This window comes from Muntiacus reevesi, chromosome 5 (assembly GCF_963930625.1).
Source record: "Muntiacus reevesi chromosome 5, mMunRee1.1, whole genome shotgun sequence".
NCBI classification, from domain to species: Eukaryota; Metazoa; Chordata; class Mammalia; order Artiodactyla; family Cervidae; genus Muntiacus; species Muntiacus reevesi.
Genome location: NC_089253.1, coordinates 97,759,308 through 97,823,258, shown reverse-complemented (window position 1 = coordinate 97,823,258; position 63,951 = coordinate 97,759,308). Strand labels below are relative to the sequence as shown.

Genomic DNA, 63,951 nt, shown 5'->3' with positions numbered 1-63,951 from the left:
CTGTCACTGTGGAGCAAGCAGTTCTGGAGGGACAGCCCGGGGCCTCTGCCACACTGGGGAAGAGCTTTCCCAGCAAAGGGCCTCAGATGTGAACACACACGCTTGTTTAAGAAGCAGAAGGTTGGCGGGGGCTGGCACACACCAGCAGACAGATTGGAGATGAGTCAGAAAGAGAGACTGAATCAGATCAGCTCTGGCTTTGGAGGCCTAAGAAGAGAATGGATGTTATTCCAAATGCTCTGATGAGAAGCTGTTGGAGGTTCTGAAGCAGGGAGGTTGAATGATATCCCAGTTTTCACCAACCCATATTGCTGGTGGGACAATAAGGAGGAAAGGACTGAAAGTTTAACCCCCCCCCCCCCCCAGCTCACATGAACTTAGTTCCCTGCCCCAGGGATTGAACTTGGGTCCACTGTAGTAAAAGTGCCAAGTCCTAACCACTGGACCGCCAGGGACTTCCCAGGTGTTCAACATTTTAAAATAAAACCCCCTAGATTTAAAGTTGCCTTGTGTTAGTTTACCCAAGCCTAGAGTTGCAGATTGTCTGCATGTGCAGGTTCCAGAGTTAAGGTATGGGAACCTGGATCATCACTGTTTTTTTACAATTAGTCCCTTCTCTTCCCTTCTTAGATAGAGAGCAACTTCACAAGCCGAATGGCCAAGGAAATATTTACTTCCTCCTCTAGGAATATAAATATATTTGCCTTGCATTGCGGGGAAGGGGGGAATTGGTCCCTTAAGCCATCTTCCACTTTTTTTTTTTAACAGTCTTGTCCAATTGTCTTTTAAGGTTATAGTTGCTGGAATTTCTTCTTTTTCCTCTTTCAGGCAGTACACACCTTTGGAAAGAAGAGCAGAGGAGACCTGGTAGTCCAGGTCTGTGGCAGTTCTATGATCTTGCCTGCCTTCCCAACTTCCTCATCTAACAGTGTTCGGCAGTAGATTTAGATGCAGACAATATTATTTAAAAAAAAAGAAAAAGAACGATCATTTTTCCTGTGTCACTGGTTTGGAAACTAAGATTTTCCCAGGGCCCTAGAGTGACTCAGTTGAGGCTTTTGACTCTGGATGCCTCAGAGTCTCATGCCCTTTCCACATGATCAGCAAAGTCTTGTGTAATAAATGAATAAGTTTCAGTTTTGAACTTGAATGACTCCCAATAAGAGGATGGACAGGCACCCTCTCTTTGTTCTTTTTCTTTTCACAGGCAAAAATGGATTCCATATCTGAGCTCCAGTGCAAACGTACCTGCTCGGTTGTGTCCAACTCTTTGCCACCCCATGGACCGTAGACCACCAGGCTCCTCTGTCCGTGGGATTTTCCCAGCAAGAATACTGGTGCATGCTAAATCGCTTCAGTTGTGTCCAACTCTTCAACTCTATGGACTGTGGCCTACCAGGCTCCTCTGTCCATAGGATTCTCCAGGCAAGAATACTGGGGTGGGCTGCCATGCCCTCCTCCAGGGGAGTGGGATGCTATTTTCTCCTTCAGGGGATCTTCCCGACCCAGGGATGAACCTACATCTCCTGCTTTGACAGGCGGATTCTTTACCACTGAGCCACCTGGGCCTAGGCCAATTATCTGCATGTGGACACACACACTGGACTCCCTCCCTTTTCCTGCAAGAAGTCTTGAGAGACTAAAATCTACCTCACTTCTCCCATCCATTCACATACCTATACAAGCCTAAGGAATTTGCTAGGTAGTAAGGCAATAAGTTCCTCCTGAATGTTGTAAAAAATCGAATCTGACCATTCCCCAATGCATGAAGATAGAAACAACATGCCAGAAATGCCACCGCCTTCATCAGACCTGTTAATAACAAGTGATAATAACATCTTTTGAAGCTGTCATGTGCCCAAGCTGTGAGTAAACTTCATAGGAAGGTGGCACCCAGCAGAAGATGCTGCTCAGATGGTGACTTGTTATTATTAAAAGGAGGGAGGAATCTCAAAACTAGCTCATTCCTTGCTGTGGGCTGAATAGATTCTCAGAAGCTGGAGTTGCATCAGACAAGTTGGGGCCTGTAGGCACCCAGTCTAGGTGGAGTGGGAAGGGAGTGCAGCAAAGCTATTAGACCGACAGGTCATTCAAGCCAGCTTTTCTCCTACTTGCCACAAACACTTCTGGACACCAGGTTGTTTCTTTCCAAATTCAAAGTAATGTTTTCTCTGCCTTCAGGCTTTTCTTCACCTGTCCAGTGACTGCAGCCTCAATACCCACCTGTCATTCTGCCCTCTTCTATGCTCCACAGAGGCTGTTATCTCCTATTTTCCTGAACTCAAAAAATACCCTGGGTTTAGGGATTTTGCTTCTTTCTCTAAAGAGTTAGACCAAGTCCCTGTAGGGTTACCTCCTAGAATTGTTGTTCAGTCGCTCAGTTGTGTCTGACTCTGCTAGCCCATGGACTGCGGCATGCCAGGCTTCCCTGTCCTTCACTATCTCCCAGAGCTTGCTCATACTATCTATCGAATCCTCTGTTGCCCTCTTCTCCTCCTGCCCTTCTTCTCTCCTGACCTCAGGGTCTTTTCCAATGGGTTAGCTCTTCTCATCAGGTGGCCAAAGGATTGGAGCTTCAGCATCAGTCCTTCCAATGAATATTGAGGACTGATTTCCTTTAGGATTGACTGACTTCATCTCCTTGCTGTCCAAGGGACTCTCAAGAGTCTTCTCCAGCACTACAGTTCAAAATCATCAATTCTTCAGTGCTCAGCCTTCTTTATGGTCCAACTCTCACATCAGTACCTGACTACTGGAAGAAACATAAAGAGATCTTTGGCTCAGAAAAGGGTACAAATGGTTTCTGGGCTCCACCGTTTGCTTTATTATTTTAGGCAACTTACGCTCAATTTCTTCACCTGTATCAGAAATGTTATTCAAGGATTTGTGAGACAGATGTATGGAAAGCACTTAGCTCAGCTCATGACACACAGTCAGTACTCATCACTTATCATCATCATCATTGTTGGTATTAAGAACTCTTGTCCTCGATCCTGATCCTGCAGTGGTAATAAAATGCAGCAATCTATTTCTCCCTCCTTTTTCTTGGCACATACTTTTTGCCCCCTTATCCAGTCATATAAAAACCAAAAAATAACTACTACCATCTTGGGTCTCTCCTAGGGAAACTGAGGGATGGAGAGGTATCATTTTTATGTGTATTGGGTGGGGTCCGGCTAGGACAGGCTGTACAATCAGTGTTTCTGATCACTGTTGGAGTGACCGAGTCTGAGAGGCTGAGGGAGGGGCAGCCTGAGGAGGGAAGAGGGAAAATCAGAGACCTGTAGCTGAGAACTGGGGTATCTTGAGAGTAAGAAAGGTGCCAGTCATCTCACAATATATACATATATCAAATCACATCATATACCCGAAACTAATATATGGCATATTTCTCAACTTTTAAAAAGTGAAGAAAAAAAAAAATACAATGACTATATGACCAAAAAAAAAAAAAGACTTCTCGAAAGGAACTAATGAATGTATCAGAAATAAACTTATTTGGGGACCAAATGAGTGAGTGAGCCAGGTAGGACTCTGAGAACTCTAAAGGGTAAGTGGCTTCGAAATACGAATTTGAGGAGGCGGGTGTGTGGGGAGAAGGGGAATCGTTATGCTGGGCTTCGGGGCTGAGGCTGTTAGGGCCTCAGGACATGTGGACCAGCTGAAGAAGTGGGATGAGGGTGAGAACAGGCAAGGGCTTCGGGATTGAAGATGAAGTTGAAATGAAGAGTGTTTTGGGGGTGGGGAGGAGCACCGAGGACCCGGAGTGGCCTAAAACTTGGGGACTGGGCGGTGAGGGTGGGGAAACCTGGGCTGGTGAAGGCCAGTCGACAGGGATCTGTGGGCAGGTCCGGGAGGCGGTCTCTACGCTGCCCGAAGCCAAGGGGCCTGGGTTTCTGGGCTGAGAGCCGGGGTCTGAGCTTTGAGGGGTCTCGAGGCTAAGGAAGGGGAGGCTACGGGTGGCCTCTGGCGGGCGGGGGCGGGGTCTCTAGGTCCCGGGGGTCCGACCGGACTGGGAGAGGGTCTCCAGGGTCTCTGAGGAGGGGCCGGGGCGCCTGGGTCTGGAGGCCAAGGGGGTCTCCCGGGTCCCAGATTCCCCGGCGCGACGCGGCGCCGGCGTCCCAGCCCGACCGTCGGCCTAGGCGCCGCCCCGCCTGACATCAGTTCCTGCCGCCGCCGCCGCCGCGCACAGCCCGTGGCCTCCTTCCCCGCCGGCCGCGCTCCGGAGCCGCCGGGCCGCGGCGGAGCGAGGGGCCGGGCGAGGCGAGGGCCGGGCGGCGGGCGCCGGGCCCCGCGGCCGGCACGACGGAGCCCCCGCACGGCCGGCGGCAGCGGTTGGCGGCGGCCCCGGGGCCCCGGCGCGGAAAGAGGCGGCGGCGGGGCGGCGGCGGCGGCGGCGCCATGGAGCCGCGGGAGGTGAAGGACCGGATTCTGGAGAACATCTCGCTGTCGGTGAAGAAGGTGAGCGCGGCCTGCCCGCCCCGGCCTGGGCCCGGAGCCCCGAGCCCAACCCGACCCGCCGGGCTCGGGCCCTCGACCCCACCCTGCGCCCCCTCTTTTCCTCGGGTCGCTCGCCCGGGGTCCCTGCTGTCACCGGGGCTCAGGACACCGCCCTTCCCCTCCGCGACCCCGGGGACGAGAAGCCGCCGGGAGCCCCGGGACGATGGAGAAGAAACCGGGGCGGCTCACGTGAGCGCCGCTGCTTCTGAGCTATTTTTGCAGAACAAAGTTGAGGTCAGCGTCCTGGGAGCTTCCACATAGCCAGGCCCGAGGGCCCTGCGTCACTTAGAGGGGCTGCCACTCGCCAGGACCCCCTACTCTGAGTGTAGCGGCAGAAAAGCTCTGGGAGGGCCCCACCTGCCGTACATCCCTGGGCGGTATCGCTGCATCCTCCATCCGCCCTGTGCCTACATCTCGGGGAGTCGGCAGTCAGGGTGACGGCCCATGACAAGCAGCTTCCAGTCTTCCCAGTTCGGGGTGACATTGCCTGAGAAGTTTCTTGAATAATCTTGCCCAAGATGGCAGTTTTGAAGAGGCTCACTTCGGAGCTTTGATTGAGAACTAAAGTACCTTTCATTTTGGACAGAGACCTATAGAATTTGGTGACACCACAATTTATGGTGCTTTTTGCAGGAGGGATCAATGTCCCAATTCCAGGTAGAGAAAAAAATATGACCTATTAAAAGCATATATTAGTAACTATCTGTATGAAGTCAGCTCATCTGAGAAAGGGTCCCCAGGCCAAAAGGTAGGATTCGTATTCACTTAAAACCAAACCAGAACTGACAATCATTTGAGGAATATTGTTGCAGTGGTTTCCTAATTTGACTTCCTAGTTCACCCCATAGTCTCAGAAAATGGGGTAGGTCGTGGGGGGATGAGGGGTAAGAGAAGGCTCATCAGATAAATCACTTCCAAAATGAAGACAATTCATTAAAGGAAGCATTATGTTTAAATCATCATGTTCCCCTCTTTCCCCACTTAAATTCCTCAAAAGCAACATAGACCAGCAGTTTTACTATTCATAAAGATCAGTGTGGCTTAAAAAGAAAAGGAGATTCAAAATGTGCTCTTACTACAATGTTCCTCTAAAAGTACAGCTAAAAGTAGCATTGTAGACATCTGACGGAAGTTTTAGTTTTCCTAAGCTTTGCTTATCCAATGGGGCATTGTTTTTGCTTACTCAAGGAGTGTAGGATGAGCAAATACTTTGTCTAAAAGCAATCCATCTTTGGTAATGAAGACAAAAGAAGACAATTGACCTTTCTAATCTAATCTGGGCTGACTGTGGCTTCAAGTAGGCACCTTTCTAGTCTAATCTGGGCTGGTTGTGGCTTCAGGTAGGCCACACATTTTGATTTTGAATCTCTAACTTACAAATAAATGGGGGAAAGTCCGGGTAGGAGGTTGGACATGTGCGTCAGCATGACTGTTTCAGGAGCAGGGATCTACTCTGTAAATCAGCCTGCCACTTATGAAAGAGTTGGGTGTGTTGGCCAAGATCTTATCATTGTATGCGCTTGGACAAGCATGACAGGAAGGTATGTCACACACTAGAAACTGGAAACTTGTCCCCAGGTACATCACAACAAGAGATATGGCAAGTGTCATGTTTAAGAACACGACTTCTGGAGTCTGGCGCCTGGATTCAATCCCACCCTGCCAATGAATAACCATGTAACCTTAGGTAGGTTCCTTACCCTTTCTGTGTCTTGGTTTCTCATCTATAAAGCAGGGATAAAATCAGGGCTCTTGGGAAGATTTGTTGAGAGTCTGTGTGTAGAGTGTTTAGCATGGTGCTTAACCCAGTCTTCAAAAGTTGTCTTTGGGCCGCTAAAGCAAACCACCGTAGGCTGGGTGGCTTATAAAACAACATAAATTTATTTGTTATGATTCTGGAGTCTGGAAGCCTGAAAATACTGAGTCCCAGCATGGTGAGGTTCTGGATTTCCCTGGAGGCTCAGACGGTAAAAAATCTGTCTGCAATGCAGAAGACCTGGGTTTGATCCCTGGGGTCAGGAAGATCCCCTGGAGAAGGGAATGGCTACCCTCTCCGGTGTTCTTGCCTGGAGAATCCCATGGACAGAGGAGCCTGGCAGGAGGAGCCTTACAGTCCGTGGGAGTGGCAAAGAGTCTTACACAACTGTGTGATTTATCAACAACAAAAAAGTGGTGAGGGCTGTCTTTATGGCTGAAGACTGCTGACGTCTCCCCCTCACATGGCTTGGGGGGAGGGAGCTCTACTGGGTCTCTTATAAGAGCTCTAATCCCATTCTTGAGGGCTCCACCTTCATGACCTAATCACCTCCCAAAGTCCCCACCTCCTAACACCGTCACATTGGTGGTTAGAATTTCAACATCTGAATTGATGTTGAAGGGGCATACATTTGGGTAGGAGGAGAAGGGGGCACAACAGAGGATGAGATAATTGAATAGCATCACTGACTCAATGGACATGAGTTTGAGCAAACTCCAGGAGATAGTGAAGGACAGGGAAGCCTGGCGTGCTGCAGTCCCTGGGGTCACAGAGAGTCAGACACTACCAAAAAGCAATTACATTCAGTGTATAGCATAAGTGGTTGCTTTTTCTGTTTGTTTGTGGTCAGGCAGTTCTTCACTTTTACAAGGCCTGAAGATGGCTCAAGGCCTTAGCACCTGAATATTGCTATATATCATTTAGACTTGTTACCCACTTCCTTTGTATGTCGTGTTTCAGAAAACTATTTTGATTCTCACATATGAAGGGCATTTGGTTTTCTGAATCAGAGTATCTGCTTCTAGTAGGAATCAGTTCAACTACAGCGGGAGGCTTTGAGGGCTCACAGTCTTGGGGTCAAATTTGACCTTGAACATCAGTCTCACCTACATTTTTATATGTCACCATGAGAGTTGCTTTGCCTTTTCTTCCATGCTACCTCTGGTAAGATGGTCAGACCCGTCCTTTTTAAGGATGTTTCATAAATAAAATGAGATGTGGGTTTCTGCAAAAAAAAAAAAAAAGATCCACATGTGTAAGCTATGTTTACACAGGATATATGAGAACTTTTTATTGAAATAGAATATACCTACACTTCTAAACATACAGTTGAATGGGTTCTCACAAAGTGGGCATATCCATGTATCCAGCACCTATGGCAAGAAACAACTACAGCCATCACCCCAGAAATGATGCCCCCAAGTGCAACCACTCTCCCTAAGCAGCATTGTTGCTCAGTCGCTCAGTTGTTTCCAACTCTTTGAGACACCATGGACTGCAGTACACCAAGCTTCCCTATTCTTCACTATCTTCCAGAATTTTTTCAAACTCATGGCCATCGAGTTGATGATGCCATCTAACCATCTCATTCTCTGTTGCCCACTTCTCCTCCTGCCCTCAATCTTTCCCAGTATCAGAGTCTTTTCCAGTGAGTCAGCTCTATGTATGAGGTGGCCAAGTTATTGGAGTTTCAGCATCAGTCCTTCCAATGAATATTCAGGGTTGATTTCCTTTAGGATTGACTGGTTTGATCTCCTTGCTGTCCAAGGGACTCTCAAGAGCCTTGTTGAGTTCAACTATTCTCACATCTAGATTTTGTGATGCTGAACATGCCCTGTAACACAAGAGATGCAGTAGCTGATATGAAGGCAGGATTTGTGGGGGTTGGAGAGAACTGGAGAATTTAATAGTTGGCACAGGTAAATGACAATGATAACAATGAAAGGCATGTTCCTTATGAAACGTCTCAGGTGCAGATGATAAAGCTTGTGGTTGCCAATTTGTTAACAGCTGAAGAGAGACATCCAAGTCAAAGGCAGTGTTGGCATTTTGAACTGGCGTGTGGTCTACTAAGCAGCATCTTCTCCAGGGGAGGGGAGGCTGTAGTTTTCATGGGAGTTTTGTTTTGTTTCTGAGGAGCATGTCTGTTACGTATGCTTGCAGTCTGAGCAAAGGCTGTGTGCTGTCGAAGGCAGCCTTTACCCTCCAACCGTTCATATATTGGTTGGAGGAAGAATTTTAACCAGGTGAAGAATTAATCACCAGGACAAGGAGAAGCTTCAGAGAAGGCAAGCTTGTACGGAGTCTTGACAAGTCAGTAGAATTCAAAGACAGAGAAGAAGTGGGCATTTAAGATAGAAAATAGTGGGCATTTAACGTCCCCAAGGATGAGGTGGTTGGATGGCATCAGCCACTCAGTAAGCGAACTCCAGTAGATAGTGAAGGACAGGGAGGCCTGGCGTGCTGCCCTTCATGGGGTCACAAAGAGCTGGACACGACTGAGCAACTGAACAAAAACAACAAAGTATCCCAAGGCAGCAGGGGCATCCAGGTGGTCTTCTGAGGACAATGAAGAGACATGCCAGTCTCAAGAGTGCTGAGAGTTCCCTTCACTGTGACTGGAAATGCTCTCCATGGAAGCTGTCCAGCATGGTGGCTCCAAGTGCAAGTTTCAGAGCACGCAGACCTCGCTTGGGGTTTGAATTAGATTTGTCACTGACTCTGTTGACCCTGGCAAATTACTGGACCTCATTTAGCCTCAGCAATCAGAACCCACTCACAGTTGTAATGAGAATTAAATTACAGGAGATGATACACTCATAGCACAATATCTTAGAACACAGTATCTTGCACATAACAAGACCTGAATAAGATATTAGCTACCACTAGCATTGGCAAGTGTCTGTGTGAACCCTGCCATTTTCTCTGGGGTAGTTTTCAAAGTCTTACGCTACATTTCTGTTTCTTTGCGCTCACTGTTTGTCAGACTTTTTCCTCAAAGGCCAGATGGTGAATATTTTCACCCCATGTGGTCTTTGTTGAAACTCTTCAGTTCTGCCCTTGCAACTCAGACAATCCATACATGTAGGGTGTGGCTGTGTTCCCCTAAACCTTTTTTGCATATACAGGTTACAGGCTGGTTTTGGCACAGAGCTACTATTTGTGTGCAAAAATATCCTCCCTAGGGTAGGCTGGGGATTATGTTCAGAGAAATTGGTATGATGGCTGGTTCCATATAGTTAACGAAATCTGTATTGTCACTGGATTTTTGCACCATGCCAGGTTTGTGGAACCAATGCAGTCACTCCCGTAAATACTACCGTATGTCCATGTAATCCTGACTTTCGAAAACTTTTGCCAATCACCTTCTGTCCTGAGTGCCCTCAGCCCTAAACGGGTAGAAGCAAGCCTGGCAGACAAGATCTGTGGAGTGGATATTCCAGTAGAAGGGGAGAGGGATATATTAGCAGACAAAGCAATTCAAGGGCTTCCCCCGTGGCTCAGCTGGTAAAGAATCTGCCTGCCAGTGCAGGAGACGCAAGAGATGTAGTTTTGATCCCTGGGTCGGGAAGATGCCCTGGAGAAGGAAATGGCAACCCACTCCAGTGTTTTTGCCTGGGGAAATCTCATGGATAGAGGTGCCTGGCAGGCTGCAGTCCGTGGGGTTGCAAAGAGTCAAACCCAGCATAGTGTGCACACACACAAACCAGTACAGAGACCTTCTGGTTGTGATGTGGCTTGAAGGCCAGGCAGGATAGGGTGGGGAGCAGGAGGATCTGCTGGAGGGAGTCGGGGGATGGGGGCAGTCAGGGAAGACTTGCCTCAAGAGGTACCATGACTTGCAGGCAGGACACTGGCTGGGATGGTTGAGTGAGACCTTAGCCTAGGAAAACGAGCAGTTGTTTTTTCAAAAAACACACAAATACTTCAGAAGTGTATAAAATAAAAGGTAAGTGGCCCCAGTTCTCTACCTCCTCAGCTTCAATTTGGATCCCCTTAAACAGGGTGAATAAATGGATTTTAATGAAGTAACCCCTCTTTGAGAGAATATTCCCAGGCTGGGACAGCCTTCTCCTGCAGAGGACGGGCCAAGTCCCCAGCGCCCTCACTCTGGGTGGATTGCCCCTCTGGGGTGGGCTCTGAATGGCCTTCTATTTCTGGCTAGACACACACCCTGCGCAGAGCAGGGGTCTCCCAGTTGGGGTCTGCAGATACTGGTCTTAGAGCTGCAGCTGTTCAACCTCGCCTAGCCATGCAGCTGGCTCCGGTGGTGAGGCTTGTGTCATTCCTGTTTTCCACTCCTCCAGAGAGGTTCAGTTCAGTTCAGTTCAGTTCAGTCACTCAGTCGTGTCCGACTCTTTGTGACCCCATGAATCGCAGCATGCCAGTCCTCCCTGTCCATCACAGACTCCCGGAGTTTACTCAAACTCATGTCCATTGAGTCGGTGATGCCATCCAGCCATCTCCTCCTCTGTCGTCCCCTTCTCCTCCTGCCCCCAATCCCTCCCAGCATCAGGGTCTTTTCCAATGAGTCAACTCTTTGCATGAGGTAGCCAAAGTATTGGAGTTTCAGCAGACGTTAGATCTGCTAATGCATTAAAAATGAGCTCGAGCATCTCATTCCCAGAGTGGGCCTGGTAGTTAGATCTGTGTGGGATTACACTGACCATTCGGTTTCAATCAATAGTTTTGTTCTCTTGGCTTCATGGAAAAACCCTTAAGAGTTTGAAAATCTTAAGCCTTCTGAAAACCCCTAATGACCTGAGTCACCCTGGCAAAGAACTCAATAAAATAATAAATATCCACACACACATTTTATAAACAGAAATGCTAAGGACTCCCCGTCCCCTGCCCGAGTCCTGAGGTCACTGGTAGCTGTCTCTCGGCTCCTGTCCTCTCTCACAGCACAGAGGCTCCCTGAAGAGAGCGGGAGGGGCCCAAGAGCCCTCAAGCAGGAACCACTTAAGTGTACCCCGACCCCCCGAGTGACCCCCCTCAGGCCCAGTATGAGACGCCAGTGGAGAGGTGGTCACTGCTCTTTCTGAGCCCACTGTTCACTTCACCGTGGTTCTCCTTTTATAAGACATTAGGGCTCTGTTTGAAGCCTGGTGACATTGTGGTCCTTGCCGCCCCCTCGCATCTCTGTGCCTTGGCTCTAGCACTGGACTCGTCCACATTGAAAGGCCCCCATGTGTTAACTGGAGGCCAGACAGAAACAGGTCTCCATCTGGCGGCAGCGGCACCCGTTAGTCAGGGCAGTCCCCAGCTGTCTCTGTAGTCACAGTGGACACCCCGAGTGTAGGATGGAGCAGTGGCCGTTCCTGTGGGTCCCCCTCAAACTCATCTAGCTGGAGCCCATTGTGAAAAGAAATTCCCAGCAAAACTGGAAGCCTGCTGCTGGCTAATGGAAATGTCAGGCCTAAAAACTAAGATTGAGTGAGGGTAGAGTGGGCAAGACGTTTCAATGTGTCAAAGAAAGCAGCTGATATTCGAGGTGTGAGCATTGTGGGAAGAGAAAGTTGGCCTTTGTGAGTGCCCAGGGGCTCTTGGATGGGTCATTCTCACCGCTCAAGTCTTCACTGCTCATCTCCGGCATCACAGTTTGCCACCGTGGCAATGAGAGTGTGGTGCCCCTGAGGCTGGGGTGCCCTTATGTCCTAGGGGAGCAAATGGGGCTTTTCCTCCACAGATAAAAAGCTCTTCTGGGCGACCTCAATGCTGATGGAGCCCGGACCCCACAGTGCAAGGTTGGAGTGGGCGACCCTGGGCCCAGAGCCCTCCTCCCTAGGGTCTGAACTAAGGTGACCATCTCTTTCCAGCCCTGTCCTCCTCCTCACCATGGCTTGTTTGTGGTGTGTCCTAGAACTTCAGTTTGAAGCAGGAGGATAAGGAAAGTTTCTGGGAGCGTCCATTTGACTGGAGCTGAGAGGTCAGGTCATTGATCTGTTGGTTGTTACAACCACCCAGGGTCCTGAGAGCGTCTCTGTCTTTTCAGCAAAGCATCTGGCCCTGCACCACAGACATTCTCCCATCTTAGGTATTTGTAATTTATCTTCTTTTCCTTTTGCTTCTAAGTATTCGCAAACATTATAGAAATGTAGAAGGAAGAAAGTATTCCTTTCCTACAGGCTACCCTCCTCCTTGGGTGTCTGTACTTGAGAGCTGGAAGTAGAATATTCTAAGAAATCCAGTAATATGTAAGAACAAGGGAAAACTAATATAGACTTGAAATCTGCACGTAATTTTTGAAAGTAGTCAAACCTCTGTTCACACTTCTACCCTTTGATGTGTGTGTGTTTATCTTTTAATATAAAAATTGATTATATATTTATGCTTATACTCTAATAAATCACTGTAAGTTCTTTGTTTTGGGGGGGTTGCAGACTGCTGAGGTATGAAGTGTCTTAGACTTGCTGTCCTGAAGGGGAGTGAGCAGAGCAGAGGAATCCCTGCATTTAATGCATTCAGTCCCCTTGATGTCCCTTAATACCCATCATGGGTTTGTAATCCATGGAGTTCTCAACACACTTCCTAACTCTGTAGCTACACTTTAAGCCTCTAAAGTCTCTGACTGTTGGACTTGCCTGGTGGTCCAGTGGTTAAAAATCCACCTGCCAGTGTAGGGGACATGAGTTTGATCCCTGGTCTGGGAAGATTCCACATGCTGCAGGGCAACTAAGCCCGTGAGCCACAACTGCTGAGCCCAAGTGCTGCAACTGCTGAAGCCCCAGCGCCCTAGAGCAAGAGACGCGGCAACAATGAGAAGCCCATATACCACAACTACAGAATAGCCCCTGCTGGCCACAAGTAGAGAAAGCCTACACACAGCAATGAAAACCCAGCGCAGCCATAAATAAATAACTAAAATTATTATTTTTAATAATAATAAATAAAGTCTCTGACTGTATCACCCAGACCTTGGGAGGAGGCAGGAATGTCCTCCCAACCTAAGTCGTGGTTTAGATGGTGACTTGATGGCCATTTTCCTCAGCAACAATCTGGCAGTCTGGGTAGGGGAAGTACTGCTGAGGTCACGTTGCAGGTACAGCAGGGGAAAGGGGAAGTGAAAGATGAACCCAGAGCCAGCGAAGGCTCCCAGGCTTTGAAAACAAGACTTTGAAAAACTCCCTTCCTCCTCCCACCGGTGCCACACACAACCCTGAATGTGAGCGCTCAGAAAACAGCAGGGTCTCCACCAGCTTCTGCCTCCAGCGCAGCGGCACATGGATCGTGGAGAGTCCTGCATGCCTTGCGTCCTTTCAGGCCCCTGGTTGGCTTCCAGGTCTCTGGTGTTTGCCCAGGGACCTCTTAGGAGGGCCTCTTACATCTTCCTCTCCACTCTGAAGAGGGGCCTTAGCCCCTCTATCGGGGTCAACCCTGTGCTGAGTTCAGAGGCAGAACACACAGGGTACCCTGGGACACTCCCTTGCCAGCATGGAGGAGCCTTTAACTGCTTCAGGAAACATATTCTGTCAAATTACCCAAGAGATCTGTGCCCAACTAGTCCAGTTCCCAACTGCTGTCATTGTTCCAAGACCTCAGTTCAGTTCAGTCACTCTGTCGTGTCTGGCTCTTTGCGACCCCGTGGACTGCAGTACGCCAGGCTTCCCTGTCCATCACCAGCTCCCGGAGCTTGCTCAAACTCATGTCTGTCGAGTCGGAGATGCCATCCAACCATTTCATCCTCTGTTGTCCCCTTCCCCTCCTGCCTTCAATCTTTCCGAGCATCAGGGTCTTTTCCAATGAGTCAGCTCTTCGTATCAGGTGGCCAAAGTATTGGAGTTTCAGCTTCAGCATCAGTCCCTCCAATGCATATTTAGGATTGATTTCCTTTAGGATGGACTGGTTTGATCTCCTTGCAGTCCAAGGGACTCTCAAGAGTCTTCTCCAACACCACAGTTCAAAACTATCAATTCTTTGGTGCTCAGCTTTAACATCCCAAAAGTGAAAGTCGCTCAGTTATGTCCGACTCTTTGACACCTCATGTACTATGCAGTCCATGGAATTCTCCAGGCCAGAGTACTGGAGTGGGTAGCCATTCCCTTCTCCAGGGGATCTTCCCAACCCAGGGATTGAACCCAGGTCTCCCACATTGCAGGTGGATTCTTTACCATTTGAGCTACCAGGGAAGCCCTTAACACCTCAGAGAAAGTACAAAAAATGAAATCCATGGATAATTCAAATACCTGGTTTTTGTGGGGTTTTTTGGCCATGCTGTGTGGCTTATGGGATCCTAGTTCCCCAACCAGAGATCAAACCCAGCCCCCCTGCAGTGGGGGCACAGAGTCCCAACCACTGGTCCACCAGGGAATTCCCAAGTACCTGCTTTTATTTATTTTTTTTAATAATTTTATTCATTATTTATTTTTTGCTGTACTGGGTCTTCACTGCTGCACAGGCTTTTCCCTCGTTGCAGAGCTTGGGCTTCTCACTGTGGCGGCTTCCCTGTGGAGCACGGGCTCTCGGCGAGCGGCTGTAGCAGTTGTGTCGCATGGGCTTTGTTGCTCTGCAGCATGTGGGCTCTTCCCCGATCAGGAATCGAACCTGTGTGGCAGGCAGATTCTTTACCACTGGACCACCAAGGAAGCGCCCCAACTACCTGCTTTTATTCAGCTTTCCCCCTGCATGTCTTTGAACAGAGCTGCCAGTAAAGCAGAGAGCCTGCCAACTCTGGCAGAGGGGCTAATAAGCAGTGATTTGGGAGGTGGTAAAGAAAACTGTATAATTAGGTATATTTAGTGGTAAATGAATGGTTAAGAAGCATTGATTTCACCCAACTTGCTTCAGGAACAATGCCGGCCCGTGGTAAACAAACAGCACACCCTTTATGTAGCCCTACCAGTGGGGGGTGCCAGTCAGTCCCACGATGCCACCAGCCTGGACACAAGCCTTTCCCGGGAAAGGCCATTGGCTGCAGGACCGGGTTTTTCATGGCCACTGAGAAACCAGGCCAGTCATTTCTGAATCTCAGGCTTTCTGATTGGTTCTTGTGCGGGAGTGATGTCTGGGTTAACAGTCTACTATAATTAATTGTCATTTGGAAATGAGCTATTTTCAGGCTAAGGTAGGGTGGGATCTCAGGTGAGGGATTAAATGAGGACAATGAGTTAGAATCACTGTGGTTGCCCAGGATTGGTGGAGCAGTGGACACCAGTGGGCATTGGCCTCTATTGACATTATTCTCATGTTGTCTAGGAAGGAAGCAGCTGGGACATTCCCGACATTATCCCCCCAGCTCCCAGCTCCCATTCCACAGAGCCCTGGGAGTGGCCGAACGCCTCCTGCTCTGCCCTCCTCAGTAAGACACTGGGATGAGCACTTTCCAGATGGTGGCAGCAGGTGCCCCTGACCTTTGCTTTATCCCAGGGGCAATGGGAGCAGAAGGGGCTCCGGTAATAGCTCCCTCTGTGGCGTCCAAGCACACCCGACCAGGACGCTGCAGTGAAGCAGGAGGACCGCTAGGCAAAGCCAGGAGGTCAGGGCGTGTCCTTACCTCTCTGGACCCCAGCCTCCCTGCCCAGGAGATGAGGGTTCTGGCTAAGTGGTTATTTCTCTGATTTTCAGTTCATTCAGTAAAGTTCTATCACTGGGACCCTCTTTCTTGCTCACTGTAACTCCCCCCACACCCCCCTGAATGTGAGACTCCAGGAGAGGAAAATGCCATGAGGCCTCCTCCCCCCAAGAGGTCCCTGGGCAAACACCAGAGACCTGGAAGTCAGCCAGCGACCTGAAAGAACACACTGCACACACGATTCTGCTCCATCCTGGTACCGCTGCCATGGGAACTACCGCATCCCGCTATGATGGGAGCGGGAGCTGGCAGCAGCCAGGTGGCTTCTAAGGTCTCTTCCACTCTTAGATTCCAAACTTCTTCATCCTGGCCTGCACCCAGGCTTGTCTTCAATTCCAGTGGAGCGTCTTTCCAGAAATGCTGTTGGCAGTAGCCTCTCATTCCTTGGATCATGTAAAGCAGGCATTATTGTTCTTAAGAAGCTTTGCTAAGACTTGGAAGACTCTAGCCTGCCTGCCTTATTTATTTGTTTCTTTCTATTTATTTTTGAGAAGGTGGGTGATAAGCCCTGGCTGTCTCTTCAGACCCATGAGAGGCGGTATCTGAAGCCAGTACAAACCGTTGGTGCAGAATCACGGTGGGCAACCACACCAACACTTCTTCTGCCATCTCTGCCAAGGGTGAGCCCTCCTGGGGTCCCTCTCCCTGGGGGTGTCCAGGCATCAAGATATGGGGTCATTCTGACCTCAGAGGTAATAGATGGTATCACAGGGCCTGATGTCTGCCTGTCCTCGGAGTGTCTGCCTTGGAAAGAAGAGCAAGTGTTCCCAAGGGCCACAGGTATGGTTTGACCCAGCAGGAGACCCTCGGTGGCTAGAATCCCAAAGGCAAGGCAGGCAGAGGCCTCTCACTCCCCGAAGGCCTCGTCCGTCACCCTCAACGCACCTGCAACCCTTGAGAGGCAGCCCCAGAGATGAGGTGTCCCAGGAGGTCCTGTAGCTCATGGTGGCTCTGAGTCTGGGTTGAGCTCGTGTGACCAGGGTCACCATCGGCTTAATAGGTAAAAGGTGATCTGTGGTCAGGTGGCTGCCCACCCTCCCTTCATTGGGTTCTCTTCTGCTTTTGGATTTCTACTTCCTAGACCTGGACTGGGGAGGCTACTCTAAACACTCTGTCATCTAAATACATCTGGTCTCCATGGAGCCACTAGCCTGGCAGCTGTTTCCTGGCGACCTCCTCCCTGGGCAGCAAGAGGGACTCCTTCGTTTGAGGTCTGTGTGTGCTGAGTGAAGATGGAGCCCTGAAGTGGTTGGGCGGTTCACGTGAGCATGTTGTCAGCCCTGGGTCTCTCCAGCCTCGCAGACTCTCCTGTCTTTATTGGGGCAGGGGTTTTATCCTACTCTGAAATATAGGAATGGGATTCCCCCATGTCCCCCTACCCCCTCCACCCTGTACAGCCTGTGAGTAGCCAGCTGAGCGAAATTCCAGATTCCCTGTCTGTTTGCTGGGGAGCATAACAGCCTCTTTGGTCTTGACTGACCAGGGAGAAAGACCTGTCAGAGCTGCCCTTAAGTTAGCTATCAGGGACCAATTCTGGAAGGATTTCTTGATACCGTAACTAAAAATCATTTCACGGCTACGCATCTATGAAAGAGGCAAGGCCGAGAGGGCCTGGCTGTTTCAGCTCGGAGCAGAGAGTGGGACTGACCCTAATTAAAATGCTCTGAGTCAGGCATTTCTTGGCTTGCAGGAGTGCACCACCCCCACATCCCCTTGGCCACATCTCATGATTGCCTGTCGTCCCAGAGTGCTCAGCAGGGAGCACCAGCCTCCCAGCTGTGAGGGTCTGGGGTGGGCTCAGCCTGACTCTTCGCAGCCTGAGTGCCTGAGCACGCCAGCGGGACCCAGAGCAGCCTAGCCAGTCCGGGTGTGGTCTGGGAGCAGGAGTTAGAGATGAGGCCTAAGTTCAAGGACTCTCAAGAAACCATGGCTTTAAAAACAAAACAGTTACTTTTAAATCTTACTGTTTCTCTCTTCATTCTCAGGGGACCTTGCTTATTTTTATAAATTTTCTTCTCATGAGAATTTTTTCCTCCTCCCACCATCAAGCTCACCAGCCCACCTGGGCTCCCATCTGTGGCCACCCCTCCCCTGGGCTGTGGATCCCATCCCATCTTTCCTGTTCAAGGACTTGGCTCCTTTACTTCACCCCCATTTTCCGGCCATCCTGTTGGCAAAGCTGGTCAACAGAGTTTTCTGTATTGCTGTCTCCTCTTTTTGCTTCCTTCTTCTTCCTCTTCTTTTCTCTCCAGTTTTTCCTCCATGTCATCATACATCCTGTTTTCAAGGTCCAATTGCCCCATCAATATTAGTTTACAAATACCTCATTTGCTTGAAACAGGATCCAAAAAAGCTCTGACTCTCCCTGGAGGACCCCTCCCAGGCTTTTGTCCCTACCTCTTCACCCCTGTTGCTTTTCATCAAGGTTCGTGTCCCTCCCTTTATGTGGGAACATGACCTGATGGACTGATCACTCCCTCCCTTTGCAAACTGTCTTCACTCGGCTTCTGGAGTACACACTCTCCAGACTTCCCACCTGCCTTGCTGGCTGTGCCTTCGCAGTCTAAAGCAGTGATCCTCCACCCTGGCTAGGCGTTAGGATTGTCTGGGGCATATTAAAAAGAATTGCTGGCTCCTGGGCCCTGCCCCCAGAGTTTCTGCTCTGGTTGATCTGGGTAGGGGGCGCCTTTGCCTTGTTCTTTTCCTCCAGTTCCCCACGTGACCCTGTTGTGCAGATTGGGGGAGGTCCCCCTGTCCGACCTGGCTCCATGCTCAGATGTTCCTCTTTCTTCATTCCCAAGATGATCTCATCCAATTCCACAGCTTTAAATACCATCCAAAGACTGATGGCGATGACCTCTTTCTGAACTCCAGACCCACTTATACAACTGTCTCCTTGACATCTCTGCTTAGATACCTGATAGGTATCTTTTTATTTTATCAATTAATTAATTAATTTTCATTTTTGGTTGTGCTGGGTCTTCATTGCTGCATGCGAGGTTTCTCCAGTTGGGGCAAGCAAGGACTCCTCTCTAGTTACAATGTGCAGGCTTCCTGTTGTGGTGGCACAGGCTCTGGGGTGTGCAAGCTTCAGTAGCTGCAGCTCGCAGTTTCTAGAATACAGGCTCAGTGGTTGTGAGTAGTTGCACAGACTTAGTTACCCCTCAGCATGTGGGATCTTGCTGGAGCAGGGATCAAACCTGTGTTCCCTGCATTGCAAGGCAGATTCTTAATATGTGTCCAAAGAATACCGCCCGCCCCCCCAACACATGGATGTTTGGTACTTACTGTGGCCAGTGAACTGTGGCCATTTCTGATCTGGAAATGGCACTGCCATTGAGTTGCTCAGACCAAAAACCTTAGAATCATCCTTAGCATCTTCCTTTCTCTCCTACCCTACATCTAATCTATCAGTAAGTCCCCGGGGCACCACCTGCAGAATAGATGTTAAATCCAACCGTTTATCATGTCCACCACTACAGCCAGCTCCCAGCTTATCCACTGGGATAGCCTCTCAGCCAGTCTGTCTGCCTCCACCGTGGCCTTCCACAGTTTATATAGACACCATATAGATGCTAGAGCAGCTTTGTATATTGAATTATATTGTTAACATTTCCCTGTTTTCAATAACTTCCCATCAAACTAAGAATGAAATGCAAATTCTTTTACAACAGCGTGTATGGCTTTATGTGCTGTGGCCCTTGGCTGTTCTCTAATCTCATTATCACTCACATCCTTGCCATACCAGTTTCTCTACTGTTGCCCCTGCCTCAGGACCTTTGCACCTGCTGTTCTTCTAACTAGAGTACTCTTCCCCTAGTTACCTCTGTTGTCATTTCCTCAGTGAGATCCCATATTTATAGCAGACTCCTAATCCCTGCTTTGTTTCTTATGGCATTATTAATCCTTGGCCCTATATTATATATTTGCATATGATTTACATTATACAAGGGCAAGGACTTCTGTATAAGAATAGCATTTGATGGAAATTACCTGGAGGTCCAGTGGTTAAGACTCCAAACTCTCACCTCTGAGGGCCCAGGTTCAACCCCTGGTTGGGAAACTAAGATCCCACAAGCCCATGACACAGCCAAAAAAAGAGTAGCATCTGGTATATACATGGTGGGTGCTCAGTAAATCTTTGTTGAAACATTTGAATCTTCAAGGCTCAAGCCTCCCCTTCTGGCTACTGCTAAACTGAACATTGGGCAAGAGACATCTCCTGACCCAGTTTGTGACAGGTGTGCATTCCTTGTCACCTCTGCTTGAGGCTCTAGACCAGAGGTCGGGAGACTTTTTCTGTAAAGGTCCAAATAGTAAATATTTTAGGTTCTGCGGGCCATACAGCCTCTGTCGCATCCACTTAGTTAGGACCTCATAGCGCCAAAGCAGCTGTAGATAATGCAAAACAAATGGGTGTGGCCATTTTAATAAAACTTTATTTGCAATAGGCAAACCCACTAGCCATAGCTTGTTGACCTCTGCTCTGGACTCCTACTGATTCTGAAAGTTTTGGCCTTTTCCCCCAATTTTCACGGGCATAAAAGTACTCACAATCTGATCGGCGGGATGAATTTCTTCCCAGAAGTGGGGAAGGCTCCTCCTGGAGCAGCTCTGGCTTGTTTAACCAGACCATCCACTTCCTCACTACTTTGGAAGATGCCCATGTGGAGCAAAAGGATGGCGAGAGTATGTGGGCTTTCTTCTTAAAGGAGCCGCAGCAGCCTTTTCTCCCTCCGTCTTCCAAAAAGCAGAGCTGCAGAAGACACTGCACTCATGTGCACCGTGGGCTTTTTACTTCTTGTGACTTAAAGAAAGGAGGGGACTGCATATCGCTTTCTCGGGTTCTCCTACGACATACTAGAGCAGCATACAGTGTTTTCTATGGATCATTCGCTTGGGGATCTTGAAGCTAGGCTGGATGAAAAGACTTGAATTTAAAATCTGCCTCTGCCACTGACTAGCTCTGTGACCTACTTTATAGGGTTGTTGTGATGGTAAAGTTAAGTAGTGTTTGTAGAGCATGTCATCATAGCTGCTAACATTTAAGTGCTTTCAAGGCATTGTGCACTTTGATAAATACAGTTAAGGTATTATCTGAACCCTCACACAACCTATGTTTTTGTAGACCAGGAAACTGAGTTTAGGGACTTCCCTGGCAGTCCACGCTTAAGACCCTTTGCTCCCAATGCAGAAGGCATGGGTTCCATCCCTGGTCAAGAAATTAAGTCCCACATGCCACACGACACAGCTGAGAGAAAAGGAAACAAATCCCTTGCCCAAGGTCACACAATGAATGTGTAGCAGAGCCCACATTTAAATCCAAGTTGTCTGCCACCTTCATAGTGCACATAACAAGCATTCCATAAGCGAGGGCTCTAGGGACTTCCCTGGTGGTCCAGTGGTTGAGAATCCACCTTGCAACGTGGGGGACGTGGGTTTGATCCCTATTTGGGGAACTGAGATCCCACATGCCACAGAGCAACTAAGCCCGTGCAGTGCAGCTATTGATCCCACATGCCACAACTAAAGATTCCACACAGATGCAGTGAAGACCCCATGTGCCACAACTGAGACCCAATGCAGCAAATAAATAATTAAAAAAAAAAAAAAAAAGATGGCTCTAGTTATAGCCAGTGGTAGCTGCTCCAACAGGTTTTGTGTCTAAGGAGTAATTTTGAATACGATTCGGCAGTCGTGCATCCAGGCAGCGTCGTGTTCATTAGCCCCATTTCACTGATTCTCTTGCTCAGGGGCCCTCAAATGAGGCTTCAATATTTGCTCTCCTCCCACTTTCAGAGCCTGTGACCTTCCTGCTGCCATGAGTAGCTCCTGGCAGCTGCCACTCCGTGGCCAGGGCAGGGGAGGGGGCAGGGGAGGAGACCTCGGTTGTTCACCTTGATGTTGCACTCTCTGAACAGCTTCCAAGGTATGAGCTCAAGCTGTTGACAGAGTTCCTAAAATTCTTTTGTCACTGACTCAGAGACATCCCCATCCTCCTTCCTGTTCCCTCTCAAGAACTGTGCTGGGTTGTCGCATTGATTGAAGATCTCCTTGTCCCCTGAGATGATGGAAATGTTTTGTGAACCTGCTGTAAAAGAGTGGTTAAAGGATAGGCTTTGGAACCACCTGCTAGTGAGCTAGGAATACTAGTTCTTGAGAGCAGAGAGCATTACTGAGTCTTCTTTGACCCTGAACTTATGTTTGGTTAAGTGCTGCATCATTGGTATAACTAAGAATATTCCTTCCATTTACTTATTTGGAGTATAATTAACTTACTATATTTGTTTCAGGTGTGCAACATAGTGATTCAGTATTTTTATTCACTATAAAATGATCACCGCATTGTCACCATACAAAACTATTATAATATTGACTCTGTCCCCTACCCATGAATTATTTTTTAACTGAAAGTTTGTAACTCTTGATCCTTGTCACCTAATTTGCCCATCCATTGCCCCCCACTCCCACCCCAGGAATCACCAGTTTGTTCTCTGTAGCCATAAGTCTCTGTTTCCTTATGTTTGTTTGTTTTGTTTTGTGGCTGAGTAATATTCCATTGTATATATACCACTTCTTTATCCATTCATCTACCGATGGACACTGAGGTTGCTTCTGTAACTTGGCGACTGTAAATAATGCTACATGAAATATCACCGTGGTTTCATTATTCTTAATAATCTTGGCCAATGCTTATTGAGCATTTTTTGCTTACCAAGGTCCATGCTAAGCCTATTCATGCTTTATATCATTTGATCCCCTAAACCAATAGACCTTTCTGCAATAAAGGAATGTTCTACATCTGCACTGTCCAATACAGTAGTCACTAGCCATGTGTGGTTACTGAGCATTTGAAATGGGGCTAGTACAAAGAACTGTGTTTTTACTTTTGTTTGATTTTCAATTTAATTAAACTCAAATAGTCACATGTAGTTAGTGGCTACTGTATTGAACAGCTTAGCTCTAAACAATGTTTTTAACCTCTTTTACAGATGAGAAAAAGTGAGGGTTAGAGGGTTAAGTAATTTGCCAAAGGTACTTACTTTATAGTAGCAGAGCCAGTCTTTGGACCCGTGTTTCCTCTCCAGAGCCCTAGCTCATCACCACCATGCTATACACTCTTTCTGTTATACCTTTTGTGAAGCTGTTTCCTATTTGCAGACTTTTCCCTAACTCTTCCTACCACGTATATGTATGCAGCACCCCCTTGAAATGTACAAGACCTATCCAAAGAAAATTGGAAAACTTACCGAAGGATATAAAAGAAGACCTGTGTAAGTGAAAACAAAACAAAACAAATTCCAGGAACTTCCCTGGCGGTCCAGTGGCTAAGACACCACACTTCCTATGCAGGGGGCCCGGTTTGATCCCTGATCAGGGAACTAGACCTCTCATGCCATAGCCAAAAGAGTTCCCATGATACAACTGAAGATCCTGTGTGCTACAACTAAGACCTGGTACGGCCAGATCAATTAATTAAAATAAAATTTTAAAAAAAATCTCATGTTCCTGGTGGGAAGACTTGGTATTGCAAAAACACCATTTTTCCCCCAAATAGTCTCTGGACTGAGTATAATTTGCTTCCAAATCCAGAAAGTAATTATAGGGAAATGTTATTCTAAAAAAATATGCCAGGAGAGTCAAAACACTTCTGAAAAAGGATGGTTGCAGATGGAGTGACCTCATTCTGTCCATAGCAAGATGTCTAGAAAAATGGCTTATTAAATCACAAATCAGTAAGGGACTACCAATAAATGTGGAAAATGGGTTATCCATCCAGAAATTAATAAAGCTGAATCCTTACCTCATGCCATACATAAAAATCTAAATATTAAAAAAGAAAATAAGAAAGTCCTGAAACTATAGAAGAATAAAGGTAATTTTTATAATATTAGACTGGGGAAAATGGGAAATTATAAAGGAAAAAATTGACAGATTTTACTGTACAAAAAATAAGAATTTCTCAATGGATAAAAAAGCACCATAAGCAAGGTTTAAAGGCCAATTGAAAAACAAAAGCAAAAAGAAAGGTCAACTCACACTGAGCAAAAAACGAACAAATACAAAAACACCCCACATAGCAACACACAGGATTAAAACCTTAACTAACAGAGAGTATCAACAGAGCAAATAAGAAAAAAGACAAGCAACCAGGAGAAGGTTGGGCAGAGGTGTGAATAGGCAATTCACGGAAAAAGAAATACAAATAGTGAATAAGTTCCACTGCATTAGTGATTAGAGAAATACAATTTAAAACAATTAGATACTGTTTTTCACCCACTGGACAGGAGGAAATTAGACTAATTATCCCCAGTTTTGGCCTGCATAATGGGAATGTAAATAAGTCCAACATATTAAAAGGGCGCATAGCAAGATCCAGCCAGATTGTAGTTATGCATGTTCTTCAGCTCTGTGGTTCCACTCTGTATATTGTTCTGTTCTACCATACAAAAAGTAGCCACCCAGGCATCCCCAGATGAGCACTGCAACATTCTGTGTGATATCAAAGAAGTGAAGGCAATAGCTGTGTCTAACAATGGTTAAAGCGTGGTGCAGCATATTTTAGAATACACTTGTGGCTGTTAAAAAAGAATGGAGTGGATCTCTCTGTAATGATATGGAAGTATACATTGATATATTAAGAGAAAGCACGTTTCAGCGCAATGAGTACAACATGACCCCATTTCACTCTCTTATTTCAAGTCTTTGTATGCAGGAAAAGAAGGGCATGCACACAGGCTGTTGGCAGTGGGGGCAGGGAGAGGAGGTCTTTTTATATATATATATATATATATGCATATATATATATTTATATATATGCATATATATATATGCATATATGTGGGACTTCCCTTGTGGCTCAGCTGGTAAAGAATCCTCCTGCAATGCGGGAGACCGGAGTTTGATTCCTGGGTTGGGAAGATCTCCTGGAGAAGGGAAAGGCTACCCACTCCAGTATTCTGGCCTGGGGAATTCCATGGACTATATAGTCCATGGTGTCACAAAGAGTCAGACACATCTGAGCGACTTTGACAACAACAATGCGCACACACGCACACACACACACACACACTTTCATGTCACTTACACTTTTACCATGAGCAAATAATGCTTTTAGAATATATCTTGTTTTAAGGTATCTTGACCTAAAAAAGGAGTCTGAGTTCCAGCCATGGCTCCCTCACTTAGCTGAAAATCATAGTGAAGGACTTACCTTCTTTGACTTTAGTCACTTTCTCTGTTTAAAGATAAATAAGTAAAATTTTAAACTTTTCCATATTTTTCAAGTGTTACGGTGGGTGTGGCTCCTTTATATTCAAACAAATGAATGAGCCTGTGTTTTCCTTCCTTAATACAGGAGTTGCACTAGATCTCTAAAGATTCTTCCAGTTCTCACATCTAAGAATCTCTGATCCCGGATTTTCTTGGATTTTGAAATTAAAAAAAAAAGTGGAAGGGGGGACTTCCCTGGTGGTCCAGTGGTTATGACTCCACGCTTCCAATGCAGGGGGCCCGGGGTTTGATCCCTGGTCAGGGCACTAAGCTCCCACATGCCATATGGCCTGGCCAAAAAATAAAAACTTAAAAAAAAAAAAGCTAGACCTGATGTCATGATTCTTGGTGGGAACCCATGCAAGCATACCTTCAGCCACTGCAGTTTCTGGAGGCTCTTTGCTATTTCTTTTAGTTGTAGGAACCTCTGCTCCTGGGGCTTGCCTCTTGGGAGGAGGGGCACACCCTGCAGGACGGAGGCCTGTCCGGGGCCAGCAGGGCCGCTGGGTTTACTCTGGGCCACAGAGAAGAGAAGCTATTTTTGTTGTGGGGGTTGAATGGTTGGCCTCTGGCCAAGAGCGCGTGCTTGCTGGTGTGGTCGATGCGTCTTGCCTACTGAGGCCGTTTCTGCCACTGCTTCCAGAAAACACTTGAGAGTACATTCGTCCAGTGCCAGGAGCTTAAACCTGAGATGAGTATACAGAGATGTTCTTTTTTGAGTGTCCTTTTTTGTGTGTCCTTCCCCACTCTGGCCTTTAGAAGGGCAGCAGTAGATCAGAGAGAAGTGGGAAAGACTTTCCAGAGCTTTGCTCCTTTGACAGAGGCCCTCCTCCTCATGGCAGCTGTGGAGAACTCAGTTCTGATCTGGGCTTTCTTGTCCTTATTGGAGCTGAGTGAGTGGCCCTTGCCTCCATCAGTCTGCTGAGGTTACTCCATGCTGCAGCTCATCTCACCTACTGGTCAAATCTCTCTATTTTTAATATGAGGTTGGTTGCTGTTCAGTCACTGAGTCATGTCCAACTCCATGAGACCCCATGGATTGCAGCACGCCAGGCTTCCCTGTCATCACTGTCTCCCCAAGTTTGTTCAAACTCACGTCCATTGAGTCAGTGATGCCATCCAACCATCTCATCCTCTGTCATGCCCTTCTCCTCCTCCCTTCAATCTTTCCCAGCATCAGGGTCTTTTCCAATGAGCCAGCTCTTTGCATCAGGTGGCCAAAGGGTTGGAGCTTCAGCTTCAGCATCAGTCCTTTCAATGAATATTCAGGGTTGATTTCCTTTAGGATTGACTAGTTTGATCTCCTTGCTGTCGAAGGGACTCTCAAGAGTCTTTTCCAGCATCACAGTTCTAAAGCATCAATTCTTTGACACTCAGCTTTCTTTATGGTCCAACTCTTCTATCCGTACATGACTACTAGAAAAACCATAGCTTTGATTATACAGACCTTTGATGGCAAAGTGATGTCTCTGCTTTTTAATACTCTGTCTAGGTTTGTCATAGCCTTTCTTCCAACAAGCAAGCATCTTTTCATTTCATGGCTGCATCACCAAGAAAATAAACTGTCACTGCTTCCATTTTTTCCCCATCTATTTGCCATGAAGTAATGGGACCAGATGCCAAGATCTTAGTTTTCTGAATGTTGCCTTAAACCAGCTTTTTCAATCTCCTCTTTCACCTTCATCAAGAGGCTCTTTAGTTCCTCTTCGGTTTCTGCCATTAGGGTGGTATCATCTGCTTATATGAGGTTATTGATATTTCTCCCAGCAGTATTGTTTCCAGCTTATGATTCATCCAGCCTGGCATTTCACATGATGTACTCTGCATGCATAATATTAGGTTATTTCTTTTTTTTTTTTAGATTTATTTATTTAGTTTTGGTTGCACTGGGTCTTTGTTGCTGTGCACAGACTTTCTCTAGTTGCCGTAAGCGGGGGCTACTCTTTGTTGTGGTATGTGAGCTTCTCATTGAAGTGGCTTCTCTTGTGGAGCATGGGCTTTAGTTGCTCTGTGGCATGTGGGATCTTCCCAGACCAAGGATTGAACCCACATCCCCTGCACTGGCAGGTGAATTCTTAACCACTAGACCACCAGGAAAGCCCCCAAATCTTTTTTCGGTCCAGTCTGGGAATGGTGTAACTCTTGGTATAGGGCTCAACCTGGGCCTGGCGGGTACCTGGATCCATATCCAGCCAGCTTCCTCAGGTAAACCCAGTGTCCCATGTCAGCCTCTGACAAGAAGGCTGTCAGAGCAGGTGCCCACGTCCCTCAGCCCTTGGTTTGTGCAGAGGGGCAGCTTCAGGCAGGCCTTGGTGTGGCCAACTCCGGGGTGGAACGGGGGGATTTACTGGGCACTGTATGTTCATCTGTATACACAATACTGTAGGTAGAGCTCCTAGAGTTACACGGCTTGGTGGCCCCAGGCTGGAAGCGTGGTACCACCTGAGACCCACATGTAGACCATGACTTCCTCGCCAGCATCAAGCTGTCATGTGACAAGCACACAGGGCGCCTCTTGGGGACTGGGCGTCCCTCCTGTGCCCGCTGACACCTGTGTTTCAGGAAAAGCAGCTGGTGCAGGCAGCGCGAGGTTGATTCTGTTGGTCATCGTGATACATCCTTTAACTGATGTTCTTAGCTACTTTCTTTTTTCTTTTAAATTTCATTTCTTTCTTTATTTGCCTGCATTGGGTCTTCATTGTGGCATGCGGGATCTTCTTTGCGGTGAGCGGGCTTAGTTGCATTGTGGCACATGGGGTCTTAGTTTCCCAACCAGGGATTGAACCTGCATCCCCTGCATTGGAAGGCAGGGGATTCTTAACCACTGAACCACCAGGGAAGTTCCTTTAGTTACCTTCTTGATTCCAGACCTTCTGTGGCCCTCCTCTTCGTCCATTTCTCATCTGGGGGGATTTTGTTTTTCCTTTCAGTTGCAGAGCTATTTTGCCGCCTGTGAAGATGAGACCCCTGCCATCCGCAACCACGACAAAGTCCTGCAGCGTCTGTGTGAGCACCTGGACCACGCTCTGCTCTACGGGTAAGGGGACAGCAGTTTCTGGAGAGGACTATGCGGCTGGACAGGGTGGGACCAAGGCCATGAGCAGCCTCCAGAGGGAAGTCCCTAGCCTTGTCTGCCCTTTATTTCTTCTCTCCTGGCAGAAAGAGATTGGTCTCACTCAAGGGGGCTGCAGACTGTCTAAGGTTGTCCCAGTAATCTGTCTCTGAGCAGGCCTGAATGATGGGGGAAGGGATTAGCCACAGATGAAATGATGGCGTGAAGGCCTGCTGGTGGAGGAGGAGGAGGAAGCCTGTGGGTGCCCTGGGAATCCCAGCTCTCAGCCTTGCACTTCCTGCTGACACAGAGGCTGGTGGGCCCGCCGACCACAGCGTCCCAGGGTGGCCCCATCCAGGTCACAGCAGCTCCTGTCCTACTTTCTCAGGCTGCAGGACCTCTCATCTGGCTACTGGGTGCTCGTGGTTCACTTCACCCGGAGAGAGGCCGTCAAGCACATCGAGGTGCTGCAGCACGTGGCCACCAACCTGGGGCGCAGTGAGTAGAGCCAGGCTGACTTGGGGAAGCTCCGCCCTCCCTGCGGGCAGCCTGGGACTCAGGTCAACCTGGGAGGCCAAGTGCCTCGTGGTGTCCAGTTGGCGGAAGGCTGTTAAAAGGCCAGCGCTCTCCCCAAGGCCTCGCTTCTCCCCAGCACGTGACATCTGGCTGCAGCCTCGTGGCTGTGGGGAAGATGCTGAAGAGAGCTGGGCTCCTTCTGAATCCCAGCCCGAACATGAGTGAGGGGTCTCTCCTCTCTCCCTGAGCTATGGTCAGTGTCAGCTAGAGGGTCAGTGCAGCATCCTTGCATTTCTCAACCCATCTGGGGTTTGCAGTCTGCCCTGTCAATCCGAGTTTCCTGGTCAGTTACAGACTCAAGTCTGATGGGGAAGGTCAAGATTTCAGGGTGTGGCAGTCCCACAAGAGAGAAGGCTGTTGGGGTGCTTGCTCCCCTCGGCCACTCCTCCTCCCTCCCCTCCTTTCCAGGCCAAGGAAAGCTGGCACCTGCTGGACCTTCCTCCCACTTACTCCTGCCCTTCACTTGCAGGCCGGGCCTGGCTCTACCTGGCCCTCAACGAGAACTCCCTGGAGAGCTACCTGCGGCTGTTCCAGGAGAACCTGGGTCTCCTACACAAGTACTATGTCAAGTGAGTGTCCGGACGCTGGGTCTCACGCACGCAGCTCTTGTGTGCCCCTGAGCCTCGTTCCGACGTCTTATCCATGCATATACCACACTGTGCCGACCTCCCCCTGCCAGGGGCCTAGCCTGACTGGGCAGCCTGAAGACACACCAGTGATGGCCTGAAAGCCAATAGGGCTTGCCTGTGATGGCTCTGGCCAGGAGTCCAGGTTCCAGCTGTGCTCCATGAGTGGTTTGGTGCCTGATCAGCCTTTGTCTGACCCTCCAGCCAGGCCTCAGACCTGACCAGAACACTCAGCCTCTGCTGGCATTGCTGCAGGAAGTGTTTAGAGCAGCTGCCGAGAGCTGCCACAGGCCCCATATCTGAAGACACAGGCAGTAAAGTGCCTGTGGCTCCAGACCCAGGCAAGAGTGCTGGAAGGGGCCAGGCAGAGGCCACATCAAGCTTGGGGATGGAGGGAGGATGTCACATGTCAAACTTCAACACAGCTGGCTTGTTGGGGAGGCAGGGCCATGCTGGGAACCAGACCCAGAGCCACCATGAATGACCCATCTCGTGCACCGCAGGAATGCCCTGGTCTGCAGCCATGACCACCTGACCCTCTTCCTGACCTTGGTATCCGGGCTAGAGTTCATTCGGTTTGACCTGGACCTGGTGAGACATTCCGGCTGTCACTGCTCATGGGGGCAGAGGGGTGGCCAGGGTGGGCGAGGTCCCGCCCAGGAAGCCTGATGGATGAGGTTGAGTCTGAGCATCGTCCTGTTTGTTCAGGTGAGGGAACGGCTCAGGGTCTGCCCAAGGGAATTGAGGTGACTCTCTTGGCCAGAATTCCTGGTTTGGGTGGCTCCTTCCTGTCTCTCTGTCCCAACTTGGAGAAAAACCACATCACCTAGAGTATTTTAGCACTTAATACTCCTTCATGTTCAGAACATGAATCTTTGAGAAAGTCGAGGCAGACTCGTCCTTGTGCCTCCTGGGATCCTGGAAGCCTCTCAGCTTCCTGCTTCCCAGCCTCCCTCCTGGTCACGGTCACCGTCACGGTCACGCACTAGAGCCAGTGCAGTGCAGCCCAGGAACTTCAGAGGCACCTCTGCAGCCTCGTCAAGATGCAAGAAACTGCCCCCTCCTAATCGGGCCACCAGCCTAGACCCAGACTCCAATAGCACAGACCTAAAAAGTAGTAGAAACTGGAGAAAATGAGTACAAGAAGTTACGGAGGGTCAGGAGGCCCAGCGGGCACTGTCATCCTTGGGCCGCGAGCCCACAGCCTTATGGGCCACAGCCATTCACAATCCTCCTCTCAGCAGTTTATTTCTGGGTTTAGTACCTTAAGAACATTGATTTCCAAAGAAAAACCAGCCTGGGAGAGTGTGAAGGCAGGTCCAAGGAAGGCCATGTATTCAGGCCCACTGTGGCCTGCTAGCACTCCAACCTGCCTCTTCCCCTCTCTCCTCAGGATGCCCCCTATTTAGACCTGGCCCCCTACATGCCCGACTACTACAAGCCCCAATACCTGCTGGACTTTGAAGACCGCCTCCCCAGCTCGGTCCACGGCTCAGACAGCCTCTCCCTCAACTCCTTCAACTCCGTCACCTCCACCACCCTGGAGTGGGATGATAGCGCCATCGCCCCATCTAGTGAGGGTGAGTGCCAGGGCGGGAAGGGGCCGGCCTCTGTTGCAAATGGATTCTAAGCCGCGTAAGCCTGGCCAGGGGGCATCTTTCTCGGCTGGTCCAGTGGTGGAAATTCAGAGTTAAACTAGGCCAGTCACTTCCCGGCTCTTCTCTTTCTCAATGTCTCAGTGGTGGCTCAGAAACTGATTCTGGGGATCAGAAGCCACGATGCGATCTTATGAATGCTAGACCCCTTTTCAGAAGGCTGTAAACATGCACCAGGGCAGTTCTCTGCGATCAGGAGGATTAGGAAGGCAACCTGGAAACTTCCTGACATTGCAGGGGTGAGCACCGCCCACTTTGGGGGAGTGGTCCTACCCTCGATTCTAGGTAGAAAAGGCTAAGCAACCCCTGGAAGGAGGAGGGAGAACCCAATGGGTCTCAAAGTTTAGAGGCAGATGCCCCCATTTCCCCTGGCCCATCAATTTCTGAGTCCCTCCTATCCTTGACAGCGTGTCAGAGGCAATCACACACATGGCAGCAAAACCAAAAAAGAACATCCTCACATCTGTAGTCATTTGTTGTCTTAGTCCAATGGCTGGTTGGAACAGCCTGCTTTCTTCCAAACCTCTGGCCTCTGTGTTGATTTGTAAAACTGGCTGTTTCCCCACCGTTTCCCCACATGGGAAATCAGAGCCATTTAGGTACTGCACCCCACCTCATCTCCAGCGAAGGGGCTCCAAGCACCAATTCAGCCCCAAGGGCACCCAGAATTGCATCAACATTGAGACCTTGGCCTTCTTTGTTTCTGCCTGTGGTGTGGTCCTCTCCCAGGGAGGGCAGTTACTTTCACTCTGGTGTTAGCCAGATTTGTATTACTCTCATAGGAGCAGGAGATAGCAGCTCAGTCTCCTTGGGAAGGGCTCAGGAAAGTCAGCGGGACAGGCCTCAAAGGAGCAGACAGACTGCCCAGCGACGGAGGTGTCCCTTGAGCCCACCTCATTTTAGCTGCTGGATTTGGCAGGAAGGAGAGCAAGGGGTAGGAAAGGAGGTTAGGTGCAGAGGAGCCGTGTTCTTCCGGTCTTAGAACGGATTGCCCGCAGGTCTTCCAAGGGGTCAGAGGTTACTGGGCCAGTGCCTGAACTGAGAAGCAGCTGGGATCCTTGTAAGTTCCCCTGAGGTGGTCAGAGAAAATATGGAAAGTTGAATTTTTCCTCTCTTGTGTTCTCCCTATGTCTCCCACCCTGTTGCCCCCCACCCTCCCTGTCCTGCCAAACTACCTGTGTTTCTAATCTTCAGTTTTGTCCCTCGTTTTTGTAGATTATGATTTTGGAGATGTGTTTCCAGCAGTGCCGTCTGTACCCAGCACAGACTGGGAAGGTGGGACAGAGTCCGCTGTTACCCTCTTTTCCTGTTTTGCAACCTTTCCATACCAAGCTTGCTGCATGATTCAGAATCAGCTTGTTATTTATGATAATGTCAATGATCATAATAAAGCCAAGTCTGGTGTTCTGACAGATGGAATTCTGCAGTAGAACGTGACCTTGAGGCCTAGGCCAACCCCTTCTCCCAGTGCAAGATTCTTCCCTTTATGCCGTGGCCTTGAGTCGCTGAGCGCGTTCTGGGGACACACGGATCTCCCGTCCTGATTCCAGCGCCAGTCATGCACCAGACGTGTAGGGGGACTGCCAGCTGTGGGCCCCAGTGGAGAGATTGTTCAGGGAAACACTGCCTTAGAACATGGGGGTTGCAAGCTCCTTTAGGTCAGACGCGCTTCTGTGTTATAGACATCAGGAGGCAATGCAGACGGCTTGATCCACTTCTTAACGGCTTCCTCGTGGGTGTTTTTGGAGGAGATTGAGGTCTGAATGAGGGAAATTGCCCTAGCACAGCTGAAACATCCTGTTTGAAATTTTAAGGTCAACTAATGTGAAATCTGTCAGGCACTTCCCTGTTGGCCCACTGGTTGAGACTTTGAACTGCCAGTGCAGGGGGTGTGGGCTTGATCCCTGGTCAGGGAACTAAGATCCCAAATTTCATGCAGCTTGGCCATAAAGATTAAAAAAAAAAAGAAATCTGTTCACCCTTCCACCCTGTCCACTAGGTGGCAGCAATGCTTAGGCCTTTTTCTACTGGTGACGCCACTCCCGGGCTTGAGAACAGCCCTGGAGCTATTCTTGGGATTCCCGTGACTACTCCAAGCAGAGGACGTGTTTCTGAGAAGGTTAATCCTTCCTCCTTAAAGCTGAAGCCAAAACCAGAGCCCCTCTTAATAAACAGCCCTGCCCTGAGGCCCGCTTCTGCCCAGGGTGGGTGCGGGGTTGGCCTCTGGAGGAGGTGGTGCCGACTGGTCACCCTGAGCTAAGGGACAGCGGTTCTGCTCAGAGCTGGCCCCTGCGTTGTTACCGCCGTCATCTGAGTCACGGATGACGGAGGCTCTTTTCCCAAGTAATGTGAATGTGCAGTAGCTTTGGTTTGAGGGAAATAAGATATGGCTTTGAGAAAAATAAATCTATGTCATCTGGCCAAGAGAGTAGCATTGAGGAGTCCCCCATTTTAAGTTGAGATTAGCTTGAAATCCAGAATTCCATCATAACATCATTTGTCCTTTCTGCCTCTCTTCTTGCAGCTCACATGCTGGGCACTGATCCCCGCCCCCCAGGTCTAACAACTAACCCCCCCCCCCCCCGACCCAGCTACTCTCCTGTTGCAGTCACTTGGCAAGCAGGGCCTGACCCTCCTCTGCAGCCCTCCAGAGCCCCTTGCGACCTGAGAACTAACACCCCAGTTGCACTGCTTGCTCAGGCTGGGCTGGGCTCCGGGGTGGGGTGAGGTTGTCCCAGTAGTGACCACCCACTTTCCTGGTTCCTGGAGCGCTGACGATGCCCTGAGCCGGTTTGGCAGCTCCCCTGAAGCGGCTCTGTCTTCTCACACCTGGAGAAGAGCAGGATTTGGAGGCAGCTCCAGGCCCTGGGGTGGGGACTGGGGAGGCCTTTCTAAGAGCCCTGGCTTATGTACAGAACTGGTGGGTATCCCAGCCCGGACCCCACCATGCCCAGTGATCTGCTTGCTCCCCTCCTGGGACCCCTTCCCTGGGCGGCTGCACCTTTCAGGGTCGAATAGGAACACATGGACTTAGCAAGAGCCTCCTCTCAGACTGAAGGGCAGGCTTTTCTGCATCTGAGAAACAAGCTCTGGGGGTCCCTGGAGATTTGAAGAAAGGCTCCTATTTCACCCGTGTTTCTCTAACAGAAATGGCAGCTGCTCTTTACCCCCTCCTACAGCCTTATATTAAAAGACAGTGTACTTTTGATGCCATGCTGCGTCAGCAGACAGCTGCCCCGTGGCTTCCCAGATCCACGAAGCAGGTTGGGCCCTTCCGGATGAGGCTGTGGGTGGGAAGCCTGTGTACCACGTCTCCTCTGGCAGATAAGGGCCAGCAAGATGTGCACAGGCTGGCAAATGGGGCATGAACATCCTGTGTCCTTTGGCATCAACCATCAACCGTCAGCCAAGCTATCCTGCCAGCCTGGGCGGCTTTCCATCTGCCACTGGATAAACACCCCTTATGCTTCCAGGCTAACACTCCCTCCTCTCAGTGTCCCGTTCCAGGGACCTGGGATGGACAGTTGGGGGTGGGAGGACTGTTAAACCAGCTCCTCTCCAGAGGGCCTATCTCCCTGGGGGAGAGTGCCCAGTGGGGGCCAGTAGGCAGGCTGAGGTTTGAATGAAATGAAGTTCTCAGCACCTGCCTCTCAGAGGAGAAGGGCCCACGAGGCATCTCTGCGAGGGCAGCGACTCTGCACACCTTTCTCCCTCCTCTGCCCTCTTCACTGTGCTCTAGGTCCTTCTTCCTGCCCTTCCCGCTGCTCCTCACCCTTGGACTCCCTGTCCTGGCCTCTCAGAGTCTGCAGCCCTCATTTTCTCTGATCCTTGTTCTCTCCTCTCCTCCTTTGTCCCTCTGTATCTGCCACCGTGGGGGCCCCTTCAGAGGACTTTGGGTATCTCAGTCCTGTCAAGGGTGTGTCGCGCTAATGGAGGCGCATGTTAGCCTGCAAGATGTGCGGCCCATCTTCTGAGCCATCAAGGTCACCACCCCCACAGGGCTTAAACTTGGAGCCTGCTTAACCTTGAGGCTCTTGACTCAAACTCATCCAAATTGTTGAGAGCTCTGGGGGACCCAGAGGGGGTGACAATGGCGTTCCTCCAAGTTGCTCTTGAAGCACAAATCCCACGTCCTGCTGGTGGGAGGCTTCCACTCCTAAAACAGGGCCACCCCGGTCAGAATGCCCTGGGAAGAACTCGCCTGCCTCCCTCCCGAGATAAGGCATGCTTTGGGGGCCTGGGGTCCCCACCTGGTGTCTGAAGGGCTGTCTCGTGTTTCCTGTTCTCCCAGACGGAGACCTCACAGACACTGTCAGCGGCCCACGCTCCACCACCTCAGACCCAACCAGCAGCAAGGCTTCCACCAAGAGTCCCACCCAGCGCCACAACCCCTTCAATGAGGACCAGGCCGAGACTATATCCTCCTCCGACACCACCCCTGTGCACACAAGCTCTCAGGAGAAGGAGGAGTCCCACACCCCGGACCTACCGGACACCTGCACAGAGCTCGAGGTCATCAGGTCAGTGGGGAGGGGGCCCGAGAAGCTGGGTGAACGTCCTGGTGTCCCTCCTGTCCACTCCTAGCATCACTTTTTAGTCCACACCCCCTTTCACCCCGAGGACATTTGGCCTCCTTTTTGGAGACCAGGTACCCCCACCCTGTTCAGTAGTTCTTTGATCAAGAGGAAAAAGAGGGCCCGAGGCTAGAAGATGGGTGGCAAAGGCAACAGCATGGATGGCTTCAGGGGCCAGGCCCAGGCTGCCGGGGGCATTTGTCTGGTCCATCCAGAAAGTACCTTCAGCCTGGACTTCTTTCCAAGGGAGTTCTTGGACATTAATACACAAGTTCTGAGATTTGTACCAATTCTAGTTGAGCATGGCTCACTGAAAGAAGAGCATCTCCATCACATTGACGGGGACGTAGAAGGAAGGAGGAGATGGATGACAAGGTTGGAAACTCTTGGCCAAGAGCCTCCTCGGCTCCCTGACCTCCTCTGGCTCCTGCTCTTGAGTCTCTCCACCTGAATAAGAGGCTTCCCAGCCCAAGGCGGGGGGAGTTCCTCCCCAGTGACTGGAGCCAGGAGTTCCACTCCCAAAGGCTGGTTCAAATCCAGAGCAGCTAGAGAGGTTCAGACCTAGAGTTGCTTAGCCAGGTCCACTCCAGCCAACTCAGAACCACGGAGCCAGCAATTTGAGCTCAAAAGATTTTGAGTCTTTTGAATTATCCATTACAATACCTAATGGAAAGTGAAGTCAGCTCAAGGTCCACTGCCCACCTCCTGCGGGGAGGCTTAGAGGGGTCACTGGTCTGACCAGCCGTGGCCCATTTCCATTCCTGAGAGCATAGCTAGCCCAGTGCGCCACCAGCTAGAGCTCACAGGACCCGCTCAGGGGTTCCCCTGTGCCTTCCTCGTGCTGGCCCTGCCTCTGCCTCTGAGCCACTGTTGGCCCCTGGCCCAGGGTCCATGCCTAGTGCTGCCCGGGACTCCTGAAGCTCTGACGCTCTGAGCTCCTTGCCCAGGCTCACCTGTTGTGACCCAGCCCACCTCGCTGCCCTCAGGACCGGTTGCTCAGCTTTAAACCTCTCCCAATCACTACCATCCAGGGTCACCAAGAAGAAGAAAACAGGCAAGAAGAAGAAGCCCAGATCAGATGAGGAAGCCAGTCCACTCCACCCGGCCTCCACCCAGCACACGGGTGCCCAGCAGGGCAATGGAAACACCGTGGGCAGCAGCCCAGGCCCTGGGCGGGGCTCCCCAGACACCACTCTGGCCTCCCCGCCGCAGGAGGGAGAGGGGCCTGGCAGCACAGTGGCGGGCAGCGGGCGCTCAGAGCCCAGCCAGGTGGGCCTGCTTATCCCCGAGATGAAGGACACCTCCATGGAGCGCGTGGGGCAGCCCCTGAGTAAGGTCATCGACCAGCTCAACGGGCAGCTGGACCCCGCCACCTGGCGCCCCCACGTCGAGCCCCCGGACCAGTCCTTTCGGACCGGCTCTCCCGGGGATGCCCCGGAGAGGCCGCCATTTTGCGACTTTAGTGAGGGGCTTCCAGCCCCAATGGACTTCTACCGCTTTACCATCGAGAGTCCAAGTACTGTTACATCAGGTGGCGGCCACCATGACCCTGCAGGGCCTGGCCAACCGCTGCATGTTCCTGGTAGCCCTGCGGCTGCTGGCCAAGAAGAGGCGGGGGGAGGAGGAGGACCAGGACAGACACCTCGGCCCTTAGAGGACACCCCGGGGGAGGCGCAGAAGCCAGAGGCCCAGGAACTGGACACCCAGCTGCCCCAGGTCGGTGAGGGGCTGGAGCCAGAGCCTGGGACCCAGGAGGCTCTTTGCAGACTCAAGGGAGACCAGCCCAGCCCCTGCCTGAGCAGCGCCGAGGACTCCGGGGTGGAGGAGGGCCAGGGGAGCCCTTCTGAGATGACGCACTCGGCAGAGTTCAGGTGAGCCAGTCTGTCTGTGCCACGCGTGTGAGCCACGCCTCTCCGCGATCAGGGCACGCTGGGCGTCTGCCCTCCACATAGGCCGAGCACAGCTCCTGGAAGACCTAGCCTGGGCTGGGAGGTAGGAAGGGGTGTGGCCCTCTGGTGTCGCCTCGCCTGCGTGCGCGCATCGCCTCCGTGCGCCTGTGTGGCCCCTCGCTGACCCCTCGTCCCCCCCACACCTGTCCCCCTCACAGAGTAGACAACAATCACCTGCTCCTGCTGATGATCCATGTGTTTCGAGAAAACGAAGAGCAGCTCTTCAGAGTAAGTCCCGGGATGCCAAGAATGAGCAAGAGCCACACGGGGAGGGCACGGCTGAATGGGCCCCACGCCTGCTCAGAAGGGGGCACGGGCTGTCCGGGGTGCGGTGTGGGCCTCAGGGTCTGACATCTCTGCTCCGGCCCCTCAGATGATCCGGATGAGCACCGGGCACATGGAGGGCAACCTGCAGCTGCTGTACGTGCTGCTCACAGACTGCTACGTCTACCTGCTCCGGAAAGGTGCCTGCCGCCCCGGCCTGGGCCAGGGCAGTGGAAGATGAGACTGACTGCTTCCTCGTTCCCTGCACCCTCCACCCCGCCACCGAAACCCCCTCGCCTCCCACCCCTCCACCCGCAGCCCCACTGCCCCCGAGTGTCTCTCTGCTGCACGTGGTGATGGACACGCACAGCTGGGAAGGGGCTGTCAGTATCCCAAGACGGGAGCCTGGGGGCCCGTCCAGGAGTACCCCATGTCATTCTCCTAGCCCATCATTTCAGATCGCAGGGCGAGGATGGGTCCTCACTGAGAAAAGGTCTTAGGAAATGGGGTGGGGGGAGGGCAGAGAGGCCCAGGGGTCACAAGCATTGGGGTCATCTCTCTCAGGGGCCACAGAGAAGCCATACTTGGTGGAAGAGGCTGTTTCTTACAATGAGCTCGACTACGTGTCGGTGAGTTCGGGCTCCGTGGCTGGTGTGTGCTGTCTGTAGGGCTCCGTGGGCCACCCACCCTCGGAGCTGCAGAGCAAGGCCGACCCCTGGCCTCAGTCCCGGGGTGGGTGCCAGCCCTCATCTACCCCCGCGATGCCGGGGATAAGAACCAAGCCCAAGGGTCCCTCTTCCTCCTCTGTACGGCCGACCATCCCTTCCCACTTCATGGTGACCCCAGTCTGTGTTTCTTCCCTCCCCAGCCCACCCTCTATCTGGCCATGGCTGCCCCTGTGGCAGCCGCGGCCAAGCTCCGTGTGCATGTGAGGGTGTGGTTTCCGGCAGGTGGGCCTCGACCAGCAGACGGTGAAGCTGGTGTGCACTAACCGCAGGAAGCAGTTTCTGCTGGACACGGCGGACGTGGCCCTGGCCGAGTGAGTGACATGCCCCTTCCGCCGGCCGGAGACAGCGCGTGCGCTACAGGCCTGGCCACACCCTTGCGGGTGGAGGGTGGGACGTTGGCTATGAAGAAGCAGAAAGCAGGAACGAGTTCCATTTGGAGCCTGCGGTCCGGGCAGAGAAACAGGGGGGTGACAGACACACTGACCGACTGGTGACCTCAAACCCTCAGTGGCCCCCAGAGAGGAAAAGAGGACTGGCAGAATCACCCCCACAGGAGAGAAAGCACAGCCCTTGCTTAGGGGCCACGGGACCACTCGTGCCCCACGTACTTCCGTGCGAAAAGTGTCTTTCCTGAGGTCGGGTCTTCATCCGAGTCCTGCTGCGTCACCTCATCCGGGCTTCCCTTGTGGTCAAGACCCAAGGCCCCTTGGCCATCATGAAGGGTTAGGTTTTCCAGGCCGCCGTTTGATGACCATGGACTGCTGCCACCTCATTGCCCCACCCGCCGCCTTAGCTCTGGTTCCAGGCGGGTCCCTCCCCTCAAACCCTGTGACCCCTTCAGGTCAGATGTTCTCAGAACTAAGCCCAGTCCCTGTGAGGGGTGGGGGCCCCAGGCCTCTGACAGCAGACCCCATTCCCTGCACAGGTTCTTTTTGGCTTCTTTGAAGTCAGCCATGATCAAGGGCTGTCGGGAGCCCCCCTACCCCAGCATCCTGACTGATGCCACCATGGAGAAGCTAGCTCTGGCCAAATTTGTGGCCCAGGAATCTAAGTGTGAGGTAAGAACCTGGGGAGGAGACGCTGTTGTCCCCGAGATGCAATCCCTGGTGTTAGGGTCACGAGGTGCAGACAGCGGTCTTTCCTGTTTCTCCATCGTCTGCCTGCAGCAGGCTCTCCCCGCTCCCCAGCCTAGCCGCTTACCCAGTTGGGGTGTGTCCTCACCCTGACGAGGGCCATTCTCGCTCGGCCCGACCTCACCGCTCCGCCCCCGCCCCCTCCCTGCCCAGGCGGCCGCTGTCACTGTGCGTTTCTATGGGCTCGTGCACTGGGAGGACCCCCAGGACGAGTTCCCGGGCCCCACCCCCTGCCACTGCTCACCCCCCGAGGGCACCATCACCAAAGAAGGCATGCTGCATTACAAGGCGGGCACCTCCTACCTGGGCAAGGAGCACTGGAAGACCTGCTTCGTGGTGCTCAGGTGAGAGCTGTGGCCCGGAGGCTGGGGTGGGGGACAGCACCCTCCTCTCCACAGGGATCCGAGAGCGTCTCTGTGGTGTCAGTCACGTAGGGCCCAAGGAAGCCCAGGACATCTCAGGTGCAGACTAGGGCTGTCCCCAAGTCTGGGGGTACACGCTCCCTGCGGCACCTCTGCAGTTCTTCCACCCTCCCAGCTGCCCCAGCCTCCTTGGCCTCTGGGTTTCAAGCCCCAGCTTGCAAGGATCCCCAGGATGTAGGCTTTGCAGGCCCCCAGATCCCAGCCCAGACTCACCCCCGCCCCATTGTGCCTCTGCAGCAACGGGATCCTCTACCAGTACCCTGACCGCACCGACGTGACGCCCCTGCTCTCGGTGAACATGGGGTGAGTGTCCTGGGCAGTGGGGTTGCTGGGCAGGTATTGGGGCCTGTGTTGCTGCTGAAGGTCAAGGTCTAGCTGGGCCTGGGGCTCGGCTCAGCCCCACCCCCACTCAGTGCCCTGGGGTCTGCTGAGCTTTGGGGGAACCTGGGGGAAGCAAAAGTAGCTCCCTGCCTGGAAAGGGTCCAGTCTGATGGGGAGGCAGTCCTTTCCCCGGGAAGCGCCTGACCTTAGGGGGAGATGAACACATACACACCTGGAGGGAGCATCAGGCCCACGAGGGGCAGCGTGTGCTGATTCTGAGAGGGTGGGGCTGAGAGCTGATTCTCTACCCCTCACCTGGTCCTGTGCAGTATGCAGAAGGACTCTGGTGATCCTGGAGATTAAAGGTGTTACACAGGAAAGAGGTGCGGGCGGGGCTGCCCAGCTGTGGGGTCCGGACCACCCTCTGGTGTCCTCTGGGGCAGCCCCAGGTCTGCAGGCCTCGACCAGCCCCAGGAGCTCCCGTGTGCCACCCCTGCCTCCTCGACCCGTCTCACCCTCCTCCTCTGGCCCAGGGGGGAGCAGTGCGGTGGCTGTCGGAGATCCAACACCACGGATCGGCCCCACGCCTTCCAGGTCATCCTCGCCGACCGGCCCTGCCTGGAGTTGAGCGCCGACAGCGAGGCTGAGATGGCCGACTGGATGCAGCACCTGTGCCAGGCCGTGTCCAAGGGGGTGAGCACCTTCTCCCCTCCCCCCACCCTGGGCCCCCAGGGGCCCTTCCCTAAACCCAGACACATCATAGAGCAGCCTCCGAGGACCAAAACAGGACCTCCAAGGACCAGTCCAAGAGTCCACCCTGGAGCTTAGGGCCACCCGTGGCCTGACACTCCCACCATCACCAGGCCAGCCCCTGTACTCCTGAGGTGGGCAGAGTCTGCTTGACCTCTGGAGGTCTGGGCAGAGGGGCTGGCTGGCCCCTGAAGCAGGGTGTCCTGGTGCAGACCAGCCCTGGAGAGCTCCAGCTTGCCCCTCCCTTCCCCCACCCATGCTCCCCAGGTCATCCCCCAGGGGGTAGCTCCCAGCCCCTGCATCCCTTGCTGCCTGGTAATCACCGATGACCGCCTCTTCACGTGCCATGAGGATTGCCAGACCAGCTTCTTCCGCTCCCTGGGTACTGCCAGGCTGGCTGACATCAGTGCCGTGTCCACTGAACCGGGCAAGGAGTACTGCCTCTTGGTGAGCTGGGTGAGGTGGGCAGGCGATGGAGGCAGGCCCTGCCACAGGAGTGCTGGGTCTGCTCACCTGGGGCCCCTGCTCTGCCCAGGAGTTTTCCCAGGACAGCGCACAACCCCTCCCACCCTGGGTCATCTACCTGAGCTGCACACCTGAACTGGACCGATTCTTGTCTGCACTGAACTCGGGGTGGAAAGCCATCTACCAGGTACCCAGCTGCCAGAGCCCTGCAGAAGGGAGCCCTTCCCTGGGGAAAGGATCCCTGCACGGCACAGACCAAGGCAGGAGGCAGGTGCCCAGGAAAGCACTGAACTAGGAGCTCCAGGGCAGACATCTGTAGGACCAAAGGGACAGGATGCTAACTCCTTGGGAATCTGAGGCTAAAGCTGAGCATCGAGCCCAGGAAATGCCATTCTTGATCTCAGTCCCCATCAAAAAGCAGGAATTATTAAAAAAAAAACAAAAAAAAACAGGAATTAAGTGCTTATGGTGGGGCTAGAGCTCTGCTCAGATGGTGGGGGCATAGAGCTCAGAGCCAGGCTGAGGGGGGCCTCATCGAACTCCTGGACAGATCCCAGTATGAGCACATGCTATACTGCTCCTCAGAAGCTTTGGACCCACCTTGGGCAGAGCGCACTTCCACAGGGATACTCCCAGGCACAGAGCCTGCCTCCTGGTGCCACCCCCAGCCCCCACCCCCAAGAGCTGGTGCACCCTTGGAAGGAGGAAGCTCAGGGAGCATCGCCCGGTGGGCTGGAGCCCTCCTTTCTCAGCAGCGTGGACCTAGTTCCAGGGCAAGGTTACACCTGGTGCGGAGGGACCCCTCAGCTCCCTGAGCGCTCTTGGCGCAGCCCTCAGATTCCTGCCATGCCCCACACAGGTGGACCTCCCGCACAAGGCCATCCAGGAAGCCTCCAGGAAGAAGTTCGAGGATGCCCTGAGCCTCATCCACAGCTCCTGGCAGCGGAGCGACAGCCTGTGCCGGGGCAGAGCCTCCCGGGACCCCTGGTGCTGAGGCTGAGCCGGCTGGTGTCTCAGGCGGGGCAGGAGGGGGGCACGTGGGCGGCACACAGTCATTGCCGTGTCACCGAGCTACTCGGGGCTAGGCCCCCACCCGTGTTCCTGGACAGCCGAACCACCGAGTGGGGCTTGAGACCCGGTCTCCCTCCCAGGGACCCAGAGTGGGTGCACCATACCCTGGCTTCCTGCCTGGCAGGGGGCGCCTGGGAAGTGCTGGGGCAGAGGGTCCGAGCCCTATGGGCTCTGCAGACGCACGGCCTCCTCCCTGGGGTCGCCGCCTCAGTCTGTGAGGGGGAGTGGAAAGACTGGGAGGGCAGGAGCCCCTTCCTCCCCTGGGTCAGGGGCCCGGGCAGAGGCTTAGGCCGCCCTGGGGGCTCTGAGTGCCCGGCCATCCCTGTTCATGTCTGAACATTGACCCGGCTGGGAGGGGAGCTGGAACACCGAGGTCTAGAGCATGTCTCCTCCTCACTAACTCCATTCCCAAGCACACTCCTGCCTGCCTTCCACACTCCGGGGGTGCAGGGGCCAGGCTGGCCCTCCCTGGCTTCCAGGAGGCTCTGCATGTCCACGGCCCCCTCCCTGACTCCTTCCAACCTGGGTACCTGTGGGATCCAGGAATCAGGCTGTGTCCTTCTGCCGAGAGCACGGTAGGGTGGGGAGGAGGGCTTGGAGAGGAACAAAGCCCAGCAGCCTGTGATGGCTGCTTGGCTGGAGCCAGGTCCTTCCCAAGAGGGGCCCTCTGGGGGAGAGGGTCATGTGGCCTGGGTTTTGTTTTTTAAAATAAAATAGACATGTTATATTGCCAAGACTTGTCGCTGGCCCTGTTTGACCAGGATGGAGGTGAGGGATCTCCGACTCCTCTCAGGCCCCTCGGCCTTCACTCCTCATTGATTCCACAAATGCTTTTCCGTGAGATGCTGTGGGCCCTCTCTGGCAACCACATCACTCTTTGAGGAGGAGTTCAGGCCCTGGGAGCTTCTGGGCCTGACCTTTGCCCTCCCTCCTGTTTCCTGCAGTGGTTGGGTGGGTGGGGCAGCCACCAGCTCCAATCCCAGGACTTGTCTGCACTCCCAGGGCAGGGCACTCCTCCCCTCCTCTCTAGCTGTGGGGCCTGAGCACCCGCCACTCGGGATAAACCCAGGAGAATCCAAGCTGTCCCCAAGACCTCTTGTTGGCTGCTACCCTGGGGCTGGCCAGAGGATGCCCAGCCTGCGCGGTCTGCGAGGAGCTCCTCAGCCCTTAAGTCCCTTAGCACTGTGGCCTCCAGGGCTTCGAGAGGAAAAGGGTGGACCCGTGGAAGAGGCAGGTGTGGAGACCATGGAAGTGGCATTCTGGGCAGGGTTGCTCTGCCTCTGGTTTTGATTGGAACTTGGTGATGCAGGGTGGCCCTGGCAGGAGAGGGATCCCCTGAAGCAGAGGTTGAGATGGACAAGGTGGTGCTGGCTCCCACCTCCACAGCCTGGCACCTGACAGTAATGCCCAGGGATGGGAGGTTCCGTCTCACCAGACATTTCCATGCCTGGGCCTCTGCTCCAAGAACCACAGCCCAGGAGCGGCTCCACCAGGAAGACGAGCAGGACTCGGAGGGAAAGTCCTTACCAAGCAAGCAACCAAAGCCACAGAGTCACTCAGTGAGACACAGTGGCTCTTGTTTTTCCATCTCCCACCCACCCAGGGCGATTGGGTGAAGCACTGTGCTAGGCGTTCTTTCAGTTCAGTTCAGTCGCTCAGTGGTGTCTGACTCTGCGACCCGATGAACCGCAGCATGCCAGGCCTCCCTGTCCATCACCAACTCCCAGAGTCCACCCAAACCCATGTCCATCGAGTCAGTGATGCCATCCAACCATCTCATCCACTGTCATCCCCTTCTCCTGTAAAGGTGTTCTTTACACATCTACAATTCTTCAAGGAACTTCTGCAGTGGGTGTCCATATCCCCACCTTAAAAATGGAGAGACTGAAGCTCAAAGGAAGTACTTGCTTGGCTCACATGTAACAGTGGAGCCTGGGGTTCCAGACCAGTTTCACAGGCCTCCGGAGCCCTCTGCTGTCACTTGGCGGTGGGACCATGGGGCACGGGAGCCAGACCAGAAGGCCAGGCCAAGGCCGGGAAAGGGGGCATCACTCGGTGGCAGGGGTGGGAGGAGCAGTTGCTGAGATGTGGGGAGAAGGTCCCAAGCAGCTGCCTCTTGCCCAGGGCCCTGAGCTACAGCACTGGCCAAGCCAGAAGCAGGCACCAGCCCTTTGCCCCAGGGCCAGAGAGAAGGCTGGAGGGCCAGAGGGGCAGGAAGAGGCTTCTTGGTTGATCAGCACTCTGCTCACCCCCAGTCTCCCTTGGGGCCCAGGTGACCTTTCCCCCAGATCCCAGGGTCCAGGCCCTCCCCTGCAGGGAGGTGTGGGGGAATGGAGGCAGCTGGGATTGGTTTGGAGCCGGCAGGGGCGTGTCCTGGGCTCCAACGAAGAAGCAGAGCAGGTGGACTCCCGAGATAGACCAGGAGCCGCCTGGCAGCCGGCGGCATCTCTGACCCAGACCTCTGCCCTCCAAGACATGGCCCCAGGCTCCCTCGATCCCCAGCCTTGTGGCCTTGCGGGGGTGAAAACAGCCTAAGCACCGCCACTCCAGGGCCCATGCCCACCCCCGCTGGCCCCTGGCCCTGAGACCATGGAGACAGTGCCCCCAGCTGTGGACCTGGTTCTGGGTGCTTCAGCCTGTTGCCTGGCCTGTGTCTTCACCAACCCCCTGGAGGTAGTGAAGACACGGCTGCAGCTTCAGGGGGAGCTGCAGGCACGGGGCACCTACCCTCGGCTCTACCGGGGCTTTGTGGCCTCCGTCGTCGCGGTGGCCCGTGCAGATGGGCTGTGCGGGCTGCAGAAGGGGCTGGCTGCCGGCCTCCTCTACCAGGGCCTCATGAACGGCGTCCGCTTCTACTGCTACAGCCTGGCGTGCCAGGCCGGCCTCAGCCAGCAGCCGGGAGGCACCGTGGTCGCGGGCGCTGTGGCAGGGGCATTGGGAGCCTTCGTGGGGAGCCCTGCTTACCTGGTGAGTGCCTTGTCTCCATCTGCCCACTACCCTGTGACCCAGCTCCATGGGGGCGGCAGCCTCCTTGGCTGGCCTCTAAGGAGCAGGTAGGGTGGGGCAGGCTGGGTGGGGCAGCTCCCCAGAACATCCCCACCCAGGCTGCCTGGAATCTGCCCCTTGGTCCAGGGCACCAGGGCTTGGCCCTGATCCTCACTCCCCTGAGGGCCCCACCCCACCAGTCCCGAGCCAGGGGAGGGGGTAGAGGGTGGCAGGAGGTCCTTTATTTTCCTGCGCAAGTAAGAATAAAGCCTCCCCCTAGTGAGGGCCCCCTGTCCGAGCCTGGATGTGTCATTGCTCTTGGTTCTCAAAACAGCTTTCTAAGGCTGAGCAGAAAGGTCGAGAGAAGGTGAAGTAGCTTGTCCCAAGTCACACCCTGATGCAGATGCAGGCTGACTGCAGAGCCTCACCCTCAACCCTATTCCACACATTGGGAAGGTGCGGGCTCAGGGAGGTCTGGGTGTCAGGGCCTAGCAAGGCGTGCCCTCAACACACACAGCTCTTCCAGGCTCTCCCAAGTTTCCATCCCCAGGCCCTGTGGCACCTCTGCCCTCACAGGTCAAAACGCAGCTGCAGGCCCAGACGGTGGCCGCGATGGCCGTGGGGCACCAACACCATCACCAGGTAGGGACCGCCTCTCCTCAGAGCTCCCCAAGCTGGGCGGGCTGGGTGGGCTGGACAGGCTCCTGGACAGGCAGGGGCTGCCCAGTGACCCCATGCCCTCTCCCCACAGAGCCTCCTGGGTGCCTTGGAGACCATCTGGCGGCAGCAGGGCCTGGCAGGGCTGTGGCGGGGCGTGGGGGGTGCTGTGCCCCGGGTCATGGTCGGCTCGGCCGCTCAGCTGGCCACCTTTGCCTCTGCCAAGGCCTGGGTGCAGGAGCGACAGGTGAGGATCTGGGGGCACCTGTGCCCGCCTCCACACACAGGAGTAGGAGGGCCTCCTGCCTTCTTTCTTCCTGTCTGTCCAGGTCTGCATCATACTGCATGTCTCCACCTGGACCCTACCCAGGGAAGCCGAGGGCATGGTGACAGACGGGGCACCTTAATAAAGCTGAGTGCCCCAGCTCTGCCCTCAGGTCATGACCCTGGCTTTTGGGTCCAGCAAGAGTGGGGAGCCGGCAGTGAACCCTGAAGCTCAGGGGGGATGGGGTGGGGAGGGGAGTGGCTGGAGGAGCCTCCTCTGCTCCACATTCCCCAGGTCTTCCAGCCCCCAGGTGCTGAGAGGGTGGGGTGACACCATGTGGGTGGGTGGAAGGCAGCTACGGGGGTCAGCAACCTGTATGTTCCCACAGTGGCTCCCGGAGGACAGCTGGCTGGTGGCCCTGGCCGGGGGCATGATCAGCAGCATAGCTGTGGTCGCTGTCATGACCCCCTTCGATGTGGTCAGCACACGGCTGTATAATCAGCCAGTGGACGGAGCAGGCAGGGTAAGCGGGGGACAGAGTGGGGGAGGGTGGGTGCTGGCGAGCCCCCCCCAACACACACACCCAAACACACACCCAGGGCCAGGGACACACAGACGTGACCTACACGCACACACATTAATTCGGCTTGTTTGCTGAACACCCACGTCCCAAGCATGTACTCAGCATTTTCACGTCCGCATTTTAATTCTCTCCTCACAACCACCTTCATTTTCCTGATGAGGAGACTGGGGCTCAGAGAGATCAAGTGACTGGCCTGAGGTCACACAGCTGGTAAGTGGAGGAACCTGAACTGGAATCCAGGCCTGACCCCACAGCCTCACTGACACACACACGTCATCATATACACTGGTATAGGATGTGCCCAGCACAAAGGTGCCCTCCACAGGCTGCGTTAGGCATGAAATCCACCTGCATGCCACTAGCCACGCTGAGCGCCTGTCCTGGGGCGGGGGCTGCCTGGAGGAAGCGGCTCCTTCTGAACTTTCACAGCCCAAAGGGACACCCTTATGTGATCCGCTGAGCTTGGGGGCAGTGCCTTTTCTGACGTACCACAAAGGCCTCACACAGACACACGCCATTGTGCCAGCCAGGGCCCCACAATGCCTGCAGCGATGTCCGCCCTGTGTCTGTTCCCAGGGCAAGCTGTATGGCGGCCTCGCCGACTGCCTGGTGAAGATCTGGCGGCAGGAGGGCCCCCTGGCGCTCTACAAGGGTCTGGGCCCCGTCTACCTGCGCCTGGGCCCCCACACCGTCCTAAGCATGCTCTTCTGGGATGAACTCCGGAAACGGGCCTGGCGGGGCCAGCGCCAGGGCAGCTAGGCGGCGTCCTTCACCCCGACACGGCCGGCCACTTGGCAGGATGCGATGGCCCGCTGCAGCTGGGAATGGCTGTTCCAGAGCCAGCCCAGGCCCAGGCCCTGCCCCGGGTCTGGGGAGAGTATGGTCAGACAGCTGTGGTCAGCCCAGCCCCTGGGCCCACCTAGGGCCAGCTGGAATCACCACCCACTCCATTCTCCAGAGAGTATTCATCTTTCTCTGTCCCAGGTTACCTTACCCCAGAGCCTTACCCGTCACAATAACCACTCCAAGGTGTGAACAGCGCTGTGAACTGGGTCACATACAATACCAACTTGCTTACACAGTAGGAGGTAGTAAAATTCTGTCACTGATGAGGAAGTGGAGGCTCAGAAAGGTGAAGTGCTCTGACCAAAGCCCTGTAGCATTGAAGGGTCAGAGCTGGAACTGGAACTCACCTCTGCCCACCCCTGACCTGTGCCCTTGGTGAGAGCCAGGACCATGGGGGCCGGAGTGCCCCTGAGGGATCACTGCACATGTGGGGAGGCCCTGGGGAGCACCGTGAGGCCATGGGGTCATTGTCTGTGTTAGTCTGCCAAGGCCACCATCACAGAGTTCCTCAGACTAGGCAGCTTAAACCACAGAATGTTCTTTTCTCACAGTTCTGGAAGCTACATGTCCAGGGGTCGGCAGGGTTGGTTTCCTCTGAGGCCTCCCTTCTTGGCATGTAGACACCTGTCTTCTCCCAAGGTCCCCATAAGGTCTTCCCGCTTTGTGTCTGGGTCCTAATCCCCTCTTAAAGTGAAAGTGAAGTCGCTCAGTCGTATCCGACTCTTTGCGACCCTGTGGACGATAGCCCACCAGGCTCCTCCGTCCATGGGATTCTCCAGGCAAGAATACTGGAGTGGGAATACCACTTGTATTGGATTAGGCCTCACACTAATGACCTCATGTTAACTTAATTACTTTCTTAAAGACCCCATCTCCAAATATAGTCACCTTCTGAGGTTAGAACTTCCCTATATGAATCTGGGGTGTGGGAGGGGACACAACACAGCCCCTCTAAACTAAGGGCTTTTACTGAGGGTCTCCTAGACGCCCAGCACTGTGGGCATTTGCACAGATTCTCATGACAGTTCTGAAAGGTAGCTCTTGACGTGCCCATTATTCAGATGAGCAGATTGAGGTCCCAGGAAAGGAAGCGAATTCCCCAAGGTAGTGAAGCTGGGTATCCTCATCCCAGACCCTGCCCTTTGTCCAAGCTGCGGCCACACTCCCCCCGTGGGCGTGTCCCTAAGGCACTGACCTCTGTGCTACACAAGTAGGAGCTAAGTGCCTGAAGGGGCAGGACTGGCTGAGGTCAAGTGGCCTGAACTGCCTTCCCGGCCACACCCAATGGCTGCAAAGAGCTGCTCTCCAGGCACATATCCACTGCACACTCCAAACCAATAAAGTTTTCTATTTTGTCTACGTCAATAACTTTGCACTGCTGGCAGTCTCAGTCTCTGGACTTCCGAACCCCAACCCGTGGCTGGCTCTTCTGTCTGGGAAAGGAGGACCCAAAAGAACTGGGGCAGCCCCACCTCTCAGGCTAAGCGAGGCCTGCCGCCTAGTGGGCGCGAGGAGAATCGTCAGGGCGATCGGCCCTGCGGTGCAGTGGGCGAGGGCCTGGAGCTGGATCCTGCCCCTGCCCCACCCTACCCCCACCCCCAACGCCCCCAACCCTCCCACCCCCGGCAGTGGGAGGAGAGACCCCTTCCAGGCCTCGGGCTGAGAAAGCGAAGCCTCAGGCTGTGGGGGGTGGAAGCCCCCTTCCAGAGCTTGGGCCGAGGGGGGAACCCATAACAGAGGCTGAGGAAGGACAGATGAGGCCTGGGGCTTCAGGAAGGCGCTGTGGGGCAAAGCCCAGAGGAGGGTGAGAAAAGTGGGCGCCAGACTCGAGCAGGACTGAGACCAGCCCACCCAGAGATGCCCTCCACCCCATGCTGCCCAAATGACAAGCGCCTGGGCAGCGGTCCTAACTCAGAATCCGGAAAGTTTAAGGCCCTGGCTCTCATCCCTTCCCCTCCCCTGGGCTTTTGACCCCTCCCGGCTCCTCCCCTCGGCTGCACCTTTGCCCGGTGGCGGTGACGTCGCGGTCTCTCCGGGGCAGACCTGGCCGGAGGCTGGGCTGGATCCCCGCGGCCATGTTCTCCCTACTGTCCCCCACCTCCTGGCTCCCCAGCCTCCCCTCCCTGGACTGGGGCTCCGGCCTCCTCGACGCCCTCCTGCAAGGTGAGCCCCGCCCCCTGCCGGACACCCGCTCAGTGCCCGGCGATCCCACCCACGTGGAGTGTCCCCGCCTTGCCTGCCGGCTCCTCTAACCCTACCACGCCACCCACCCTCCCTACTGCCCCCGTCAGGCCTCGTCGGGGCCTGCGCCGTCTCCATCCTGAACAACCTCCTGAAGGTCTACTTCTTCGTGGGCTGTGCCAAGTGAGTGCCCACCTCCCCAGCCTACCCCCTGCGCCCTGAAACCCACACTGAGAAGAGGCCTCTGAGAGGAGGGCCGGGAGGAAAAGACCACCCCTCCCTCACCCCAGGGAGTGGCTGGGAGCACCGGGACCCCCTCCAGGGACCAGGCTGGTGGTTCTGCACCCTCTGTCTGTCTCCTCTGCCCGCGCCCCTGTCTGTCTCCACAGCCACCCAGAGCTTTGTCTTGAAAAGCAGAGGCTGCAGGACCGGTGGGCGTCGCTGGAGACGGTGCACCTCGCAGGGTTGGCCCTCATTCTGACCGTTGTGGGGGTCCGGGTGGCTGCCCTCGTAGTGCTCGAGTTCTCCCTCCGGGCTGTCTCCATGCTGCTTTCCCTGGACAAGGTGAGACCACAGGGAGGTGGTGGGTGAGGATGGCCTGGCCGTGGGCCCTAGTTTTCACCCCGGAATAAAAAAAATGGGAAAAACTGTGATTGCCAAAGCCCAGTCTCCACTCAGAGTGGACACAGCCCCAGGCCGAGAAGATAACACAGCAGCTCAGGGCTGTCTGGAGCTTCCCATCAGCCGTGCTAGATGCTTTGGGCACATCATCTCATCCTTGTAACCACAGCGGGTAAAAGTTTGCTGGGATTCCAGCTTCACATGTGGAAAACTAAAGCTCAGAGAGGCAGAATGGCTTATCCATGGTCAACAACCAGCAAGAAGTAGAGTCAGGCTTTGAATCCAGTTCTTCAAGGCTCTGAGCCGCCACTCTTCAGCCAGCAGACCAGTCCCAGGTAATAACCATGACTGAAATTAAGCTGAAAGAAATGATACAGTAATGAAACTTCCCTGGAGGTCCAGTGGCTAAGACTCTGCGTTTCTAATGCAGGGGGTGTGGTGAGTTTGATCCTTGGTCAGGGAACTAAGAATCACACATGCCTGCATGACCTGGCCCAAAAATAAATTTTAAAAGACAAAAGAGATGATCCCAGTAGGCTTGACCTGAAGGCAATATTTCCTCTTTGGGAATGATCCCTAAGGTGCCTTCAGGCTCCAGCTTCCTACAGAGTGGAGCATCTGTACCGTGACACCCTCTTGGTGCCCCCAGGGTGACGAGCAGCCTAAGTCCCCATCATTGTGCCCCCTCCCCCATCCAGGGCTCCCAGGGCACCAAGAAACTGCAGCTGTACCTACTGTGCCAGTACTCGCTGGGCTGCGGGCTGACCTGCGGCCTGAGCTTCCTGCAGGAGGGCGCCCCGCACCGCACGCTGAACCTGATGCTGGCCCTGGGGCTGGCAGCGCTGCTCAGCACCGGCGCCCGGCGCCTCCGCCACCACGTCTGCCGGCTCTACGAGCTGCACCGCAGCCAGCGCGCCTGTGGGGTCTGCCTGGGCCTGCTGGCGGGCGCACACCACCTCCCCTGGCTGCTGGGCCGCACCCTGGCCGTGACCTTTATTGTGGGCAACCTGGCCGCCGTGGCCCTCATCAACCGAGACTTCCTGACCACCTCGGAGGCCGTGCGCTTCTGGACGCCTCTCACCATCTGCTATACTCTGCTGGTCATCCACATGCAGGGTAAGCGCCACGGGCGGCAGCTGATTCACTGACACTCACACCCCACTGTCTGACCGGGCCCAGTGCAATGCTAGGCCCTGGGGAGGATGACAACACTCAGATCCAGCCCCTGCCATCCCAGAGCACCCAGTCTGGTAGCAACAGCCATGCAGTGGACAGAGAAGGGTACAGGGTGCAGGGGAAGCCCAGTGAGACAGTACTCGAATTGGGCCTCAAAGGATAAGCAGGAGCCCCTGGGAGAGATGAGCAGGGAAAGGAGATCATGACAGAGGGAACCACGTATACCAAAGCCCAGAGGTGATTCAAGGCCTGAAAACAGCAGGGAGGGGACGAGGCTGGCCGGGTTCACAGGGGCCCAATGGAGAGCTGTCATCAGCCAGGTGAGGCAGTCTCTTCAGAAGCCGTTGCAGGGTTTTAAGCAGGGGCGAGTGACCTGTTGGGATCTGGGCCTGAGGAGGAGCCACGTGGCTGCAGGGTAGGGATGGGGCCGAAGAGTCAGGACAAGGAAGGGCAGTCAGGCAAACAGGGCAGAGATGCAGAGGCCCTGATGTGGGAATGAGGCTAGCACACTTGATGGACCACAGAAAACTGGGATGGTTGGAGGTAGTGAGCCTGAGATGAGGTTGGAGAGTGGACTCCGGTCAGATGGGGCAGGACCTCCTTGTAAGGGTAAGGAGTCTGGAGTTTATTCCAGGTACAAGGGGACGTCCTGGGAGGATTATAAGCAGAGGAATGATTCCATCTTGTTAGTGTGTTTAGAAGGTTACCAGCTGCTGAGTACACGCTGAGTTGTGGGGTCCAGACTAGAAGCTGGGGGCCCAGTGAGAAAGCTGATTTGAGAGATGAAAGCAGAAAGAGCCTGCAGGGCTCACTGATGGATCGGACGTGGGAATGCAGGAAAGAGAGGAGTCAAGACGACTCCAGGGCAAGACCCTGGGTGAACAGTGAGGCCCGGGAGGGAAAGAAATGCCTGGTGCCCTGTATTGCACAGTGGAGATGGGGCGGAGAGGAAGGGAGGGGGGATGCCTGGGGAGGGAAAGGCTCGCAGTGAGGAAAGCGGTGGGGGAGCTGGGAGATCCAGGCCCCATCTCAGCTGGACCTCAGGGTGGGGCTGCGGTGATCGGGCAGGCAGCCAGTGACAGGGTCCCTGTGTTTGTAGAGGAGCAGCGGCAGCGCCCCGGCCTCAAGAGCCACGTCCAGACGGTGCTGGTGCGCATGTGCGGTCTCTTCGTGCTGCTGCTGACCGTGGGCCGCTGGCTGGACCTCCTGGGCATCCTCGTCTCCCTGCTGGGCGAGCTCTGGTGCCTCGTGGGCATCCGCACCCTGCTTGATCTTTGCCAGATGCAGGTGGGCACCCCCACCCTGAAGGTCCCCCAGACTCTGAAGCCCTGCTCCAGACAGTCCCGGGAGCCTCACCAAGTCAGGTGACCCCTCAGTAGCCCAGGTCACTAGGAATGGGGCAATTGAGGGGCACCCCCACCCCATCCATAGCCCATCCCATCCTGTGCCCCAGAGCCCCAAATGAGAGGAACATCCTGGGAAATTGGAAGCCTGAATGCCCCCACAGGATGGGGGGGATTAAGTGGCACCTCCATCCTTTCCTCCCTGTCTCCCCTCAGGATTTTCCACCCCAGAGGCCTTTGGTGTCAGCTCCAAGCCAGCCCCAGCCCTCGGCCCCTGCCCAGCCCTCGGAGGGGACGGCCACCTCCTGACTGACCTTGGCAAGGACTTGGAGTCTCTCAGGTCCACTCAGGTTCACCAGGAGGCCTTGACCCCAGGATACTGCCTGGAGGCAGAATGGCAAGGCTGCCCCCCACCTGGAGCACTGGGGATCCGCGGGAGTGAGGGGAGGATTTGGGACTGGGTCCCTCAGAGGGTGGGAGTACCTGGAGGCGGCTTGGTTAAACTTTTTCTTTTCCTCAGGGTTGGGGAACAGATACAGGCCCCCTAGACCTGCCTTCCCAGGGGCACTGGGGGGACTTGTATCCCCATGATGGCTTCCCCCTTTTCCCATCTCCCTGCCCTTTCCACAAACAATAAAGGTGACTTTCTCAGATTTTTCTTAGAATCGTGAACATGCCAAGAGGTGAAGAGGCTTGTTCAAGGCTACAGAGCTCTTCTGACTGGGGCAGGCTCCTGGAATGTGTGCCTAGCTGGCTCCCTGGGATTCAGGAATTTGATGTGGAGGTGGCTGAAGAGGTGACGGGGATGCAGTGGCATGGATGGGCAGATGGTCTAAGACCCCCCGGCTGTCTTGGGTGGAGGATGCCCAAGACATCCTGGTTGGGCATGTCCCATCCCAGGTTGAGAAACCTGGGAGGGGGTATGATGCTTGGGCCTCTGTTGATGCCTTTGGGTCCCCCACCTCTGACCCTTACATGGGGATCCTTCCCATCTCAGCTGTTTTCAGCCTTATATCCCCCTCAGGGCCCAGCTCATGAAGGCCACAGAGTATATGGAAGAAAAGTTAGGCACCAACAACTCTGTTTACCTGCTGTGTGGCCTTGAGTAGGCCATTGCCCCTTTCTGAACCTAGCAGAAGAACAACTATCATCTGTTGGGCACTGTGCTAAACATCTTTATTATCTCATTTCATTTTAACATCAGCCCCAAGAGGCAGGTACTGTTACTGCTGTTTATAGATTCAGAAACCAAGGCTCAGAGAGGTTAAGGAAATTACTCAAGGGAACACAGCTAGTTAGTGGCAAAGCCAGGATTTGAATTCGGGTAGCCTGACATCCAGAGTTCAAGTGCCACGCATGCTCCCTGCTCCTCACTTCTTGTAGAAGAACTGGGGCCAGGGAAGTTAACAGAGTTGGGCATAGTAAATATGGCAGGTCCATTCCTGGTAAATTCTGGAATGTGGCTCCCACCACTTTTTGTCCAAGTTAACCTGAGGCTGTACCACACCTATGATCTCCTGGTTCAGGTAACCAGCCCACAGGGCAGTTTGCATCCATGGGGACTGAGGGCCCCAACTCAGGGGTCCTTTTCCAGGAGAGACCCCACAGGGCAAAGGAGACTCCCAGCCAAGGGACTTCCAAACAGGTTGTGAGGTTCCGGTTGTCTGGGAGAGGCAGGGGAAGCACCTGGGAGGAGGCGGGACCTGGAGAAGGTTCTTGGAGGATTCCAGGTTCTGATGGAATTTCTCAGCAAAGGCCACCATGAGGCCTTTGGTCACCCAAAGGCTACTGCTTTGGAGCAGACAGAGTCCAGTCTAGGATTCTACTCCCTGTCCTGGGTGCACCGGAGATCCAGGGACCCAGGACCCCAAGGCTGGACAGTGGTTCCAGCTCATTCCTTGAACTCAGAAGCTCGAGCGAGCCCAACTTCTGATCCTCTGCTCTCCATCCTGCTCCCAGGAGGCACATTGCAGGCTCGGTAGCTGAGGTGGGGAAGTGCCTGTGGATGCCCCTCCCCGAGTACAGGACCCAGCCTCCCTCTGCCTGGGAATGTGCTTGTTCCCTCTGGGCAGGAAACTTGCCCTAGTCTAGGAGGAAATGGGCCAGTCTAGGTGGGCACAGGGCCAGCCCCTCGCCAGACCCAGATTGGACAACTGGGTTCCAACTCAGGCCTGATGTTTTTCCTGGAAGGTTCCCCAGCCTCCCAGCCCCGCACTCTGCCTGTGACCTGGTGGGAACAGGGCTGGGAGGAGACTGGGCTTGGCGACCCTTTCCTTTTTATGGGCACAGGGACTGTTTTCCAAACAAAAAGTGAGCCACGTGAGCTGAAAAAGGATTCTTTTCTTATCTATTAAATTATTTTTGTGAGAAGTCTGACATGGGTATAAAAATCAGATCATTCTACTGAGGCATACCAAATAAAGAGAAATAGGCCTGAAGTCTGAGGGCAGAAGAAATCCAGAAGGTATGATCTGGAACAGGAACAGGAAGCTAAATTTGTTAGGTCCAAGACCATAAGATACCAGATCCTGGGCTCTGACCAGCATCCTCCTGAAGAGGTGGGAGAACAGAGCCCCAGTTCCTGCTAAGAGGGGATGGTAGCCTCTGGACCACCTGGGATTGGGGTAGGCCTGCCTCCTCACTCCTAAGCAACACCCCTGCCAACCTGTGGCTTTTCTGAGCTATGGATTGTCCCTCTGGTTGCCCCTTCATTCCTTCCCCCATTACTGAACATCTGCATGGGGCAAGGCTCTGGGCTGGGAGCAAGACGCATAAGTAGCAATTGCTGCAAAAAAAAAAAAAAAAGGAAAAAAAAGCTAGTAAGGGGATAGAGTAATGGAGGGCTAGGGAAGATATATTTGGTATCAAAAGCTACATAACAAATGACCCCCAAATTTAGCAGCTTAAAAGAACAAACACTGGGACTTCTCTTGTGGGCTGTGGCTAAGAATCCATGCTTCCAATGCAAGGAACCAGGGTTCAAACCTTTGTAAGGGAACTAGATCTCACATGCCACAACAAGAGTTTGCATGCCACAACTAAAGACCCTGCATGCCATAACTAAGACCTGGTGCAGTCAAATAAATAGATAAAAATATTTAAAACAGGGAAATTCCCTGGTGGTCCAGTAGCTAAGACTGTGCTTCCAGTGCAAAGGGGCCTGGGTTCGATTCCTGGTCAGGGAACTAGTCACACAGGCCACAACGAAGATAGAAGATCACCTATGCCACAACTAAGAAAGACCTGAGGCAGCCAAATAAATAAATATTTAAAAAAATTTTTAAACAGAACAACAGACACTTACTGTCTCACTTTTTCTGTGGGTTGAGAATCCAGGTGCAGCTTGGCTGAATCTTCTGGCTCATAGTCTCTCACCGGCCACAGTCCAGGCGTCGGCCAAGGCTGTGGTGTCTACTGGGCCAGCGTCTACTTCCAGGCTCACTTACTTGGTTGTTGACAGGATTCAGTTTCTCATGGGCTATCGGGCCAAGAGGCTCAGCTCCTCTCTGATGGTTGGCCGGAGTCTCCCTCTGCCACATGGGCCTCTCCACAGGGCAACCTACAACATGGCAGCCAGCTTCCCTTAGAGCAAGCAAGTGAGGGAGACAGAAGACAGAGCAGGACAGAAGTCACCGTCTTTGTAAACCAGTGTTAAAACCAACATCCCAGTGTTTTTGCTGTATTCTGTTGGTTAGAAGCAAGTGGCTGCGTTTAGCCCACTCTTGAAAAGAAGGGATTACTTGAGGTCATGGCAGAGGATAGGGGTCTTCAGGGGCTGTTTTAGAAGCTGCCTTCCACAGAAGGCTTCTTTGAGAAGACCTTCTTTGAGGAGGACTGGCCAAGAAGAAAGCTGAGGGAGGAACACCCCAGACTGAGAGAACAACACAGGGAAAGACCCTGAGGTGGGACCCAGCTGGGAGAATTTAGGAACAGCAGGAACTTTAGCATAGCTAGATCATCACAGGACGCAGTGGCAGGAAGGAGGTCACGGAGGTGGGCAGGCACCAGATCGCTCAGGGCCAAGGCCAGCATTAGGACTTCATTCTCCTGTGACGAGCAGACAATGGAGGGTTTGCACACGGAGGTGACATTATCTGACTTACATTTTTAGAAGATTCCCTTCCATGCTCTTTTTAGAGTAGACCGTATAGAAACAGTCAACCAGCTTTTGAAACATTTGAAATAACCCAGATGAGAGGCTGGGGGCTTGGGCCAAGGTGGTGGCCATGGAGGTGGCCAGATTGGTTGGATTCTGAACATGTTTTGAAAAGCTGATAAGATATTCTGGTCAATTAGATGTGAGCTTGAAAGGAAGCAAGGCGTCCTGGAATTCCTAGATTTGGGGCCTGAACAGTGGGTGAATGAATTGGGGGTCTCTAGGGACAGGGCAGGGTTACCTCACGCAGGAGGGGTCATCATCAATGGAAGGTCCGGTGTTATGACATGGTCTGAGGTTTGGGGAGGCCCTGCTGAGAAAGAGCCACAGAAACCAAGTCCTGGGGTTGAGGGGGAATTTCGAGGCCACGGGGGTGGTGGTGTAGCCCAGGTAGGTCTTAAGACTTCTGAGTGGCTTGCGGGATGGAGGAGGGGTCAGTGTGGCAGGAGCAGAGGGGGCAAAGGGCACAGTGGCAGGAAATGCAGTCACGGAGGCAGGCTGGGGCCAGATCACCAGGACATGGGAGGGGTCTGCCATCTCCCCAAGACCATCGGGAGCCACAGAAAGGGTGCGGGCCTGTGACGACCACATGCTGCTTTAGTGAGATGGCCTAGCCTGCTTGGAGACTGGATTATAAGGAGTAACAGCAGGGCAAATCCAGAACTTCCCTGGTGGTCCAGTGGTTAAGAATCCACCTTCCAACTCAGGGACAAGGGTTCAACCCCTGGTCAGGGAACTAAGATCTCATATGCAACTGAGCCTGGACACCACAGCTAAGACTCAACACAGCCAAATAAAGTAAATAAGAGCAGGGCTCATTCAATTTTAAGGGGCCCTTTTAGGAAGAAGTGTACAAAATTTGTATGTAAGTGAAAATTGAGGTTGAGAAAGAAAAGCAAGATAAATTACTGGAAATGTAGAGACTTGGGTCAGTTCTCCTGACATCTCTCTGGGCACTTTGGCAGGAACACTTAAAAGGAAGATGTTTCCTGAGTGTAACCTGGCTGCCCTTCCCTCCTGGACCACTTCATAACTCCCAGAGATTGTCAGCTCTCATAGGGGCCATGCGAGTTAGGGAACTGAGCAGAAGTTTCATTAACATCACAGTAAACCTGCCTCTGGGCTTCTCTGGTGGCTCAGTGGTAAAGAAGCTGCCTGCCATTGCAGGAGATGTGGGTTCGATCCCTGGGTCGGGACAATCCCCTGGAGAAGGAAATGGTGACCCACTCCAGTATTCCTGCCTGGGAAATCCCAGGGACAGAGGGGCTGACAGGCTACAGTTCATGTGGTCATGAAGAGTCGGACACAACCTAGGAACTAAACAAGAACAACAACACAAGCCTACCTCCAGGGAAAAGAACAGTAAGGAGGTCAACTGGGGGCTGTAGCAGGGCCTAGGCCATGCTACACTTCAGTTAGGAGGGGTCTCAGGATTGGGGTTCCCACGGCCAGAGAGAGCGGTGGAGCACTGCACAGATGCTGCCAGGGGTGGGAGCTCAAGGAAGGGCCTGGGGTCAGTGGGGGAACAGGGGCCTGGCACTGGCAAGCAGCTGAGGGATTGGGGAGATTCAGGGAACACTCCCAAGTGAGTGAAACCAGGACTTCCTTCCCTGTTGACAGAAGGGGCTCTGACTTTCAAAGCCCGGGTCAAGGAGGGGCCTTTCCAGCCCACTAAGACTCAAGCCCTACCATGGCCCACCCTACACTTCCCACTGTCTCTGAAGCCGATGCTGAGTTGCTTAGCGGAGGCCTGGCCGTGGGAACCAGTGGGTCGAGCCAAAGCCAGCTCAGGCCCCTGGACCAGGAGGGGATTAAGAGCCAGACATTGTTGTCACAGTCAGATCTGGAGGCAGGGCCTGCCTGGCCTGTGTGAACACGGGCTTGGGGTTTGAGAGTCGGAACTCCATGTAACTATAACTGTGGTTCAGTTACTCCCTGTGTGGTTTTTGAAAATTTCCCTACACACTTCGGAGAAGGAAACGGCAACCCACTCCAGTATTCTTGCCTGGAGAATTCCATGGACAGAGGAGCCTGGTGGGCTTCTGTCCGTGGGGTCGCATAGAGTCGGACATTACCGAGTGACTAACACTACACACTTAGGCTGTTCAGTTAAAAGGGTTTGGAGCTGAACTGTGTAGGCTTAAATGAAGCTTCCTAACAGAGATGACCTTGAACAAGTTACTCTCTGTGCCTCAGCTTCTCCATTTGTTTAGAGGACCAAACGGGATGAAGGAGGTAGGGCACTCAGACCAGAGCCTGACTTCTAGTGCTGTGCCCCCTGGCCCCACATCAGTCTTGGGGAAGCCCTCTTGATGTGAAGAGTCGATGAACACAGTTGAGTAAGAGGAGCAGGAAGGAGACACTGGCTCAAGTGGCAAAGGCAGGAACGGATCTCAGGGAGGAAGGAAATGAAGAGGTCTCCCGCCTCCCTCATCCTGTCCACCAGACTGCTCCCCAGGTGGAGAGAGATGATGCATATTTGCATTTTATTTGCAAAGAGCTGCATGAGGATTTAGCTAGCACTAGCGGTAAAGAACCCACCTGCAAATGCAGGTGGATGTAAGAGACACAGGTTCAATCCCTGGGTTGGGAAGATCCCCTGGATGAGGGCATGGCAACCCACTGCAGTATTCTTACCTGGAGAATCCCATGGACAGAGGAGCCTGGCAGGCTACAGTCCACAGGATTGCAAGAAGTCAGACACAATTAAAGTGACCTAGCACGTACGAGTAAGGATTTATAACCCTGTGCTGCCTATTTTTCTTGCATTATTTTCCCCCAGCCTTCAGGACAACCTTGTGAGGAGATGATTGTTTTTTTCTGTATCTTCCTGGAGAAGACTCAAAGTTCAGAGAAATTAAATAACTTGCTCAAGGAGGACTTCCCTGGTGGTCCAGGGGTTAAGAATCCATCCACCTTCCAGTGCAGGGGATGCAGGTTTGATCCCTGGTCAGGAAACTAAGATCCCACATGCCGTAGGGCAACTACGTCCCCAGCAACCACTGGGCCTGTGCCACAACTAGAGAGAAGCCTGTCTGCCACAACTAAGACCTGATGCAGCCAAAATTAAATACATGATTTTTTTAATTGACTTGCTCAAGATTACAGAGCTAATAAATGGGGGAGCCAAGATCCAAATTCAAGTGGGTCTGACTCCAAAGCCCAAATTCTTAATGGCTCACTAACTTTGCATGCTACTGCTAAGTCACTTCAGTCGTGTCCAATTCTGTGTGACCCCATCCCTGGGATTCTCCAGGCAAGAACAGTGGAGTGGGTTGCCATTTCCTTCTCCAATGCATAAAAGTGAAAAGTGAAAGTGAAGTTGCGCAGTCATGTCCAACTCTTCGCGACCCCATGGACTGCAGCCTACGAGGCTCCTCCGTCCATGGGATTTTCCAGGCAAGAGTACTGGAGTGGGGTGCCATTGCTTTCTCCTAACTTTGCATATGCAGCTACTTTAAGACCCTCTCCTCCTACTCATGCATTGTATTTAAATTACTGAGACCCTACAAAGTGACAAGCACTGTGCTGGCTGCTGGAGACAGAGAGTAGTAAGTCACAGCCCCGCTCCCATTCTGGTGGGTAAAGCATATTGGTTCCACTCAGAAGCCTTGAGGTGAATCCGTAGGATCGATGTGACTCCTGACACCTGGAGGAATCGGAACAGGCTTCTCAAAAGTGCTGAGACTAGTGCAGAGTTTGCCGGGAGGAAGGGAGTGATCAAGACTCATGAAGTCTCACCAGTATGCCTCATGACTCTGCTATAAGCAACAGAAATAGTTTTTAACTGGTTGAAGAAAAATCAAGAAAAAAGAGGATGCACTGACTCCAGAGATCCAGTGGGAGGACTTTCAGGCATGGCTGGATCTAGCAGCTTAAGTGATGAAATCAGTTATTCTCTTTCTCTATCATCTTTGCTCTGCTGTCTTCTGTCTTGGTCCAAGCATTGGCAGAAATCATGCCAAGCTTGCATCCTGCCAGCCTGGGAAAAATAAGTCCTCTTTCTACATACTTCCAGCCAGGAACTGAAAGTAGGGGTGAGGTTTGCCAAACAGAAATTGGGTGCTGTTACCAGAATCTAAGAAAGGGATGCTAGCTGACAGGATCCATGATGTCTGTTAGATTCTTGAGCGAAACCAAGTCTTCCTTACCTTCAGCATTTTGTCCATCTTACTATGATATCCAAACCTCTGTCCTCTATATGATGGGAAAAGGAAAGGAACTCACCTGAACACCTACCAAGCATCGAGCAAATTTATTCACATTCATCCCAACAAATCCTCACAGTGAAGCCACAAGAAGGTACTGCCATCCCAGGGTTACAAGAGAAAACAGGCTCAGAGAGAAGTGACTTGCCCAAGGTAACAGGCTGGCAAGTGACCGAGCTGGAATCACTCACACATACTGATGTTACCTGTATCTGTGCTTGCCCCTGCTGCAGCCTGCCCCTGCTAGTGTGAGGAGGCCCCACTTCTCTGTACTGCTGCACCCCTGCCAGCCCCTAGCACAGCCCCTGCACACAGTAGGTATCCAGGAATAAGTGTTGAACTGACCTGACTTCATATAGACAGAGTGGAGGATGGAGGGAGGGACAGGGGCAAGAAGCCAGGACTGGAAGGTCCACGGGTTTTCTGAGGCTGTTTGCCAAGGAACAGACCCCTCCCCCCACCCCCCGCACTGCAATCCCAACCCAGATACATAATTTCATGCAGCTCCACATGTGGGCATCCCTAGGCTGGGGCTGACAGCTCGGCTCTGGCCTGGCCCAGGTCGAGCCTATCAAGGGGAAAGGCAATTGGACCAAAGGATACTTTCCTTCCCTGGGGTCTCTGGCTCCCTGGGGGCTGCAGCTTAGTGAGCTCCAGAGGAGAATCAGAGCAGGGAGGACAGCTCCATGTCACTCTCCCCAGGCTTGTCACTGATCTCACATCTAGCTTCAGAGCAAAGAGACCCTGTGAGCTGAGAGTTCTGGAAATCAGGCAAGCGTGATGTGGGAACAGCCAACACTACTACTGGTGGGACAGCAACTCTGGGCCGGGACCTGGGCTGCCTTGTCCCCAGCAGCTCTGCAAAGGGAAGCATTCATGTCCCCACCCAAGGGTGTCCAGTCCAGCTGCCCCATGTTACAGGTGAGGAAACAGGGCCTTGGAGAAGGGAGGAACTTGTCCATGATCACAGCCAGCACCAGAGAGCCGGGAGTTAAGCCTAAGTCTGACCTCGAAGCCTGTGTTTTTCTTACTGCCTTCCTCTCCCTGGAATGTCCTCCCCTGTTCCTCTTGTGGCTGGTTCCTCCTCATTTCAGCTTAAATGTCACCCCCCAGAGAGACCTGGCCTACTCCCACCTACACCCCTTACTCTGTCTTAGCCTCTTGCTCATTCCTGTATAGCACACATCACCACTGGTAATCATCGTATTAATTTTCGTTGGGAATTTCCTGGCAGTCCAGTGCTTAGGACTAGGTGCTTTAACTGCAGTGGCCAGGGTTCAATCCCTTGTCGGGGAACTAAGATCCCACAAGCTGCATGGTACAGTCAAAACAAACAAACAAAAAGATTGTTATGCACTGATCTCCCCTGTGGATACTGTTCTATGCTATGCTTAGTTACTCAGTCATGTCCGACTCTTTGTGACCTCATGGACTGTAGCCCACCAGGCTCCTCTGTCCATGGGGATTCTCCAGGCAAGAATACTGAAGTGAGTCCTCCTCCAGGGGATCTTCCCAAGCCAGGGATCAAACCCAGGTCTCCCACATTGCAGGCGGATTCTTTACCATCTGAGCCACCAGGGAAGCCCCTGTGGATACTAGGACTGATTACATCTGACTTGATTCTTGGCCACCTGCTTGATTCTCTCAGCAGCAAATGTCCCCAATGTCCTAGATCTTACTCTCCAGCCTCTCGCCCGCCTCCCCTGTATCCAGGGTCTCAGCTTGTTGTCCAGGCTCTCAGTCATTTCTGACTCTTTGTGACTCCATGGACTGCAGCACACCAGGCTTCCCTGTCCTTCACCATCTCGTGGAGTTTGCTCAGACTCATGTCCACTGAGTCGGAAACGCTATCCAATCATCTTATCCTCTATCGTCCCCTTCTCCATTTGCCCTCAATCTTTCCCAATGTCAGGGTCTTTTCCAATGAGGCAGCTCTCTGCATCAAGAGGCCAAAGTATTGGAGCTTCGGCATCAGTTCTTCCAGTGTATATAGTACTTCTATAGGGTCTCAGTTGTCGTGACTGTGATAGATTGACTCTTTTTTGCTCAGTGGCTTAGGAGAAAGCTGCTCCAGGCTGGTAGGACAGGAGGAGGAGAGCAGAGCCTCTGAGCTGGCAGACAAAGGGCGTGTGTTCTTATCCAGTGCACTTCCTGGGTTTCCATTGCAGGAAGCCGGGCACCTGCCGAGGTGACACCGACACCGGGGCCGGTGCTGGAGTCCCTTGTCCGGGACACTCTTCTTCC

At 53.1% G+C, this 63,951-nt stretch overlaps 3 protein-coding genes across 8 annotated transcripts; all 3 read left to right on the top strand.

Moving 5' to 3' along the window:
* The first annotated feature begins 4,179 nt into the window (after positions 1 to 4,179).
* On the top strand, positions 4,180 to 43,420 carry PLEKHM2 (pleckstrin homology and RUN domain containing M2). Of its 5 annotated transcripts, XM_065936032.1 has the most exons (21): positions 4,181 to 4,461; positions 6,079 to 6,187; positions 16,322 to 16,447; positions 28,031 to 28,137; positions 29,198 to 29,297; positions 29,858 to 29,945; positions 30,748 to 30,934; positions 32,225 to 32,284; positions 35,301 to 35,529; positions 36,615 to 37,454; positions 37,691 to 37,760; positions 37,906 to 37,996; positions 38,361 to 38,425; positions 38,747 to 38,835; positions 39,450 to 39,582; positions 39,811 to 40,001; positions 40,317 to 40,382; positions 40,934 to 41,093; positions 41,418 to 41,597; positions 41,686 to 41,802; positions 42,475 to 43,420. In XM_065936032.1, the coding sequence occupies exons 4-21, from the start codon at positions 28,059 to 28,061 to the stop codon at positions 42,607 to 42,609; spliced, it is 2,880 nt and encodes a 959-aa protein (XP_065792104.1). In that variant the 5' UTR covers positions 4,181 to 4,461; positions 6,079 to 6,187; positions 16,322 to 16,447; positions 28,031 to 28,058; the 3' UTR covers positions 42,610 to 43,420. The 5 variants fall into 5 exon arrangements, with proteins under 5 accessions (XP_065792102.1, XP_065792104.1, XP_065792101.1 ...); XM_065936029.1 differs by lacking the exons at positions 6,079 to 6,187; positions 16,322 to 16,447 and adding an exon at positions 28,541 to 28,650; XM_065936033.1 differs by lacking the exon at positions 16,322 to 16,447.
* Positions 43,421 to 45,100: 1,680 nt separating this feature from the next.
* On the top strand, positions 45,101 to 49,390 carry SLC25A34 (solute carrier family 25 member 34). Its single transcript, XM_065936028.1, has 5 exons — positions 45,101 to 45,653; positions 46,248 to 46,313; positions 46,423 to 46,575; positions 46,982 to 47,116; positions 47,753 to 49,390. Exons 1-5 carry the CDS (start codon positions 45,276 to 45,278, stop codon positions 47,933 to 47,935), a joined length of 915 nt encoding a protein of 304 aa, XP_065792100.1. The 5' UTR covers positions 45,101 to 45,275; the 3' UTR covers positions 47,936 to 49,390.
* Positions 49,391 to 49,717: 327 nt separating this feature from the next.
* TMEM82 (transmembrane protein 82) lies at positions 49,718 to 53,996 on the top strand. Of its 2 annotated transcripts, XM_065936025.1 has the most exons (6): positions 49,986 to 50,185; positions 50,314 to 50,386; positions 50,593 to 50,767; positions 51,523 to 51,940; positions 53,100 to 53,287; positions 53,560 to 53,996. In XM_065936025.1, exons 1-6 carry the CDS (start codon positions 50,098 to 50,100, stop codon positions 53,650 to 53,652), a joined length of 1,035 nt encoding a protein of 344 aa, XP_065792097.1. In that variant the 5' UTR covers positions 49,986 to 50,097; the 3' UTR covers positions 53,653 to 53,996. The 2 variants fall into 2 exon arrangements, with proteins under 2 accessions (XP_065792096.1, XP_065792097.1); XM_065936024.1 differs by lacking the exon at positions 50,314 to 50,386 and having other exon boundaries at positions 49,718 to 50,185.
* Positions 53,997 to 63,951: the final 9,955 nt, after the last annotated feature.

Excerpts from the sequence above, each read along its gene's own strand:
- PLEKHM2 (XM_065936029.1), top strand. The coding sequence starts at position 4,402 with ATGGAGCCGCGGGAGGTGAAGGACCGGATTCTGGAGAACATCTCGCTG. Across the intron at positions 28,651-29,197 it reads GGCCACCAACCTGGGGCGCA|GCCGGGCCTGGCTCTACCTG; the intron begins GTGAGTAGAGCC and ends CTTCACTTGCAG. Across the intron at positions 37,455-37,690 it reads ACGCACTCGGCAGAGTTCAG|AGTAGACAACAATCACCTGC; the intron begins GTGAGCCAGTCT and ends TCCCCCTCACAG.
- SLC25A34 (XM_065936028.1), top strand. The coding sequence starts at position 45,276 with ATGGAGACAGTGCCCCCAGCTGTGGACCTGGTTCTGGGTGCTTCAGCC. Across the intron at positions 45,654-46,247 it reads TGGGGAGCCCTGCTTACCTG|GTCAAAACGCAGCTGCAGGC; the intron begins GTGAGTGCCTTG and ends CTGCCCTCACAG. Across the intron at positions 46,314-46,422 it reads GGCACCAACACCATCACCAG|AGCCTCCTGGGTGCCTTGGA; the intron begins GTAGGGACCGCC and ends CTCTCCCCACAG.
- TMEM82 (XM_065936024.1), top strand. The coding sequence starts at position 49,905 with ATGACAAGCGCCTGGGCAGCGGTCCTAACTCAGAATCCGGAAAGTTTA. Across the intron at positions 51,941-53,099 it reads GCTGGTCATCCACATGCAGG|AGGAGCAGCGGCAGCGCCCC; the intron begins GTAAGCGCCACG and ends CTGTGTTTGTAG. Across the intron at positions 53,288-53,559 it reads TTGATCTTTGCCAGATGCAG|GATTTTCCACCCCAGAGGCC; the intron begins GTGGGCACCCCC and ends GTCTCCCCTCAG.